The sequence below is a fragment of the Gymnogyps californianus genome, chromosome 11, assembly GCF_018139145.2.
Source record: "Gymnogyps californianus isolate 813 chromosome 11, ASM1813914v2, whole genome shotgun sequence".
Classification (NCBI taxonomy): Eukaryota; Metazoa; Chordata; class Aves; order Accipitriformes; family Cathartidae; genus Gymnogyps; species Gymnogyps californianus.
Window position 1 is genome coordinate 18920894 of NC_059481.1, and position 72089 is coordinate 18992982.

A 72089-nucleotide genomic window follows, 5' to 3' on the forward strand; every position below is an offset into this window, starting at 1 on the left:
TCTTCCAGCTGAGTCACTAAATCTGCAAAAAAATGGTGTAGTTGAGCTGGCATTTTGGAGGACTGATTTGGAGGGGGAGAGGAGGAAAAAATCCCCCTCCTTTGTCTGCACCCTTTTTTTTTTTTTTTTTTCCACCAAGCTGCTGGAGTGAAGCAGTTAATAGTGATTTTTTTTTATTCCATCGTTTTTAATCCACAACCCTGCCCTGTACCTGCCCTTATAATCCCCTAGCATGTGCTGGTGACATCACATGGCCATCAGCTCCCAGCTCCATCCCTGTGACTGTCATTAACTGTTGCAAGCAAATGAAAAATGACTGGGAGACTCGGTGGCTCCCACCAGTGACCTTGGGTATTATTAGAATGACCTCGCTTTGGCTTGACCATTAAAAAAAAAAGAAAAACCTTTCTTGATATCATCACAGGGGCTGGGGCTGAACTGAGGCTGTTTGCGGCGAGGAGCGGGGAAAGGAGTGGAGGAAATCATTAAAGAAAGCAAAGTTAATGTTATGCAAAGATGCAGTGGCCATAAATACTTGATCAGAGGCGCAGCCCCGCCACCAGCCCCGCAGCCTGACCCCTTGCCAGGACATGCCGGGCAGCGCCGGGGTTACAGTGCACCTTGCTGGGCGTAATTTTAACCCACCTCCTGTTTGTTATTTGTTTGCTTGGTCTTTAAAAAAAATATAAAATCACATGTAACCACTAAAGGGCTCAGTGGCTTCTCACACCTTATATTCTGGCATACTTTTCTGGTCCTACACACACCTCTGTAAACAGAGGAGGCAACAGACTGGGCAGGATGTGTCGTATAACACACGGAAAACCTGTCTTTATGTATCTATGTACATCCACCTACTCTATGTGCGAACACACACACACACGTATATACACAGTATATGTTTCAGTGTATGTTTATAAATGTGCATACGTATATCAGCATACATACATATACAGCACATATTTATAGATGTTCTTATTTATGGTTGTGCATTATTCTCAATGCATTTGAATATGGGCATGGAAAGAGCACATATTCATCACACGTGTCTAATGTTGCCTTCTATATAACATATAATAGTGTATATAGCATATAGCGGTCGTGTTTCTTCCAGTGTACTCTAATGATATTAGTAATAGCAATAGTAATAAAGAATAAGAATAAGAATAAGAATAAGAATAAGAATAAGAATAAGAATAAGAATAAGAATAATTCGCATAGCTGGGCTGGGCCACGGGGGCATAAGGATGCTCTGCTGTATAATGCCCTCCCTGGCAGGGACCTGCGGGCTCTGCCGGGGCAGGGGCTGCCCAGGACCCCCAGCCCTGGTCCCAGTGCGGTGCTGGGGGACCACGACAGGCTGCAATGCACTATCCGAGGGGGCTGGGGAGGGGGGGGACGACCCGGCCCGGACACGGGGGTCCAGCTGCCCTCGGGGTGCCTCGCTGTGAAATGGTTAAAGCCCTGGAGGCAGACAAAAGCGATCCTCCATCCGCTGCCCTGCCTCGCTTCTCTGCTGTCAGCTGGAAATGGATCTGATGCCCTCTGGACTTCAACTCCCGACGAAAAGGGCATTTTATTACAGGTTATGACAAGTTGCAGAGAGACTTGGAGAACTCAATAAGAAGAAACAGCAAGTAGAATCGGGGGTGGGGGGGGGGAGAAATGCTCCAGATGTTTGGAAGACAGAGCGAAGATGACTTCAAATGATAGGTGTGAGCAGAAACCCTGATGCAATCGGCGGCCGCCGGCGCAGCGCATCCTCCGCAGCCGCGGGGGTTGCGCGGAGCGGGGCGGCTCCTGCCCCGGCAGAGCCCCAGCACGCTCCCGTACCAATGCCATCTCCTCCTCGGAAAACAAGGACCAGACAGCACCAGCACCTCCTTTTTTTTGCTATTAAATCGTCGGCTATTTGCCGTCTGAATGTCTAGAGGTCTTTTCTCCCCCTTTGCGCCGCGCAGGGCAGGCTGTGCGTGGCTGAGGCAGGAGGAACCAGCTGCAATCGGGTTCCCCACCCAAGTCCTCCATCTCTTTCACATTTGGGGCCAGGAGGGCATCTGCTGCCCGTCTGCAGAGATGTGCTAACACCCAGCCCGTGCCAGGCGGAGCGGGCAGGGGAGAAGCTCTCCGCGGGGCCGCGCTCACACCCCGGCTCCCGTCTCTTAGTCCTTGGACCTGTCACGTAGTAAGAAGGATGCCAAGGACTTTATGGAGTCTGTCAAGCACTCAGTACTTCTGTCTTTAGTGGCATCCTCATAGACAAACTTCGCAGGTGTTAAAAAAAAAAATACGCCGGAAAATAATAATGATAATAATAATAAAAAATCCAACTAGCTTAACAGCTGCTCAGGGACACTTTAAACCATCTGATTTTGCAGGATAGGGCTACCATCCTAATTCTCCCTGGCAGCTTTTCAAGTGTGTTTCACTGCTGATTGCCAATGGAGGACGGCTCAGTCTCTCCCTTCAAGCCCCGCTCGGCGCCTGCCGGGTGTCTCCGGGAGCGGTCTGGCACCGGGAAAATAAACTCACATCTCGGGAGCCGGGGCTGGGGGGGGAAGGAAAAGAGTACTCGTGTCTGGAAAAATAAAATAAAAAAAAGTTTCGAAGCGTCAGAGTGCAAATGTAAGAGTTTCAGCCGGGGTAACTTTATGCCTTATGGCAGGGGAGCGCCGCCCGGGGAGCCCCCTCGTCCTCCTCAGGGCAGGGAGAAACGCGACAATCGCAAAGACAATGTGAGGACACGCGTGTACTTTATGAGCCCAAGGGTGACCTCTGTGCCAGCCTGCCGTCCCTGTGCAAGCCATGAACCACACAGTGTGTCATCGGAAGAACCGAAGGCAGAAGCACCCGGCACAAATCACAGCGCGCAGCACCTCTGCATCCCTTTCCAAACGATGCTCCCTCCAGCCCTTTCCAGCCCGCCGGCCAGGTGACTGTCAACGTCTGACGCTTGTTATTTCTCTTTGGCTCATGGGTCTTATTCTGGGTTTATATTTATTTTTGAAGTGTTGAGCCCCCAGTAACACGAGAGGTTTCCTCTGAAGGAGGAACAAACCCCAACGAAATCCCAGAGCAATCTGCACCGCGAACCGGAGCTGCCGGTTTCTGGAAACGATGCTTGCAGAAAGGGTGAAAGTCCTGAGCCTCTAACCAAAAATGTAACAAACCCTGACCAGTATCACAAGGGCAAACTTCCCATGGGCCTCAGGGTTTGCTCTTATCCTTACTCACACAGATAAGTCCTTTTGCTAAATCCCCCAAAGTCGCTTGTTCTTCCGTTTCATGTATAAAGTTACCGAAATCTGACAGATAAAGGCATGTGCCTTTACTATTTCTGGATAAGACTTCTAGCCACACGTAAGAGACTACACTGCAAAAGATCAGTTAAAATGTGTTGCTGCTTCAATGAAAAACTGTTGAAAAAAAGTGTTTTACTTTAAACCATAGTATGAGGAAAATCGTAATATACTAAGAGGAGAAAAGAGGCAGCTCCCAGAAGAATAAAGACATTCTCCGCTCTGCTGTCACTCGCGTTTTCACCTGTATCTGCGCTTTCGAGAGCAGGCGGCGTGGCTCAGGGAGCCGCTTCTCTTCTCCTTTTCTTATATTTTATTTCAAAATGCAGCTGACACATTCACAGGTACATGACATTATTCCGCACTGACACTAGAAGACAGCTTTGGGGGAATGCGGTGGAATTATGCATTAAAGACGGGGCAAGAAAGTGGAAAACGTAGAAAATCTTGGAGGTTTTTTCTAAAAGCGAACCGAAAAGACAAATTAGTGGGGACTACTGGGTTTATAACGTTATCAGTTTTGTACTCTTTTCGGGGACCTGTATCATGTAAGGAAGGGTGACAAATTTCGGAAGAGTCAACTGTTTGCACCTTCCACTTCAGCGACAAGTTTTTGCCTACATTTGCAGTCGCCGGTATTTTGTTGCACTGCTGCTTTGGAGGAACACAGCCCAGCCCCAAGCTTCCTCACCTTACCGATAAACCCCAGATTCCCTTTGGTTATCCAAAACTGTTTGAATTTGAGCTAGTGAGCCGCGAAACTTTTACAAACAGGAACAGAGAAATATCCCATGCGAAAGAGTGTTGTAACTCAGCGAGCTACATCACACTGCATCGGCTTAAAAAAAAAAAATACAGTATGGGCTCTCGCTCAGGTTTATTTGTAAGTTGTCTTCTTTTTATGGTAGTAAAAGCAGCGAAGGGACAGCTAACAGCTTTAAAGGTAAATAGGAGAGGAGAATGGGGGATCCTAGGAGGAGGAAAGCCAGGCAGGAGTGCGTCTGATGGAAAACAAGCGTTTCTTTGTGAAGTCGCTGGGAGATGGGCGAGCAGATGGCAACCCGGGAGCCAGGCAGCAGAATTTGCCCCTCTTCGAGAGGAAGAGAGGGCATCGCCCTTCACTGGGTCCCCCCAGCCCTCGGATAATAAACTCAAGTGTCTGCCTGTGTCAGCCCTGCCCATCTTCTTTAGCCAACTTGACAAAGTGGAAGAAATATGACATGTGAATTATTAAAGAGGAGGCAGTTGACTCCTAACCTCTGTTGCTTTTTCTCAGAACCCATTACCTGAGAATTTATCTTGCAGGAATTACAGTGTCTGAAAGCTTCGGGAGGAGCAGCGAGGAGGGAGGGGGGCGTTTGAATAAGAGTTTTGAAGAAATACCGCTGAAAAGCACCAGGTTTCACCTTAACATTTGCACCACTCAAGAGACGGATAACGTGTTAGAGAAAACAAGCCATTTCTCCTTAGAAGTGGATCAGTTCGCCACAGGGAGCCGGGGAATAAAATCCGGACTGAATTTAAAACGGCTATCACCACTTAAATACCTTTCCAAAGTAGGAAAGGGGAAATGGAGAGCTTTTCCGTGGTTAAAGTTTGTCCTTTAGCCCCGTTCTTAAAGTTAATGAGGGCACTTTCTGGGCACTTGATAAATAATCTTCCAACTTGTCCCGGGTGAAGCAAGGCTCTGCAGTGGGTCGTGCTCAGCCTCCACCCCCAGAGACAGGATTTACCTCCCTGCCAGGGATGCAGAGCCCGAAGTCCTGCGGGGAAAGGCACAAACTCTCGGTACAGGCTTCAAAGTTTAGAGGATCCACCATAACCTTCCCTACAAAAGTTGCACGGTGCCGGTGTAACTGCCGGGTAACTCTCAGGCCGAGCAATGCGGCGGCTGATTTTTTTTCCAGGAACTCCTAGCGAAGGGGCATGTTGAATGGCACGGACTTTTTTTTTTTTTTTTTTTTTTTTTTTTAAATTTAGAAAGGGGAAAAACCCACTCTGGGAGGGTGTGTGTGTGTGTGTGTGTGATTTTTCCGGTCCTTTGGGCATAGATTTGTATCTACCGCTGCCAAGCTGAATGTAATAATTGAATCTCTCCCAAATCTTGGTGATAGAGCAGTCAGAAATGACTCCATCTGACAGCAGAGCCATGAGGCAAGTGATGGATACTATTGTCCAAGCCTGACCCTCCATTAACACCACCTATCAGCATCTGTATTCTGTCACCAATTCCCATGCCGGAGCCAAGAGGGGTGACTCTAATATTCTAAGCACATTGAAGGCTTCCATGCTGAGTTCAACCCTGCATCAACTAAATGGGTGGAGAGGATGACCTAAACCTTGCTCTCTCTATCTCCACTCGCCTTATTACCCCTCTCCAATCCCATTGTTTTGCAGGTGCCTGCAATTTGCTCCTTATCTCCTCACTGTTTATGAGGGCTCCTTTTTATTAATACAAAAGGAGAAATGTTATTAATATTAATTAACAAAATAAAAAATGAAGCAGTTTTGGGAATCCACCAAATGAATAATCTCATCCCCTAATTGGAGATGAAGTGGGGGGGGGGGGAAGGAGGTGTAAGAGAAACAGATGACCTACTGGGTGACAGGCACAGGTTGGAAGGGTGACATTTTATTGTAAGCCTCCCTATGAAAGGAAGAAAAGGAAAGGACCAGTCAATTTAATGCAGGGACCAAGAGTGCAAGAGTGTTGCTAAGAGACAGAGATGCTGCTAAAGTTCTGTGAGAAGCTGTACCCTGACCTTATGCAAATGGAGGCTTCCAACTCTTTGTGGAAAGGCTGCAAATTCCACCCACTGTGTCACCAATACCTGGCATCGAGCCTTTTATTCAAATGTTCTCTAAAAACACACACGCAGAGGATGTGACAAAGCATGACACATTTAGGGCTGGAAGGGGGGGACGCGGAGGAGGGGAGCGGGAGGAGGGAAGGACGGATCTCATGGTGGAAATGTCACCCATCCATACCTCCCAGAGCCTGTCGCCTTCCCGAGCTGAGAGACGAACCTAAGGATTCCTAAATTACCTTAATCTAGATCTATTAAGAGTCATAAATAGCGTCTATTCCTTGTGCGTGGGGGAAGCTTTGGGAAAACAGAGGAGCCACCACGATCTGCTCGCTAACAGATGTATCTATACCCACATCTGCAGCACCTATAGCTAGCCAGGGACTTCCTCCTGGCTTTGATTACTCGCCATGGTCAAAATACGGCGGGGAAAAATCAGCCCTAGGCACAGCTTAGCCAGGGCCCAGACCTATGGGAAACCGTTAAATCTGGCAGAGCAGGGAGGTGAAACACTCCCAGCGAAGTTCAAACACAACCTTCACCAAAGATTCAAGGTGAAGAGAGTGACTCTACAGCGACTTTTTCTTACTGCAATTAGCAGAAAGTAAATACCCGTGTAGATCAATACAGCCCAGCTCCTGACGGAAAACAAGTGGGTTTTTTAAAAGGAATCTGAGCTGCAGACCGGCATCAGTGTAATTAAAGAGTTATCTGGCGGGAAAAAAAAATGCTATAAAAATCCCAGGTTATGCCAACTTTCTTCCTAATATTTTAAACACCTGCGGGTGCTAAATGCAGGGCTTCCTAAAGCGCTCAGACTTGGGTGGAGAGCCCACAGCCATCCGAGCCAGCGCTGCAGCTCCGCTTCTCCCAAACTCGCTCGTTTCTCTCCCTGCACCTCGCTCACACGCAAGTAGCAAATTTATATTTTCCCAGGAACGTGCAGATTTGCGATGCATCGAAAGGAAGGGCTGTTTGTGCTCGGAATAGAAAAAAAAAGAAAAGAAAAGAAAAGAGCAGAATAATCCTGGGTAGCTCTCTAAAATAAAAGCACAGTCAAGTGCTTCAAGCGAGGGTCGTCCTGTCGGTCTAAGTTTGCACTGGTTAAATTCAATACTGCTCTGTTTTCCACGCGATCTGGAAATTATCGGTTTACTTTCATTTCAGTTGATCCTCGGGGCACTTTTGGGACTCTGGCGGCCAATTTTCCTTTCACAGGAGATAGGATTTCTCTGTCCGCCCTGAGCAGCAACTGAGAAGTGACTCAGCTGCAGTCTGCGAAGTAAGTTGATGCCCGATTACTCATCTCTTAGATGCACAGGGTCGGCTTGTGCTTCAAACCGGCTCGAAAAGTCGAGCTTGGGGGAAGGGGTCAAAAAACCTACAACTCCTCTGTCCCCATCGGATCCACCTGACACCCCCCCCACCCCCCCTCCCACCCCCCCGGCCCCATCCCTTTGGGGGGAAAAGCCGCTTTGGGCATCTCCTGTCCGCAGGATGCCCCAGACCAGATGGAAAACGTGACCCTTCCAAAGCAAAACCGACTCGAGTCCGTGGATGGAGGTGGCACTGCGAGGGGCATGCTGCTTCCCGCGGTGCCACCCGGGGTCCGGGGCTGCTCCCAGCGCGGCCCCGCTCCGCCCACGCGGTCCGCCGCGCAACCCCCGCGCACCCCCGCGCTGCCGGGGCTGCGGGTCCCCTGCTCCAGGTGGACACAGTAAATGAATTTACTGGTGCAAATTGCCCAGTAGATACATATTTTTTTAATAGTAAGACTTTTCATAACGTGCACAATACTATTAATATTTCATATTAGCAGTGTGTGTATGGTGAACTTTGTAATGGGAAATTCAATCGCCGCTGTAAATATTAATGGAATATGAAATGAAGCCACAGCTTCCATGTAGCACTGACAGTAAAACGGAGTGAACATGTGGTGGCCCTGGGGCAAGATAGGCCTTTCCTCTTGTCTCTCTCGCTTTATTACATTAGCCCGAGCCTCTCCTTACAGTTCTGGGCTCAGAAGCTGAAGTTCACAGGTCAGCCATGACAAATGTCCCTACGTCTAGCCAAACAAGACCCCCTGGCCTTGCCATTACATCTGCCCAACAAGCCCCTGGAGGGTCCTTAAGGGTGTCTGTTGCAGGTAAAGAGCTCTTTAGCGCAACTTTCCCAACAGATTCGAGGAGCGGAGGCACCCGCAGCTCCTTCAGGGCTGGCTGCGGGGACCCTGTCGCCTCCGGGGGCACCGGGCCGAGCCCTCCTCCCGAGCTCCGCTCCCACGCGTGGGTTGCCCCTGTCCCGGGCCGTGTTTTCCAGCCGCTTTCCTCCCGCCGCGAAGTGCCCCAAGGGCACCCGCAGGGCTCAGGGCATCCTCGCGACGCCCACTCGCGACGGGGCGGACCCACGGCCGGCGAAGCCGCGCAGGGCGGCGGGGGAGCGCGGGTGTTCCGCAGCTGCAAAGGCGCCTTGGAAAGGACCGGGCGTCGAACACCTTTTTGGTTCATCAGCCACGGATTTCAACACTTGGGGTGACATCAGCCCGGGACTGCCAGCCTCCCGGGCTTCTTTTTTTTCTTTTTTTTCCCCGCTTTCCCCTATTTCCAGGATTTCTCTTGTATAAACATCACTCCCAACCGCTTCCTTTTTCCAGTAGGCATTAATCTTCAATTTGTTTGGGGAAGCCTTGTCAGAATTTCCTCCTGCCTTTCCCTTTGGAGGTTTTGGCTGCCCAGTGATTTATGCCTTATCTCCCCCGAGGCTTGGTGCTGACTTTTCCCGTGCCTTGAGGAGCTTCAGGTCGGCGGGAGAGGGGCCCGGTGACCGGGGGAAGGCGTTGAACCCCGCACTGCTGCCGGCATCCCTGCAAACACGCTGGGAGCTTTGCAGCCCGCAGGGGAGAGCCGGGCAGGATCGGGGCCTGCCACGGGGGAAAAGTGGCACAAGGCACCGTGACAGTAATTAAAAAAAAAAAAGGCTCATTTAAGTGAGTGGGAAGCGGGAAGGTAACGAATGGGCGAGGATCCCAAAGCGTACTTGGGCGACAGCCCCTTTTTAGCTCAGTAGGCAAAATTGCTTCCGCTCGCCCTTAGCTGAGGTGGGGAAAACTCATTGCTCCCCGATAGCCCCACTCCTTCCTACCGGCCGCGAAAAAAAAAAAAATCCAACCACAAAACCCCGCCATCAGCCACTACCAACAACTTTGTGGTTCAACAAATACCCGGGATAACTGATTTCTTTCAGGAAATTCTAATATTTTATTATTTCTCTGACAAACTCCATTAAAAAAAACCCCATCCGTGTCTGTCCTGCTTCTTCGGCCGCTCAAACTGTCCAGCAGCTCCGATAAATGCTGAACTGGGAGGGAAGAGCCCCCGGTCGCTTCCTCCTTGGAGGTGCTCGTCCCTAATTGCATGCCAAGAAGAAACTGTTCTCGGGAGCCTTTCAGCCACCCGGGTTGTGAAATCATGAATGAAAAGGTAATAAACCCTAATGCGCAGCCTGGAATCGACTCCGGCCACTTCTACATTGACTTGTTCTTTTAACAGCTTCTGTATTTTTCCAGCATCGTGGCTCACGTACTTTGTACCGTGTCTGTGGCTTCATTAAAAGCTTTCTATTATATCCCCCAGGAAAATGCAACTGTCACCTCTCCTTGCCTTTTAAGAGGAGTTGCACTTTCAAAGAATATTTTTCTCCCCTTTTACTAAAAGAAACGTACTGGATTCAGGTTTTGTAAGTGTTAAATAACTTTCCCAGCGTGTATTAAAGGAAGATTGTATTTTATCAACAGCTGATTGATGCGGCCATGTGATCCTCTCGGTTTGTCTATAGTATCATATTTATTTAACCTGCTGGGGGACTGTGTTCAGGGGCCGCTTGCTCCCGCTGGCAAGAGCACACACATTACACACTACCCCAGGTATTCTGATTGATTGTTCCCACCCCACAGCCTTTGGATCATAATTTAACACAGCAGGTCCTACAGCACAGACGAGGTTTTCGGGAAATACAGTGAGGGGTTTCTATGAACTAGTACCGCACAGCTACTAGGCTTTTCTGAACTAAAAATTTGATACACGCAGAGAGGTGGAGGAGTGCTTACACAATCACGATGCGAACGGTCGCACAAACAAATGCCATTAGCCTCTTAATTTAATCCAAGCTCTTTATTTTTAACAAGTTCTTCCTGCAAATGAGCATTTTCTGGGACTTTCAAAGCACCTGAGTACAGCACCATCAGCCACGTCAAATGCTGAAGAGCGGCGGTCGGTCAATTATATTCAAGCATATTTAAAATGCGGAGAGAGTCAGACGTCAGTTTTCTCTTCACTTTCCCCAGATGAAACAGTTCAGAAAGTCTTTAGGCTGCCAGCTGCTGTTTGCCCCCAGAGAGGCGTTAAAAAACAAAACACCCCCCAGCCCCCCCCAAAAAAGCAAAAAAACCCCAAACCCCAAACCAAACCCCAGCCCACAACATTCTCGCCCTGCAAATTGTTTAACAAGCTTTGTGATGAATTAATTTGCGCAAGGAGGTCTGGTCCCCGGCGGCTGTTTCCCGCAGCGGGGCTGCTGGTCCTTTCCCAGGCAGCCCGTGAGCGGCGGGACCGGAGAGGGGCGTCCCCGGGTGGGTGTCCCCGGCCGGGGTCCGGGTCCGGGCTGCTACCCTGTGCAGCTCCGCTGCGGTGCATCTGGGGCAGGTTTAATTAAGGTACTACTTTTTTTTTTCCCTTTCTCGTGTTTCTCCTGCGTGCAGCTACGCTTTGCTATGGGAAATAACATTTTTTAACTGCTCTTTAAAAAAACTGTTGTTATTATTATTTTTAGTTTTTTCGCCTTCGTCCTGCAGAATCAGGGATGCGCTCCGGAGCAAGTCCTCGCCCCCCCCCGCAGCCGGCTCTCCGTGCCTGCGAGTGACATTTTAAAAATTTTTTTTTGTATTTCTCTGCCCTGTCTGTGCGCCTCGGAGAGGTGGGGACCTCACTTATGTGCTCTCTGAAGGCTGTACTCCTGTCTCGCAGGAGCCCCCCAAACCCAACCTAAAACCCCACGCTCGATGCGAGGCCGAGCCCGCGACCTGGCCGTGGGGCAGGGAGGCTCGCCGGGCCCCGGGAGGTGCCCGCCCCGGGGCAGGCACCCCGGGCGCAGCCTGGCACCCGGTGATGTTTACCCATGACTCAGGGCCAGGCGAGGGATGCAGGGGCTTAGCAAGGTGAGGGAGATGGCAAAGGAGGTGCCAGGTAATAGATCGGCTCCAGTCCCGCGGGGTAAAGGCGTATTGACAGATCACGTTAATCAGTAATTCTTTTTTTTTTCTTTTTTTTTTTTTTTCTGGTGGGTGTCGGTGACAAATAGCTCCAGTCGCTAGGTTCGTAACCCCTTCGTGGCCGGGGCCCCTCTCCCTGCCCACCCTCCCGGCACCCGTGTGAGCTCTCCCCGCTCACCCCTTGGGACCCCCCCCCGAGGGAGGCCGGCTTGATTGCCCGGGCATTTCCCAGGGCACTTCTCCTTTCCAGCTTATTTTTGCTCTGGGGAAGTCCTGTCACTTAGGACCACCTGTGCTGGGACCTCTTCAGCTGGCCAGGAAAGGTGGTTTTTATGGTCCAAACCTCTCTTTTGGAGGAGGGGACGGTGAGCACTTTTACTCTGCAGCAGGGACTTCCCGCATTACCTGTTCTGTTGACAAAGTCAATGCCACTTAAAAACATGATTCCTAGGCTCTGTACGAATGCAGAATATATGTTTTTAGGGCTTGTTAGTGCCAGGTCATATTGACTATTTCCTGAATAGTTGCTATTGTGCCGCGCTTGCAAAAGAAACCCGAGCAAACATCGCCCGAGAAAGGCTTGTGGTTTTCCTACACATGCCGGCTGCAGCCTCGCACCCCACCCTGCCGCTCGCAGCCAGCCTCTCCCTCCCCTTCCTAATCTCTTCCTTTTAATTTTCTTTAGAAAAGGGGGGGGGGAAAAGCCCCCCAACAACATCCTTCCTAGGCAGGTGGGGAGGGAGAACGGATTAAACAACAAGTGGGGGTTAATACACCTCCCAGGCAGTCGCGGTGTGAGCGTCCCCTCGCCCTAAGCAAGAGAGATGGGGCGCGACCGGGTTTTCCCATCGGTTTTTCTCGGTGAGGGGTTGTTCCTCCCTGCCCAGGAAGGAGATGAGGCACCCCGCTGGTGGGCTGCGGGGCTGGATACGGGTTTTGCCTTTGGCAAGAGAGCCGGGCAGGCTCCCGGCGCCCTGCCCGCCCCTGCGCGGCGGGAGCGCCGGGGGCCGCGCCGGTGCACGGGGCGCGCAGGGCCGGCCCCGGCCCCGCCAAGCGTCCGGTCGTTCCCCCTCCCCGAGGAGCTTCGGGAGGAAAAAGACAACGTTTGTTCATTCCAAGCCTCGGCAAACAGCTAAACTAGTTTACACAGTTGGTTTTGACGAACGAATAAATTGTTTTCTTTAAGTACACCGTCCTAAGCAAGCACACACTTTAACTAGTTTTCCTATGAGACAGCTTTTTACTAGATTGCTTTTTCATTGCGTGGCTATCGAAATGAGATAATGACCAAAGAGGTGGAACCTAATCAGCCTTTTAGTTGAGTTTAAAGAGTCTAGAGGTAGTTTAAAGGTAGCTTTGGTCATGTTTGCTGGCCAGCTGCGATGTTTGCACTACCACGTTATGATGGGGAGAGTAATGTGTTTGATAGATAAGGAAAAGAGGCTAGCCAAAAAGCAAGGTCAGGTGTGATAAGACTTGACACTTTTACTCATTTTTCACACACATAAAAGGAAACTTTAAAATATGAAGCAAAAAGAAGAAGGAAAGACTGGACATGCTAACATCTATCATAAAAAGCGTACATTAACAAACCTTACTTCTTATTTAATTAGCCCAAAATCTTATCATAGTTTGGAACATGTCATGCCATTAAAAAAAAAACAAACAACTTCTATTTTGTTAGCAACTGGGTATGTTTTCAAAAAACCGCACTGTTCATGGGATAATCACACAATTCCCTTTTTCCTTTTTCATGTTTTATCTTCACTTTTTAAGCAGTGAATAAAATAAGTTATAAGCTGAAGATAAGAGTCTGTGAGTGTAATCAATAGTGAAGGGAGTGCATAGGGTTTTCATAGAGGACAGAAACCCTGGAGAAAAAGAAAAAAATTGTCAGTCTGGAGTTAAAATCTGTGTAAAATAAAAACACCAGGTACCGATGAAGAAATATAAAGTGAAATGTAACCAAACAATCAATGGCAAAACTCTCATTAACTTGAATAAGGCCTGCCGTGACTTGAATGGAATTTTAGAAATACTGGTGTCCAGGAGCACAGATACATATTATTGATCCTACATTCTATAAAAATGAATCGATTTTTGCTATATACGCAAGAATTCTAACCCAGAACTTAGTACGTTTTTCTTTCAGGAAACATTTCTGCCATCTTCAGTCGAAATCTAAGCCACACATTGAAGATCAACCTCTCGTCAACACACCTTCCACAAGCAAATGATTTCGGTCCCCATTCAACAAAGTAATAGTAAGATAATATTTGCAGAGCCATCTAAAACCAATTTTCAAAGGCAGCTTAGGCTAGGTGTACAAAGGCACTTACACACCTATGCTCAAAATGTGACTTCTCAAAATGCCTGTGCAGCTACTGGTCAAAATAAACCCAGAGTTTGTAGGCACTGTAACTTTTCTCCTTGAAGCATGGCAAGTGCCTAGAACTTGCCTCTGGGCAGGTCTAGGGTTCTCTGTCCCTTGGCAGCTTGGTGTTTTCTGCTGTTTCTTGAGCCCTTCACAAATGAGGCCTCCGTGCTTGCCCAAGGGGTCTCATCAAGAGGGATTCTCAGGGCTTTAAAAGAGAAAAAGAACCGGGTGAAGAAAGAGGACTGACCTGCTGTCTTTTCCCTCCTGGAAGGTGTGTTTTCCCTGCCCTTCCACCAGCCCTCAGATGGTTAGACTAGCCCCAGAGGGATGGTGATCTATGCTCAAGAACCTCCTCCATCTGAGAGGACAGAAGCCCCTGCCTAAACTCTGCTGGGAGGTGAAGGAGAGAAATGGGCCACGTTTTCACCAATTCCTGCTGAAACAGTTCCACTTTGCAGAAAAATTGGGCCAGAGAGAACGTGCAAGTATGAGCATGGCTCTGTATCTCAGTGGTTAGAGCAGGCACTGGGGAAGTAGAGGAGGAAATGTAGCTCTTGGGTGAACCTGGTAAGTCTGGGATCCCCTGTGGTGTCAGGCACCTAAAGTATCGCTGCCACAAATCCCAGCCCTGAAACTCCCCAATTCCTGATGTTGTTCCAGCTCCTAAGGGAAGGAGACTGGATGTTGAATGGTCCCTTGACTCCCACTCCGCGCTGGGCACCAGGGCAGATCCCTGAGGATGGACTGGAAATTCAACCAGAGGAGCCTGGTCTTGGCATAGCTTTCCTGCAGAGCTCAGTGCAGTGCTGGGTTTAGAGGTCCCTGAGCAAACAAGGACTCACGTCCCGTGGTTGGTACCGTCACGCTAGCACGGCCCTGTGCCAGCACACGGCTCCTAATCAGGTGGGGCTCAAATAGCTGCATTGTTCCCAGAACAAGTGCATTTGATGTGCACTCACACATGCAAGCATAGGACACACCTGAATGCACATATAAGGCTTATGAGATTTAAGTGCCTAAACACCTACAATACTTTGGAAAATAACTCTGACACAGCTGAGTCACTCAGGCTTTTGTTTATAATACTACTCTTAAGCACCTGCTTAACTGATGCCACGCGAGGGATCTCATAGATTTCATTGAGACATCTTGTGTCTGAAATGAAATAAAACGTGAGATTGAGGGCTTTGCCGAACCGGGATGAGATCACTCACCCACTTAGAGATCACGCGATGTCTTAACACGCTGCTGAATCATGGCCAAGGCAACAAAAGTACAAAAAGCACGCATGGGTAAAGAAGGTGAAAAGCAGTTTCTCAAGCTTAGTAATAGTCCTGAGGATAATACAGCCCAGTATTCGGTGCAAAAACCATCGCTTCACTTCCAGAAAAGGACTAGTGTAAGAATGACTAGGGCTTTTCCACATCACCATTGCATGGGACAGATTTTCATCTCCGGCGTGCATTTCTGCTCCTGAGGTCCACAGGCAAATGACTCGTGGGCGCAAACTTTCCTTAGAGTAATGGGCAGGCAACTGTAACTCCAGCTGGATTACGTTTTTCATAAAAAAAAAGGAAACCTAGGCCTTCAGTAATGATTTTCTTCCTATAGGGGCCACTTCGTACACTTTTTTTGGTCTCATTTTAATAATCTATATCAGTGTTGTTTTTTAGCTGATTTTAATGTCAACTAGGGATTAATGTGCATTAATTAAATTGACTGTATTTTCTTTAATGAACACAAAAGGATTTTATGTTAATACTGATGATCCTAATAAGGCTCCGTCTACTTATCTGTATTTTCTCAACATCCTGAAATATTTTATTAGGAAACAAATTAATTTAGTTACTATCACAGGGTAAAAACAAAAGCTATCAGGTGACTGCTAACTGGATCTGGCATTAGCAAGCTATGTGATGATTAAGCTGTAAGAACTGCACTTAGTTGCAGAAGTGTTCGTAGCAATGCCTTATTTTAAACTTAATTTATGCCTTTTTTATTTCTTGTTTGGCATTGACTAACTCTTTTCTGGATTGAAAGCCACTATTAAATGAGTACCTGAGTAGCCTTAAAAGAGATGCTGGAAGTGAAATCTGGGTTAGGGCCCATATCCCTGTCCTTGGAGCGAGCTGCTAACAAGTAGGAAACAGAGGATTAGCTGGGACCAGATGCTACAGAGTGATTACAAACAGGTAACAGGTATTAATGTACGTCCCCCTTTCAGCTGTTCAGGTTGATAATGCAAATTAGTTTCTAACTTGTTAAAAACCTGTAATATAATAAAAGTCATTCACCACAAATGAAAGAAATACATTTATTTGCATGCATGAATATATCTGTGTCAATATATTTTTATACAGTCACAGCTGTTCTGAGCTTGAAAGACACTTGACTTGCTGAGCAAGCATTTAATAAAAAGCCCATGGAAATGTTAATTAATGGTATTTGGTACTAAATGCTCACTTTGATGCTAAAATATTACGCTGCACAGATTTAAAATTCATTTGGCATTTTTTGCCCTTGTTACCATCTGCAAATTTCTACCCTACACCCCATTCTCACATCAGGTTGCTGAAATAATTTGATAGTATTATAGCATATGCCAGTAATGAACACTAGGGATGGCTTCTGATCCCACTACACCTGTTTAACATCGTGGCTTTCAATTGCACGATTTTTGTCAGTTGTTTGCCTCATTCATCATGGTTTAGATGACTATCCCAAGTCAAGACGCCCTTGGTTCTGCACAAGCACGTAGGAAGAGGCAACGTGCCTCAAAGAACTCCCAAGAACTTCAGCAGCTGTCAGCTCTTAAATAAATAAGAGCAATTCCAGTGAATTCAGAAAAAATATTCTGCTGAACAAAGTTACTCAGGCATAAAATAGCCTGCAAGATCTAGCAGCAAGCAGAGATGTCAGAAACCTGACAGTGGCTCTAAGATACACTGGGAGAACGGGGATCTGAAGGCTTTCAGGGGCTAAAAGCCCTCCTTGCCCACCCCGAGCATGGGAAGGACCTCTGTGAATGATCCGTGAAGCCTACTGAAGGCAATTCTTGTTTCCTGAGCCCTGTGGTATCGGGAAATTGAGCCAAGAAAGTGGTAAATATACTTTTTAGGGCTGATAATAAAGCAAACTGCAAAATCTTTGAAAATATATATGATTGGAAGAAAAAATTGCTTACTTTTCAAAGACTTAGTTTTAAACTGTGTTTATAAAAATGTTACTGACATGATTACAGAACTATTTATGGTTTTATTTACATTTGTCCTCAATAAGAACAATTTTCCATGTAAATGAAATCGCAATAATAATTTAAACATAATTAAAAATAATTCCTTTGGCTAAAATATTGCAAAAGGGAATGATTTTCTCCAAGAAACCAGAAAATTAATTTGTTTTTAGATTAAAATTCCCACTGAAACAAAAATAAAAATTGCAGTTGTCTCGTTTGTAAGGAGAGAAAAAACCTATAAGAAATCCAATTATTTTATGAACTTGCAAGAGATATATGGGTGTGTATACATAGATGTTTAGGCATTTATTTCTTTATACTGTTTCTTTATGTTTAGTTCAAGTTTTGAATTGAATGTTTATATGGGGTTTTAATAACATTTCTGTTTACCTTGTGTCTTTCTTGACAAATTAACCTTTTTCAACAGTAACTATAAATTACATAATCATATTACAGCATTAATTAATTAAAGATATTAGTAGATGACCTATAATTAATATAAAATAATGACATAAATTATTGTTAGTTTCGACAATCTGGAGCTGAAACTCTACTTGTAACATCTCATGCCAGTATTCCTTAGTGTGATCACAGTGTATGTTACAGTAAAATATCCCACTACCGTTTTAACAGTGTGTGCAGGAGGATTCGTTTTTACACCCAATATCCCCAGCGCATCCAGGCATCGACTTCTATAAAATGGACTGGGGACCTAATTGTGAGCAATACATTTCTCACAGGCCACCAAAGAGCTCCAAACCACAAAAACGTAATCGACATCTTCCACCGCGTGGCAGATCCCCACTAAATCCAGCTGAAGAACGGGGCCGTGGCTCATCTCTCAACGCCTTTGTGATTATAGCGTTCGCAAGCGGTAAGTGAGGCTGTGAGATAGCCGCGTTTTATATGCTCTTCTAATTTGAGCACATGTAGCAATCTTGTGTGTTTGAATTAAAGCCACGTAAAATATAACATCAGACAAAAATGATCTGCTGTGTGTTGTTACGAAAAATGTTTTTTGGAAAATGAAAATTTCATTGCCTGTTAGGACAATTTAAAAATCCTGAACATGCTGAAATTTATTATACAGTATTATTTTCCTTCTTTAATCTGAAGTAATTTTGAAATTAAACCCTATTAAAACCAACAAATGCAAAATAACGTTTAAAAAAATTTCCCCCAAATAGATCCATCTGTTTCAATTTACACCACTGGTGGACATTTTGAAAGGGAATAATTAATAAACATCTATTCAATCTACTATTTATGACATTACAATTTGATGAATGAAAGAAAACATTTTACTTTCTAGACGACAAAACACCTTTCTTAGCTCTTATTTCATGGTAAGTATGGTATAGCACTTTCCACGTAGTCATATAGACGTGCTGTTTTCATAGTAAAAATATCTTCCAGGGAAATATTTCTGGAGCCGGTGCTCCAGTCCTATGGTGAGAATTCGGGGGACAGAGGAGCATACGTTTATACCTATTAGGACAGCTGAAGTAGTGGGTGAAACGGTGAGGCTGCGCTGCAGCTAGTGCGGCACCGTTCAAAGGTTAGGATGGCTCCTGAGTTTCACACCGGCTATATCCCACAGCTGAGGGAAGAGAAGCCATTTTTAGAACATTCCTCCACTCCAAAGCAAATTTTTTATTGCTGTTGTCCATGCAGGCCGCTACTCTTTGAATACTATGTGATTTGTGCTGGCATCTGATTACTGTCCTGTAAGTCCGCTCTTTTCTGTTCTACCTGGCAGCTTCTGCCACATCCATCTCGGTCCTTTTGGAGCATCTCAAGTGCAGTAGAACTAAATGTCTAACTTTGCCTAACGAAATTCAACTGTAACTTGACAAATTCACCAAAAAATTGTCCAAGGGGTTAATTCTGACTTAAAAAACTGTTTTGTGAGACAGTTAACAAGCTATCCTAGCCTATCTAACAAGTGGACACGGAAGGTAAGAACGCACCAGACGTAGACTTGAGGGACTCTGTTTAAGTCTCCACTCTGGACACTTTCTATACGTGACAACCAGACCATAAACTGATCAAAGTCCATCTTCCTTGAATTACTGTTCTAATGGTTTTCTATATCTCCCTTTCCTATATATTCTTCCCCATTTAATAAAATACATAACTCAATAAACTGAATTGGAACCTTGGCTTGCTCTGTCTCCAGAGATTGACTCTGAATTCTCACTCCTAGAAACAAGGTGAAACCTTCCTAACAAAAAGAGAAAAGCAGCCTTCCAACTCCAGACTGTGGTCCTTCTCCTTCCGTAATGAACTGGGAGATTCATTCACCCCACAGTTTGAAGGTAAAACTTTCCATATTAGACTTTCACAAGAAGTAGACTTACTTGCAAATATTTAGCAGGGCTCTGTAGCCCTCCCCAGGGGCACCTTGGGCAGAAATGTCAGCCTGAGAACTGTAGGACTTTCAAGAGAGTAAAACCACAAAGCTCTGATCTGACTATAAATGTTACATTGCATTTCATTACTGGTTTGGCACACGTTATAACAGATGAATATAGACGGCTTCATCTGTATGTTTGAATCTCTGTACACATATCTGTCATGAGTGATATTTTTAAGGTTGCTGCCTTGGTTAGATGAAGACAATAACATTTATTTGTGCAGGGATTACACTAAATATTGGCATGTGCGTAAACGGAGGCTGTAGTCAGAAAATACAATCCATAAAGATTTAGGGGATGTCGTTCAAAGCACACAAGTCTATGCCTTGTTCACATGCATATATAAATACCTGCATAAGAAAATCGAGGCATCAGTGTCCAGTCTAGATCATGGCCTTATAAAAGCAGCTCCTGTGCAAGAGTCCACTTTACAATTTCCTCTGCTCTAACCACCTCCTTTCATTGCAAACTTAATGAGTGCTTTCAAGTGCACGACAAAAATGAGATGAGAGAGTTTGGGGAAACCTCCTTGTCAGGGAAAACCAACACCTTGAATTAAAGGTGTCAAATATTTGAGCCTCTGCAGTCAAAGCTGTGTTTTCAGAATATAAAACTAATAACATGCATTGAACTTCTGAAATACTATAAAATACAGGAGAAAAGTCCAGTAAACACAGCCCATAAACTGCAAAGAGATGCTTGCTTTTGATCTGCAGGAGTCTCTGCTTCTCTATATTGTGTAGGAAGAACCACTCCGCTTAACCTGTGGGTGCTGCCTACAGCAATATTTTAGCAATTTGATATCTTTTTAAAAAAAACCCTGCCATTTCTTGGGACTCTTATCATTCACTTTTCCCTGTATTATTTTTGTGTGTGCTATTAAACTAAAGAACAATGGGATTTTTTCCTCCTCTTGTTTTGTCCATAAATTGATTTATGTTACAGTGGGTAGTTGCATTACACACCCTTGTGTAAAACATGCTGAACACTAAAGAATAACTGGCTATCTACCACTTGAAGATTAATCTTCTCTCTGTTTGAGTACCTGAGACTACAGGGCACTCACAGCTGGAAAAGAGCATTCCAGCTACAGGTTTGTGTTTTTAATAGCATATGAAAGCTGTTGTCAGTTTTTTACTGTAGTATTTATTTATCATCATCATACCAGAATAATTCATTGTAATTCTACTGTACGTTTCATCCAAAAACCTCAGAGTGCTTTACAGGCATTAATTATCCCAACCAACTCATGCAACATGTAAATGATGCATAGGGATAATTTAACAACTACTAAAAGGAGCTGACTGTGAGGTAGCTCTATAGAGGTTGTAAATTAGTCGTACACGCTATCTAAATGAATTAGTTGTAGCCTGGGAGAGCTGAAAGGCACACTACCCAACCAAAATAGCAACGTGGCATTAGTAGGCAGAGTATAATTATGATTTGGCTGAGTCATAGGATCAAATAATCACACTATGGTGAGATTCACACTGAGATCTGTAAGAGTACTCCTTCAGTGCCATGTGCGCTGGCATCTTTGTGTTCTCTGTTCACTAGGGATGATGTGCACTTATGCAGTCTACAGAAGAGAAATAATTTTTTTTCTAGGCAGGCCAAACTTGTGACTTTTGGCCCAAAAATTCAAGGAATAGAGTGGAGTTTGTTCATTTTTTTTTTCTTTAAAGAAAATGAAACCATTCCTCATAAATTGCATTTACAAGGCTGTTCGTTCTCAGTCGCATCCCAAAGACAGCTCCAACAGCATGGGGAATGCCACTGCTCTGCTGGAATATGGGTCACTAACTCAGGCTAGAAATGCCAGTACTGAACTATTATCTGGTGAAATGTGACAGGATCACACCACGAGGCAGTAAGGCTGAGTGCATATATAGATGCAAATATTTCTATTATACCAATACAGGAGCCAGAGGAGATGTTTCCTGCATTACTAGACTCTTGGTGTGCTCCTCACCTCCAAATGGAAGGAACTTAAAACTCATATTTCTAATACTTTATGGAAACTTTAATTAAGAAACAGAGATCTTAGTCTTGAAGGGAATGCTGCTATTTTAAAATTTTACTGAAGCTACAGTTTATGGAATATTCATGGTTTAAAAACACATTTGCAATAACAATGTTAATTTTCCTCCTTTTCCCAAGATTTATTAAAAGGTAATTGGCCATTACTACTTCCCGTCAGCTGCTCACCTCAAAACGGTTGCTGTCTCTGACATCAGTCAGCTGTTGCCATGGGAAAGATTAAGTTGTCTTAATTGCACATGTTGTCAGTTAAAAACATCAGAGAAAAAAAAAAAGCCACAACCAAAAGCTATGACCAGAGAATATCTAAACGTGTTTGTAACAAAGGCTAGAATAAATACACAAGCAATGGAGACTATTGCTCGTCTTAAGATCAGCAAGTTCCGTTTCCAAACAACAGTGCTGAAGGTGAGGTTTAGGGATGCATCTCGTCTCATCTCAGCTACAGCAACTCACGCTGTATTATTTCAGGGGAAAGACATGGGCTTTCATCAGCTGAGGATGTGGCTCCAGCATCTCACTCAGATGCCACGTGGGTGCTTCTGTCCCCTGGGCTTTGAAGAGATGTGGAGTGGTAACCTGTACACACGTGTGGGTGCCCTAGCAAAAGGTTTGTCAACAAGATTCAAGGTCAATACATATAAAAAAATGAGGCCTGGCTAATTTACTTTCATTCATGCACTTGGAGTTACGCAGCAAAGAAGGGGTTAACCATAAAGTATTTCACCTTGAACCTTGCACTCTCTTTATCTAGCACACCATAATAAAAGATCAAGAGTTCCTGCTTATTATCTTATTTTTCCTCCTTGTTCCACTAGGCTAGGGCCCAGACTAGTTATGGATTAACACTGTGATCAATAGTAAGCTTGCTGTCTCACTCTCGGCAGGGGAAAATGAACTCAAAATGCAGTCAAACTCTTATTGATCAAGGATATAGGTCTCACTTTCATTACCTCTGTCTCCTGATAACCCACATATAATGTGATGAGTTGCTAATCTCTCTGATTTTCAATGGACCCTTCACCCCTCCTGTCTGCACAGTAGAGCTTTTATTTTTGCCTCTTCTGTGTAATGCTTGTAGCATTAACTCTCACTCTATTACCATCAGACCTGGTCAATCAGGACTCATAAAAGGACTTTTAAATAGAATTGGGCCAACTGTGTTAAGATTATATTTGGGTATCTCCAAGCAAGGGAGTTACCCTTCAATAATAAACAGATTGGATAGGTAGAGGAGAAGACTGTTTCACCTACAGCCCTGACAAAGATCAGGTAGTTTGGACTACTCAAACCCATCTCAGAAGAAGATGTTTATGTGGATGCTTGCATTAAAAACGTACGTTGTGTCACAGTGCATTTGTAGCTTTTAATTTCATTCTTCTGTCCGTTGTGGATAAAGACCTATTTCATGTCCATCTATCTTATCTATAATTTTGGATACTCGCAAAGAAATACTTATTAGCTCCTTAGAATAAACTTTGTTGGGTGTCCACAGGTGAGTGCATTTTATATGCAAAGATAACATTTCCTCATATCCCCCGAAACAGATAGCTCAGCACCAAAAGAAAGGCAGAAAAGCAGTTTATTGGCAGCGGTACTGATAGCCAGAGAAATGTTGAGTATTTGGTCATCTTCTGCAAATTTTTACCAAGCTCAGAAACCACCTTCCGTTTACAATTCTCAAATGAAGCAATTTCCTTCTGGAATACAATGATTTGCTTGACTGAAAAAAAGGCTTGTATTGGTTTCTTCATTGAATTTTTAACCCCAAATTATAAAAATGTTTCCTTTTGATGAAATCTATATTTTCTTTATTTATTTTCCATTGATATTAGCAGTTGTAATGATAAAACTGAATCAAAATTAAATTCTAGTGACAAGCTTGAAAGAAAAAGTTAAAAAAAAAATTCCTAAAATAATGAAATTTGAATGGCTTTTTGTCTGATTTGGAGAAAAACGAGTTTTGAAATACTGGAATTCCTTGCAAGATGAGATTCCCAGTGTCAGCTAACCCCGCTATCTTGAAAACAGATAATTTGCTGGTGAGCTAAGTCACTGGATTAAAGTAATCAGAACTGTGTTAGAATGTGTTAATCAATGTCCCCAAGCAGTGCTTTTTCCAGTTTGTCTCAAACAAATAGTCTATGTACTTCTATCAAGTAATTGAACCAGGTCCCCTCGCATACAGTGTCACAGGAATTCAAACGACAGTTCTTGTAGATCCAGTCCTTGTAGATCCTACAAAGTGAGTCATTATTAGCATAATTATTTGTGTGATCTTCAATCAAGGATGTCATCACATTTTCTTAAACATAATATAGATTAAAAATAAGACGTTATTGATTGGTTCTGAAAGAGAAAGGTCTCAAGTTTCATGTGTAGTGTTTGCCTTCAGTGGTAGTTTTCTTTATACATTAGATAACACTCATAACCTTGTAGCCATTGTGAATGCTGAGCTTTCTTTTGAAGCTTACATCAATCATATAATTAAGACATCTTAGTACTACTTTCGCAATCTAGCCAGATTGCGATCTGTGCTCCCTGGGCCTGTTTCTGAAACTTCAATTCATGTTCTTTCTTTTTTGTATGTGTGCATGTGTCACGTAATTACCGCTCTTCTTTCTTTATGCTTCTTCCAGGTACTCTTTGCGGTTGGTCCAAATTTCTTTAGATTAGCCTTCCTGTTAGCTCTAAGTCTTTCCATTTTATTACAAAGAAAAATTAATTGGGTTCTAATAATGAGGTAGGCATGCAGGGCACTTACCAATGAAATACAATTGTTTGTGCATAATAGAATCTCTATGGTGGCATCTGCTTGAACAGCTAAATCAAAGACCAACCAAAATCACTGGTTAGAAATAATTATCTTTGCTGTAAAACATGCTCAGATCTATATGGTAAGATAAAAGCTCACCCATCACTAACCAATACCTTTTTTGGGGGGGGGAGGCACTAATGCATTAGTTAAAAAAGCAAAAAATCAAAACCATAGATGTCATCTCAGATCAAAATATTCACACGCTCCAACATTAAGCAGCTGATCTTTCATTTTATCATCTTAATAAAAAGGGGTCTGAGCTTCAAAGGGGTTGTTGACACTTCATGCTACCCTTACTGCTATGTCTCTTTTTTGTTTCTTCTCAGACATGTCTTTTGATACCCAACATTCTCTGCTAAATATGACATATCATCAATTTGTGTATTAGAGTTGAAGCTTCTTAAAAATTGCTCATTTAAAGGCATTGGACCTCCCCATATGATTTTCTTCACTACTTCAGTTCTGCATTGAACAGGCAGGAATAGAGAATGAAAAAGGCAGATGTGAGGAGGAAAAGATATTTTACAATGGAAAATATTTTTATAGAAATGATGAAGGCCTCCATCATAAGGAAGAAAAGTGAGCTGAATTTTTGATGTATAAATCTGAGATACAGTCCTGCATGTGTCAAATGGATATGTCAGAAAAAGTGACAGTGGTATTTTTTCATTTTATGACCCAATCTGATTCTTATCAAAGTCAGATCTGGCCAATAAAGATCATGGACATTGGCTACTCGATAGACCTAATAAGGCAGGTTTAGTCTTACAGTCTCAAATGCATTTTATCGTTGAAGAACACTTAAAATTTTGCACGTAAATGTAAGTCCAGGGTATAATTTGGTAAGACATGCTAATGCTGGCAAGATCCCCAATGTGCAGACAATTTATCTCTAGCAGAGACATTCACAATGCATAGGTTTGGTGGAATAGCTGGAGTGCTAAAAAAACCCCATTTAACCTTTAAATACACAGAAGGCTTGAGTCTGGTACCATATGTGTGCTACTTTTTCACTCAACTCTACGCTCAAGTTTTACGTTTAGTTATTATCCCCTCTTTCTCCAGAGAGACAAACAGGGACAGGCCATCACCATGTGAATTAATGAACTGCTGGCAATAATTACAATTATAGTTGACAGTCACAGTGCAGTGCTCTACCTACTAGTCGTGACACTACGAACAATACCTGAGAGGAAGAACTCAATTCTCCAGAAAGGAAAGAATGGGTTAAAAAGACATATGGAAATTTACACTAGGGATAATTTAAAGCAACTGCTAAGATTAAAAAAAAAAAAAAGTATAATCACAAAATGTCCACCAATTAAGCCTCAAGAAAATATCCTTTTTTTTTTTTACTTTCGTGTTTTGAGATACAGAGTTCACCCTAGAGCGCTGAATTTCCATTCATGAGCATAGTACATACATAATTAATGCAATCTGCTGTCTGTTATGACTAGAGATGACAGAAATTTATGTGACAGCTACCAAATATGTATATATTTGGTTGTTGTGTATATGGCTGTTAATAGGTTTGACTGTATCTGGCATTGATAATATGCCACCAATGTGGTGAAGTTAAACCTATCCCACGTCTTTCAGGCCTGGTGTGTGGTAGGGCTATCCAATTTGAATAGCTCCTTTATGTTCTTTTTCAAACCAAACGTTTTTATTTTTGTCAATAAACTGTGTCATTTATTATAGTTAAGAAAACTCATGTTGTTTGAGGTCTTTATCAGAGTTCCTACAAATCAGGTTAATTGGTGATCAACAGAGCTTTTCTGCCTTTAATGAGGCCTGGTAGCCCAAGGCAAGGCCCAGCTCTTGATAAGGGACTTTCCCTTTCCTTATTCAGGACTCTTTGATCACTTTTTTTTTACTGGGAGAACAACCGCCGGGAATGTCATTGTTTTTTAATTGCCTGATTACCAAATGTTGGAGATAAAAGATAGATGTTCTCAATTAATAACATTTACATAGATTAGCATCACTAACAAGCCTCATTAGTAGCTGCTGACTTTTGTTTAGACTGCGTCCCATGTCAGTTGTGCTCTGATAGCGCACTGGTAAGTACGTTCTCCATATTAAAATATATTTCTTTCTAATCTATTTCCATTAATCAAGCTATATATATGACATTTTAAAGTACAAACAGGCTTTCATTAAAGTTAACTCTTACTTCTCAGAGCATTCAGTGCAAAGTTGGGTATATTAGGAGGCTTTGCATCAAAAAAGCCTTGCCTTCAGGAACATTTGTCAGTCCTGGGGTACATTAACGTATTTAGCATAATAAACAAGCCACCACAGCCAGTTGCTTAGAGTTCCTCTGCAACTTATGTTGCTGATTTAGTTATTAATTTTGAACCACCTGATCATTTGGTTTTGCTGTGCCTCAGTCTACTCATCTATGAACTGTATATAGTGATACATGTTTTCCTTCAAAGTGCTTTGAATGTGAGGGCAGGAAATATACTGGTGGCACTCACAACATATTTAATAAATATCTTTAAGGAGAAAATAAATCTCTTTTACACCATTCTGTTGGTGCAAGTGTTATCCTTGAAATCTGACCTTCTGCTGAGGCTGTTCCTCAGCAAAGCACCTCGTCCTAATGATTAAATCATAGGAGATGTCAAGAACCTTCAGGTTTGCACTCCGGGGAAGGAAAGGGGAGTCAGAGTTCTCTTGGTCCGCACCCTGAGATTGACTTTTCCATTGGCCAATGCACTTGCAAGTGCTGTTGGGGTAGCAGGAGAAACCTCCCTCTTCCCTTCAAGCAAACCCTCATCAAGTTGGCTGTACTTTAAACACACTTGATTTTTGGCAACAAAAATCTATTCGAGAACTTGTGCTTTTCTGCTTCAAAAACAAAACAAAACATGTATCAAGCAAAAGAAAGAAAACAGCACAAGAGTACTGTTAAAAAAGAGGCTTAACATGTGTAGCTTGCCACAAGGGAAGGGAAAATGGTATTCTGACTGAACTGTCAATGAAATCAAACTAAAAGCTGAAAGATATATAGAATGCCAAATACTTCAGGAGATAGAGATACACTTCTGCATGTCTTTGTATGTGTGTGTACAATTGGAGATACAAACATGTATGGACTTGTGCAGATTAAAAAATGCTTCTATCTATTATTTTGATCAATGGTCCTCTTTTTTATATTTTCAACACCTACTGCACCGATACACACAAAACCAATATTTTTTACTCCATCTGCTTGAAAATCTCTAGTGTCATGGCCTTTGCTTCAATGTTGAAGCTGATTTCAGGGTTGCATAAAAAAAGTAAGCTCTATAGTTCAGTCAAGCATCAACAGCAAAGTGCTAAAGCAGAAGCTTTCGTGCTATCAGTGGATGGATTACATAAATAAATCAATCAATAGTGGATGTAAACTTTTTTTTAATCTCTCTTTTCAGTAGAAAAACTAAGGTATAGATTCTTCTACCCTTATCTTTAAGACAAAAATAGCTTTGTTGACTTTCACTAGAATCTGTGGTGTAAGATATTTCTCCCTTGTCAGCAAGGGATATCAGAATATAAAATCAAACAGAACTCAGGAGGGATAACACATTTTTATTTGTCACATTTTTCAGCCTTTTGGTCATGTATGTTTCATTTTTATGTTTTTTAAAAAGGGAGAACATAACCCCTGATCTTCATGTTATTGATGCATGCGTTTCATAGGGCAATACAAAGCATGGAGCAGAAAACAAAGGCAAGAAAGATAAGGGAACTGGATATTCCATTTGTGTCTTTGCAGCGTAAGATGACAGAACTGTGATTACAGGTATGTGCACGTATTTATTTTTTAATTATCTGTTTTAGAGGAGAAAAGGTAGTACTAAAATTCTTAATGTGCACAGTACCAAGACTGCTAAGCACCATCATGCATGGTGTCAGAGCCTTAACATGACAGATGTGTTCAGAGAGTGAAATTCATCTTTGTTTATAGGGCCAATGCGGAGCCTGTGAACCACTTAAACACCGTTATGAGGGAGGGACACGGACCACAAACCCATCGCACTTGGGCCCTTGAAGAGACTATGGATGGCCATCGCTTCAGACTCCAGCTGGGTTCAAGCCGTTTTCCCAAAGGAAATGCTTCTGTGCTGTTATCTGTCTCCTGGACTACCTACTCCACAAATACAAGTTGTTATTATTTATATTTTAGTTCTTCCCTGCTTTTCCTTTTTAAACTTTCACCCTTCGATTGTGACCAACACAAAAGAAAAATAAGTAGAGAGAAAGATGAGTCTAAATAAGCAAGCCGGATCCTTTTCTATACTTACTTTCCGAGTCCAGGTAATTCCAGCATTCTGGTCCTCCAAATTCTTTGATTCATGTTCAGCCAACCAGAATATTTTCCCTCTTGACAAGGTATAATTTCAATGGAGCCGTGTTTTGTCTCTGTATGATGAATTTCATATTTTTCATGATTTTGCATCCCTCATACAACACACTGTCAATTAAAATGATAGCTACTTATGTGGGACAATAAGTGACTATGAGGGAAGGGATTTGTGGAGGCAATTTACAACCTCTAATTCAGCTCCAGGGATGTGCTCCAGCACAGCTACCCTGCAATGGCTGTGCCAGGTAATTTGCTGGAACACTCCACTGAGGCATCAGCCTGTTGATTGCCTGATGTGTAAGAGGCCTCAGACTGGGTCATATTCAACAATTAGTTTTAGTAAAAAAATGGGGAATATTTCTTTCAACATTTGTTTCAAAATATATTACATGCTTCCATATTGCAAGGGTTAAACATGCAGAAAGAGAAGCTTAAATAAAATACTAAAGAAATTAAATCACTGTTTTGGTCGAAACAAAACATTGCAGATTAACCTAGGATGATTTTGTTTGTCGCATTGCAATAAACCTTAAGTACTGACGCAAATACTATTTAGATCTTTATGTTCAGCTGCAGAATAAAAAACCGCAAACAACTATTTATCACCTAGATCTAATCTTGACCACATTTTCTTCTTAGCTAGTAGAATATTCTAAAAAGAAACAGATGGTTTTAACCATCTTTCCAGTACCAAAATATAAAACTGGTTTAATTAGCGTGTAAGCAGTCATGGCCACGCACTACATGTGCAGCTCCCCACAGCACATCTCTCCTCCGTCAGTGAAGCACTGCTGAAATTCTCCCGTTCCCATTACTGCTATAAACCTTTAGGCTAGATCTTCGATTGATACGAATCAAAGCAGCTCCACTGAGTTGGATGGAGTTGTGCCAATTTGGGGAAGTTGAGGTTCCGTGTTCGTGTCTTAATTTTTGTTTATTTTTTCCCCCTGGAAAATGTATTAAGAAAATAGGGGAATATAGAGGAAATTCCAAATGCTGTTGTAGCATTCATTCATGATTTGTCCCTTTCAACAAATGCAAATACACCAGAATGTTTTTTTTTTCTGAACGCTGTTCTCGTTTACATATACACTTAAATAAAACAGGAGATTTGCTAATGAAATGACGCAATTAGAAGCATATTCTTACAGAATCTACACAGAGAGAACAGCAAAGAAGATAAATTTAAATAAAATAGCTTTTCCACTGCATAGAAAACAATTTTTGTAATTGTATTTTTTTCAGTATTTTATACCATTCCGATTCCTAGGGAAAATATGGTTTTTGACAAAAACAACCTGTTCCTATTTAAGCCGCATACCGATTCGGGGCAGCTTAGTGGATAATGCAGCCAGAGTTCACCTACAGGACCTCTGTTTGAACAAACTTCAGGTTATAACCTAATTGGCTTCTCCGTCTCAGCTCAGTGTCTCCAGGTCAGGCTATGGATCACTGCCAAGGCATTAGGGAAACTTGCAGCAGAGTTGCATGGCCTGAAGATAGACAACTTCAGTTACAAGCTCTGCCTGTCCTGACCCTGATCCTTCACTTGCACGAATATCCTCTGCCTGTTTAAAAGAAGAAAGAAAACCCACGCTCTCTCTAGATCAAAGCCGTTAGTTGCCTTTGTCTTGCAAGGCACCCGGACAAGGAAAAGGAATAAAGAGATGGTTTTGTTTGTTTGTTTGCTTTTAATTTGAATATGGATCAGAACTCTGGGAAAAAGTCGTAGAAGCTAAATGAAATCAGTGGAAAAATAATGTTTAGGATGTAGTGGCTTTGAAGCAGTTGGACCCATGTGATCAAAGATTTATGATTTCTAGAAAAGAAATAAAAGGATAGGTCTAAGAAGTGGGACAGATCCAGAGCCATCCCATTATCACAGCTGGAGGAGATTATTCTTATTATTCAATTAAAACATACAAACAAAAAAGAAGTTAATTCTTCAGCTTAAATTTCACTGTGGTTGGACTAGATCCATGATGGAACTGGTTTCAGTGGAGTATAAAATCCCTGCCTTAACACCAGAGTGTTGAAATGAGGAGACAGTAAAAAGGTGTCAGTAGAGAGGAACCTACACCAGACCAATGTTTTTTTGAAGAAAACAGAATTTTTTAATTAAGTCCCCTGAAGAATCTGTCTTGCTTTATTCATTGTTTCTCCTAACTGAATAGATACCCGATGAAATCTTTTCATGTTTCTTCATGGAAGGGCTTCTTTTAATAATCTTCCATTGTTTTTGACTGCTGTATATTAAATAAGTATATTCATTTCTTCAGCAAATCTACCGGTAGATAATTTAAGCCTGATTATATTTGGACTTATTAGACCCATTTGATTTTTTTTTTGCCTCAAAATGTCTGGCAAGAACTATTTTTAATAAAAAATACATACTTATGAGTGAATAGGTTGGCAGTCACAAAATAAATTATTTTATATAGAAGTGTAAAATACAACTACAAAACAGTCACTTGAAGTTGAAATTTTAATATTCTATTCTCAAAGAGTGATTTTTAATAAGATTTTGGAGTTTCATATTTGCATGGGGAAAAAAGTGCAAAAGAATGTTAGTGATTTATTTTTCCTTCTTTTTTACATTTTTTTCAAATTTCCTTCTGCTGCTTCAGAATTTTTAAGTATTTTCTGACTTTTGGAAAGTGGCCAGAGGAAAGAGGGGACTGTCATTTAGTCCGAATCTAATTTTTCCAAACTGGAGGAAGATATTAAAGTTTACAGAGTGGACAAATAGAGAGGAATAAGAAAGTAATTAAGTGGAGCCACCTTTGTTCCTGCAAATAAACAAACCCAAACCCACCAAATACAAACAAAATAAAAAGCCAAACCACAAGTCATGTTGTTTCAAATGCTTTAAAAAACAAGCAAATGCCAAAAAGGGGAGGAGACATTTTTGGGGGGTATTTTTACAGTAATAAAATGTGGGACTTCAGGTGAATTATGGTGCCAAGAATTTTGTAAAAAAGTTAAAATTAAACTATGGGCAGTGTTCCCATTTCACACTTTTCATAAATACTTTTTTCCTCCCCTCCAGCGTTCTTTTCCTTGCACCTCTTTTTCTTTGTACTGCTTCTAATGATAGTGGTGTTTAGTTTTACAGGGTCAGATGTACCACAATTTAACCAGTTTATATTGGGACACTGAGCAGGACTCCAGCGTTTCACGCCCTGGGGCAGCCCCTATCACAGAGCACTTTCTGGGAGAGCATCGGGATGGGTGAGAGGCAGGAGATGGAGCTACTGGTAGTAGGTCCAGCTGTCACCCTCATCCCAAAAATTGGCACAGCTGGAAATGAACACCAATAATCATTTTTGGCAGCCTCAGCATCACGTGGAAGTCATATTTGCTAGATCTCAGCACCGATCTCTGCACCGGATGAGAGGTGTTAAGCCCTATAAATTCCCTGTTTTCCCTAGAAACCGAAAATGGAGAAAATTCTTGGATTGGTGATTGTGAGTGAGGAATGACTGCCGTGACTCTGTTTCATAAGAATCCTCACGGAAGCCACCAACAGGACAATTCAAGTCAAAACTTGACTAACAGGTAGCGGGTGCCTCTTACAGTCCTTAATCCTGTTATCTGCCAGGTTTGGCAGAAAAGGAGAACTCGCCCCCTCAGCCCTGCACCCTCGACACGGGCACACAGAGACAGCATTGCCAGGTGCACGTGCCACAGGCTGAGATTCCCCTGCCATCGATCCCCCTGGAATCAGCCTGAAATTACCTTTTGTTACCTTTTGAATATGCCATTCATTAAAGTCATTCACGCTTCTGGGCTGGGAATTTCCTGACTTCTTGTTAGGAATATTTTTTTTTCAGTCATTTTGCATCATTTGCAATTTCTGATGCATTCAAATACTACATTAGGTCCCCAGAGCAAAACCTTCCTGTCAATAGACCTCATCTGACAGCAATCTTGGGAGGGAGCTTTAAAACTCAAGCACTAGTTTTGAATGCTGGAAAAAGCTGCCCAAGAGATAAGAAAAGAGGAGATAACTGGTAGTTACAGAGTGGTTACTTAAAAGTGTTTCAGGTCACCCTGAGAATCTCTTGAATATCTTACAAAAGAAAAAAAGAAAAACATGGCAGGAATCAATTCAAATTAAATACCATAGAAAATATTTTCTAGATAAATCAAAATGCCTCTTAGAGAAATTTGAGCTGCACACCTCCAATGAACTTTTCCATTGCATGTTTTTCACTATATGAGTGGGTATAAAATGCTCCATAGATACTCCTGTCATCTTTCCCTATCACATTGCAAATATGTTTATACTTGAGACTTACTGCCTTTTCCTACAGTGAAAATAAATAGCGAATGTTCTTTTCTACTCACCACGTTATGTGTTTTAGAAACTTCCAGAAATAAGTCAGAACAGCAATATTTATATAGTTAGGCCTGGCATATTTGTGTATATTAGGTAAACATGGTTATTTGGAACCAAGCTGTGCCTGTACGGTTTCTTCATGCTGTTTTGTTGTCTAGAGGCACAACGAGGCCAATTTTTTAGAAGAAAAATGTGCCATATAATTGCCACTTTGTGATGCATTCAGCTAAAATTATGGAAAAAAAGAATCTCGGTTCCCCCTTTGATGCATTGTGCTGTTGTTCCACTCTAGCTTTTACGAGCTTTCCGATGCAACCGTCCTGCTCAGTAAGAGAAAATACCTGAATTACATACACAAGTGCACACGCATACACACACGCACGCATACTGATACGGTTTGTCTAACCCCTGACTTGAGCACACATTTCAAAAATTGCCATAGAGAAAAGGATATATTTGTTTGAAGGGGAAGAAAAGCAACACTGTTAAGAAAGGTGCGAGCTGACATGGTAAATAAAAGCAACACAAGTGAAGGCACAATTGGAGCAGGAAATAGTTGGGAGATGTGATTCAGCACTTAGGCTGGGAGATTATGTTTAACATGAAGAATGGAAAATGTAAGGCAGCTCCTCCTGCTGTATATTCATTCTAATATGTCAAATGGAAAAATGAGGGACCTAGCTCATTTGAGACCAACGCCACAAAGGGAAATACCGTGTAGTTCCAAGTTTTCACGTATTGCCGTTAAAACTGTGTGAAAACTAAAGGACGGTATTATTGGTGCAGTAAATCACTGAGTAGATCCACACAATGTTCTGTGGCACCAGGATGATATTTTAAAAGGATGCAATTATGTTTTCTGTAGGGATGTTTGTCAGGACAAAGACGGCCCTTTGGAAAACACCTAGCACAGGGTTTTTTGACATTGTCACAACAGAAACACAATAACAAGTACCTCTTTCCACTGCCTGTAGACAGTTTATTTATGCAAGAAGAAAATGGGAGTAGCGCTAGGATATTTATGTTTAACATCAAAGAAAAGCCTGGTTCAGGCCAGCACACAGGAAAAATTGCTGAAAATCTGTTCATCACGGAGAGGTTATCCCTGTAATGCTGCCGAGAGCAGTAAAACATCGTGTTACCTGTGATGTGATTGCCATCTGAGTGAAAGGATGGAGTTACCTTCCTCACGCCAGTATTTCTGTAAAAACAGTTTGTGCATTTGTGGTGGTTTTGCCTTCTTACTTTTTCTGGCTTCTTCACCATTCTCCCTTGCAGATCAGATACTGGGAAACGCATTCAACGTATCTATAGTCTCCCCCAAAATGGCATTGGAGTTCCAGTACATGCATTTTATTCCTGGAGGATGTTCAGAGTTGGAAGATAACCTATACCTGCGGACTAAAAATTAAAGAACTGTGTGTAAACCTGGAATTTAAATTTCATTTGGTTTTTGACATTCTGTTTCTTCCTGCTTTGAGGTGAAAATGCAGAATTTCAAATCTTTTGAAAAATACGATGTCTTGAAAATATTTAGCTTTGAAGGCATCAACATAACCATTTTACAACAAATGCTGAAACAAAATTTTCTCTATTGAAAGCATCATTTAAATGTTTTGTGTTTGAGAACAGAATATTCTTTTAATTCAATATATTTGAAAATTCCTCATTGAAAAGATAATATTTTTGTTTCACCATTTTTGAAAATTTTCATACAGACATATTGATACAGCTTCATCCCATTACACTGTTCAAGGAAAAGAAATCTCTGCATGTGGCAACACGTGCCAGAAGATATGTAATTTAAACCCAAAATATTAACATTTAATCAGAACAGTGAAGTCAAAGTGACACAGGAAAATCTGATGGATAATACATAAATAAGAATAAAATGAAGTAAGACTCCATTTTATAACCAGTCATCAGCACTGTAGTCAGAGCTGGTAAAACTTATGAGCTGTTTCAGCTGAAATGAAATGACATTCTTCACATGATTTTTTTTTTTAAATTTTGCAGTAAGTTATATCAATTTAATTTCATATGAAAATGAAATTCCCCTGAGTCGAGAATCCAGCTCAAAGCACATACTCATCTCTTGTCACAAGACGTCCAACTTACAAATCACGTAGACATGAAAGACCATCAGGCTAGTTTCAACAACTGGAAATTTCTCCTGATGGCTGAACTCTGACCACAAAGAAATATATCAATATACCTTTCTAATGAAAGAATCAATCTTTAATCAACAGAGAGTTTTTTCCTTCTCTAATTACCTGCAATTTTCCAAATGTGAGAAATGAGAGCACCTTCTACTCCTTGCCATTGGACAGAAGTGGTAGGCATGTTTTAATTTTGTAGGAAGGATGGCTTGAGCTGTCTGCCAGTAGTTTCACAATCCACTTTAGATCAGCCACATCAAGGAAAACTTATGTTCAAATTATTTTTCATATTTCAAGAGGCAAGGTTTACGATACCTCTTGTTCACAGGTGGTCAGTTCAAGGACTCATTAAAAGTTATACAAGTTTCCTATTGATAAATACGTGGAAATTATAGTCAAACTGTCTTAAGATGTCACAACCATTAAAGAACATGTGCAGCATTAAAGGGAAATAACAAATTATTATTTAATGAGATGACTAGTCTTGCTATTGTTGCTTTATTTTCAAGTAACACTGAAACGGGCTCCCTGGTGTTTGTAGTTTCTGGCTATCTTTTTCTTCTCCTCATTATTAATTCTTTTTTTCTCCATGCTAATCAGCCAAAGTGCTATGCGTTTGGGAGACTGATTTCTATACTTCATTCCCTTTGGATTTAAGGGTTACTTGTAGGCCTAGCCAAAGACTTAGGCAGTAGGTAAATTCAAGGGCACCCCTCATGACCACCGCAACACGCACTCGCATGCAGAGTTTATGTGACTGCTACACCTCCAGGTTAAAGTTCATCGAGGATTTCCATAAATCCAATGGGTAATGTGCCAAATAAGATTAGGGAAGACTTCACATTATTGCACAATCCAATGAAAATATCATCTGCTAAGCTCCTTCTGGTGGCAACGGGAAGTAGGTAGCTAATATTAGCAGGTGTTTGTCTCAGAGGCAAAGAGAAGGCAGGAGCACCTGCTTACGCCCGTGCAGAAAGTGGGAGCCGCTATCGTAACTTCACCTGTGGCAATGTCTTCAGTAAAAAGGCAATTTTTAAGAGCTGAAATTCTGATCATTGCCCTGCTGTGTCATATTCTTTTCTCTACCTTTGATTACATTATGTTTAATCTCACCCTGTTTTATATTCCCAAATGTATCTTTAGTCAAAATGCTGCTTAAATTTATCTAGCTGTACTTTCATATGCTACCTAATTCCTGACATTATATTTTCACATGCAGAACTGCATTAATAAATGGAGCAGGTGGATTTTTACATCTGATCTGTGCCTGTTTTATTTATACACATATTTTTCTTTCAAACCGTGACCTGCAAGAAAACAAGAAGGAAGAGTGAATTTTGGTACCTACATCCTGGCACTTGCACAACAATCATTCAATATGTCTGTATTTGAGAATAAAGCAAAATGTATTTTTTTTTCTTCCATGAGGCAATAGTAGAGGAAGCCTTAAAGAGGCAGGTGCATTTGCATTCTGTATCTGTCTCCTTCATAAATGTGGTTAACTAATTGCCTCTCCTTTCATCAGTTCTCAATCCTTTGTCCCTGAACACAAGCAGAATCAGATGCTGATACCATCACTGAACTTGATGAGCACATGGCTCCATCAGTCTTCCTCTTGAACTCAACGGTCCAGATTCTCAAATGGTGTAAATCAGCATAGCCCATTCTCGTAACCAAAAAAGCTAACCTAAGGAGATGATTTGTGGAATAAAGTCCTACATGGTGAGAGTAAGGAAATCTGAATCATAATGTTCTAAAATTTTATGAAACAACCTTATCCACAAAGCCTTAAAAAAGTAAAGTGGGAATAAATACTTTTGGAATAATTAGCTGTGTTATTCTTAGATAACATGGTTTGATGCAACATGATCTGTAGTTCTGCTCAGGAGTAGAAATGAATATGTATATAATACGCAGAAGTTTATGCAATTACTTCAAAGCATTTAACCCGTTTAAAGATTGTCCACTTTTTTCAATGTGGTCATTATTCACAATTGTTGGACAACAAACGTAATCCTTGCTGTTACTTGGGAATAACCTTAAATGTCACTTGGGATCCGTAAATTGTGAATATTGCATACTGACATTCCTGTAACTGAGATGTATGACAGATGCAAATAAATGGTACTGTTACAGCAGCCTGTCTAGATGGACCTTACCTTTATAAACTGCCATGTTTGTATAAAAAAAGGTTTTGCTTCATTGCAGAACAAACCTGACTTCACGCTGCCCACTGGCTGATAGCTTGTAACAGTCCCAGAAATACAGCTGCAGTAACGTTTTCAAAAAGTTGAATGGAGCAGGATGAAAACAAGATCCTATCTAGAAGGGACCAAAAGCAAAATGTTGGAGTTGCAACAAAGGAACAGTGCCCAAGTCTTAATCCTCTGATGTCAACATGGAGGAATGATGAATTTCCACAGTTGGTGAGCAAAAGTGATGTCCCCAACCACGGCCCTGGCAATCAGTCAGACCTCAGAGTAAAATAATGCAGTCCACAGCTGTTCTAAATTTTGCCAAAACAAAAAACGTTAAAAAAAGCGCATGTATCCCATTTCTGGCGTGATTGTCATTTGCTTGTTCTCCTCCTGGCTCACTGCCATTTGCCTTCCAGTGACTCTGGTATAACAAGGAGGCATGGAAAACATCTCTCATCTCTACTTCTCCCAGATCTTTAATAGCACAGTGCTTGGGGAACACGTGCAGAAAGTGAAAGACTGGATTTTAGTCTCTGGAGGCTGAGGAGGAAACAGACTTCAGATCTCCCTTACGAAGCGTCCAGAATATGGCTGCTGTCACTGGGGCCATGGTTAGCAGTCTTCTGCTCATACGTAGGGTATGGAGCATCTAGGCAAGCAGCAAAGACACGGTAGCGCTCCCTCAAGTTACAGTCACATGTCCCTGCGGTAGGGAGTCCATCCCCTAGTGTTTGTAACTTACATAGTATAGTACGCAATTCAACTTCGTTGACTTCTCTGGAAACACAGTTAATCCAGTACTGAGTGTTTGTAAAAGACCAACCTGATGCACGGTGAGGAAACGCTATAAAAATAGAGTTCTGCTCTTTACAGCTACTTCCAAAAGTACCATCCTATCAGTGAAAGTGGGAAAGGTCTGCTAAGGTAATACATCCCACACTGGCCAGAGATGTCGGTTCATGATGGACAGGATGAACTTTATAAAACACTTTTAATCTTTGGCCTTTAAGCAGCATAGCCAACAACAGGTTCACATCAGGATAGTGGCATTAGCCAAGACAAGTTTACAAATCCCTGAGTGTGCTTCCATCATCCTGAGCTTGAGATATCTGTCAGTCCATAGCAGATGCTGCTGTTGCTGTGCATGTGTCATGTTACCGAAACCCCTAGATAATGATTACGACCGATTATACAAGATGCCATGTTCCTTAATCATATCACTTACATTTCTGCTGAACGGCAGTGACAAGGTTTTGAAAGGAGAAGATCACAGCTGTCCAATAAAAAAAAAAATCAGATAAAACAGACAGTGTTTGCAGACAGAAGATTATGCTAACCTGAAAAGTAGCTTTAGTGCTGTTGATTTTTGCACTCTTCCTAACTGAGCTGAGCCCTCATTCATCCTCTCTGTTTGGTATCACATCTGAAATGGAGGTGATTGATGCACGAGCATGTATATTTCTGATCTTTTTTTTTTTTTACATGTCTTATTTACAATTTTCTGTTCTTCAAGTGAACATTTGAGTGGTTTTTTTGTTCCCCCCCCCCTTCCCTCACCAAGATTACAGGTCTCAGAGTACCAGGAACTGAATACCAGTTCTGATGCAGACAGCTGGAGTGAGAAAATCCCCTCCTTGCCCTAGTAGTAACCCCAGCTCTAAGCTGAAGACATTCCCCTCCTTTATATGCTGGCTCATTTTGGAGTCTCTCTTGTGCAGAGACTGCCAACTGTCCTGAATTAAATGCAATGCATTTTGATATGAGTTACTGCCTACTAATGACTGAGCAAAACCAGTGTATTCATTTAAGTAAAGAGTTCAAGCGGGGTTCCAGGAATGAAGAGCCGTGTGCCCTACTAACAAAGCTATCTAGTTCAGTGCACAATCTGAACTATGCAAAAGAAAGAACCTTATACTTTTAAGCAGTTATAATGCAGTACTACACAACTTAGAGTTTTCGGTGGAAAAGTCAGATGTAATTACTGTTTGACACAAAGGGATTTTTTTTCCTAGCTCTGCTGGCGTTCTATTTTAAATAATTAAAAGTATAATTTAAAACTTAAATTGATCGTTTCAATAGACCTGATCCTGTCCTCAGAGGGAGCCACTTGTGTCACTGTTAAACTGTTGATCAGCCCAGTGTCACTGTTTCTCCTTCATCAGAACATGTACCATCAGATCTATAATTCTTTTTCGCTTATGATGGCAGAGCTCCAACATGGGTGTAGTTTGACCCAGGTTAAGCAGATTTAGCTAAACGCATAAATTGTTCACATTCTTTCATGTGAAAGATATAGACCTTGAGCCAACGTTGGGAATACAACTGATAGCCCACCCAATGAAGAAAGTAATGTATATATGCAAATTTTCATAGATTCATGTGTCTGGACACTCCTCTCTTTGACTCCTAATTGTCCAAGGAGGTACATCGGTTAAAATAATGTCTTTGATTCCTATGAAAGTTTAGATGATTGTGCGTTCTGGCATTAACATTCATAGAAAGCAAATTTGAAGGCCATGCAACTCACTGAAAGCGTGCTTTCAATTTCCTTTCGGTTTTTCTGGCCCATTTCCACCAACAAAATCACATGAAGAACAAGCCTATAAGCCAACTAATAAGTCAAATGGTTTTCATGGTATAAACCACAGACCTAACAGGATGCCAATGACCCCTGGAAGCAAGGTCCCTTCCCCTGGATTTCTTGCGCCGTTACATGGAGTCTGGTTTCCAGTGCATTCCTGTCCGTTGGCAGCTTTGGTGGAGCTATGATATCAGAGATGTCCTCCAATAACTGTACTATCTTTTCAGACTAATTTTCATCAGTGCACAAGGGAATGATATTTATCCACATGGCAGAATTTAAAGAAAACAGAACGGAGCCCTGAAAGTATCATTAATTTGTGCCTTAAACTATCATTTTAAACTATTAGTTGTTAAACTAATAGTTCAATGAGTTTCAGTCTCCAGGATTTTCTGTTCTATACAAGTTATTAAAAAAACTTCTTCAGGAAATGTCCAAGTCATAATGTAAACATCTCATTTAAATGATAAACCTATGTTTAACCTGTGATAAGCATTAAAACAATCCCTCTCATAATCAATGTTTCACATGATGGAGATTTGCTCCTTTTCCCTTTAGAATACCGTCAACTCTGGATACTGGACTTCACTAAAAATCAGGAATATGTACGTAAATTAAGATATATAGCCCTATAATTGCTGCTAAGGTAAGTTATACCCACCTAAATAAAGTAGGATGGTTGCCTAAGGTTTGCCTAAACCCCTTAAGATGACATCTATGGCCCATATGTGACCACATGTGGTATAAATAAAATGGAAGTATAAAAGAGAGAGAGATAAACATATAATTAAAAACAGCATAACAAACACTTGTGCTCATTCATTTTAATGACTGTATGCTCCAGTTTATAGAGCAGTTGCAGATCCATGCCGTAATAGCTGTGTTGACCACATGCCATAAAATACATCAGTGTAGGCTGGGTCCAAATTATTCAATACTTGCAATAAATCCATCCCATTAACTGGATAAATATGCACAAGCAACAACTCTGGTGATAATGTCGGAAAGTGGCATGTTGTTATTTAGCAGCAATGCCAGCTAGCGGGACCTGATAAATAGTAATACTACCTCCTTCTATTAAGAAAAAAACAACCAACCAAACAAAAAAAGGTTAGTTTAGCTTTTAAGATCTCATAACTATGTCCTTCTTTCCGCTATCTGTAATTTGAACTGAAAAAGAGATTGTGGCCTTGAAAGCTTCAATTTTGATTACTTTTTTGTAAGCCTAATAAAAGGCATCAGTCATACCATTTATTTGTGAAAATGAAATCTTCATATATTGAAGGTCAATTTTAGTTGAACTAATATAATCAGTAAAAGTCAAGGTTCCTTTACCATTAAAATTGTCCATGCTCTGAGTCTTTTGATATTCCATGCTTAACCTTGAATCATGCTGTGTATGTTGTATGAAGGGAGGATAGTGAATTCACGTTACAGTATAATGACTGAGTCATCTTGGCCTTGATTTTCAGCTGGGTAAAGCAGATATCCAACAAATATAAGACTTCTTTAAAATTATTTGAAAATAATACACTCTTGAAGTACTTCCTCTCACCTTGGAATAAGCAGCAGGTCACCTGAAGTCTACAATGAGCTTTTAGTTACAGTTTTATGAAATATTTATTATCATTCCTGAATATATTTCTTAAAGTTGAAAGATGGTTACATATAACTAGAGCAAGTATTGATATTGAGAAACGCTTTGAGGTTTGCACAGAAGAAATCACACGATAATTAAATATTTACTGCAGTCTGCAATCAAAATGCTCCCACCACTGCAGGCTGGCTGGCTCTTCCAGGCGTACAGCCCTGCGCTACCATGCCGAAAGCCGTCACGCTGGGCCAGCCGTGAGGAGGATTTGTGTAAGCAGCTCACTACTCGCAGTTTGAGTACGAGAAGTGGCACTCAGACTGCCCTGCTTCTGCCATCTCAGCTGAGAGGAGGGCGAACCGAGTGTATGTGGGCTGCTTTGTGAGGACAAGGGGGGCAAAGCTTGTCAGAAGATACGCTGGCAAGGAGCTTACAGATTGTGCCTTCGGAAGGTGCATTCCCTTTGGGAAAAGGGAGTGGAATAGCATGAGGCAGGAAACTGTATTCTTTTGTAAAGATGCAAGATATTTGGCTGGAATCTGGGTGCCGTGGTTGCAAGATAGAGTTCCCTTTGGATAGAGCATGCCTAAACTTGAGCTTAATTTTATTTAATGTCCGAACTGATTAAATGCACACATGTCTTCAAGCACATACTTCATGACCTCTGGAGTACTGTGAAAAAGAATGAGGTTGTTCCACTGTTTGTGATCCCTGCTTACAGGGCAGAAAAGCCATGCACAACCCTCTGTCCCATCTAGCCCATGATGCCTTGAGGGAAACATGGAGCAGAAAAGATGGTGAGAAGCTGCTCCCTGAAAGATGACGTTGCATGCAGCAAGTGGCTAAGGGATACTTCATCTAGCTGTGACCTGAAGACAATCCATGAGCTAAAAACATGCTGGGTTCAATTATAGAAGACTCTCAGACCTGTGCTTCCCTTAGTAAACTAACAATAGTACCAACATAGTTACTTATGGAGAAAAACACATTTTTGAGAAATGTTGCCTGATGTTTTTAATATTCAGATGAATCAGTAATAAAATCATTTCTCTAGCTAGCTGACATGGTACTTGAATGATAGTCAACACATTTTACATTCATAAAGTGCTCTTCTAAGTAGATAGCCGAGGACATGCATGCAGAGACAGGACTTTCTAGACCCAATTCTGGCAATGAAGATGGCAGAGCAGCTTTATTAACATTCTGCAGCTCCAGAAGACGTAAATCTGAGGCCTCTCCTTGATTTGTTCCAAAAGCTTTCCCTCTTTCTACCTCTTCCCTTTTCAGTACAACTATAAAACAGGAATTTGATCATTTGCAGTGAGGAATGAAAAGGCAAATTGGCGTGATACTGCCAACCCCAGATCAGGGCAGGGTCAAGCTGGATGGAGGCTGTGCGTGAAGGACATTGACCTGAAAGCGCTGGCAGGGCAGAGCTCTTCACAAGCATGAGTACCGCCTCATTTTTAAAAAAGAGGTTTAATTAAAGAATACATTCAAATCAGTTGGCTCAGAGATGTGTTAAAAGCATCGCACTCAAAACTGCCAAAAGTAAGAAGCAATGCAGGTTTACAGCAGTGTCACTCTGCTTACTCCAGTGGAATGAGTTCTGATTTTGATCTGTGTAAATGAGATTAGACCAAGGCCTGCGTCTTATCTGTCTGGAACTGGATATCTGGAGATGACTTAAAAAATATCTATTTTGTGTTTCTAAAGCAGTCCTGCACCGAGATATAGTTTGAGGGATTTACTTGCTGAAAGACCTAGAGAAAAGATGTACAATGGGAAGTGAAAACTAGATATAAAAATAATCAAGGATGTACAGGCTTGAAGGGTCTTTCTATTCATGATCATTCTGTTCCAGCAGAAGTAATTTTTAACCTGTGGATTCCTTAAATGTTTTTTTTTTCAAAAGCCATTCCTGTTCCTCCTGAGAAAATGATTAACTAGAAGCAAAGGATATGTTGATTTTAGTATCGATTATCCAGTTCTGAATTTCAACTTTCTTTTCAAAGTGTCAAGTTTAATGGCAGGTCAGAAGAATTCTTAATTGCAAACCCCACGCCAGCAAACAAAATTTCTGATGCAGGACTGAGAGTTGGTCCTGGCCGCATAAAACAAACTCTTTAAAACCTTGTTTCAAAATGGTTCAAACTGATCCTTTTTTTTTTTTTTCCAGAACATCTGCACTAAAGAAGAGGCAGTGTCAGGCAGTCTATAAATAGAACAGTACTGTATGAACTTTTGAACTGTGAAATCTGGGGGATGTAATCTTCCTGCTAAACAGAGACTTACAGCAGATATTAAATGCTCTGATAGGAGCGTCGCCAGTGTTTGAACTGTCTATTAGAGGAAGGGAAATTGTGAATTGTTGTTAGCGCTGTGCGCCGGCGTGGTGGCGTTAAGGTTGTTTCAGAATCACTCGTCCGAGTTGAATAAGTTGGTTTGGCTATTTTTCTGTGTGCGTGTTTGTGCATAAACATACTGCGGCCAAACGGCTTACCAGCATTAGATGTCTAAAAAAAAAGTCTTTGGATCTAGAACAATTAATTTAGCAGACATTTAGATGTTATGACACACTCCTTAAGCAACAGATTTGTTGGAAGAATCAGCCTATATTACTGTTTGCATCGCTTTTAGTGGAGCAATGCTGATTTTCATCAGCTGAGAGTCTATCCCATGGGAAGTACCACCCTTAAGAGCTTACAACAGTTTCCCTGGTGCTGTCAAGTTCCTGTCCGTCACACTTTGAGCACACGCAGGACAGTGCCCCTTCTACACAAGAAGTAGCTGAAAAGCAATGCCACTTCCCAATATAACTGTTAGGCTATAAATTAACATTCACGTCATGGCTAGGTCCTCATAGCAGTTGTGCCGTATGGAGAAGCTGCTTTGCAGAGGTGCGGGTGCATAGCCCGGGCAGTTTGTGGGGAGGGGGAACGGAGACCCCTCAGCCCACGCTACCTTTTTTTTCTGGTAGCATGTTTCTTGGAGCGTTCTAGCCGTTGATGTTTTCAAGCAACCATCACGGCCACAAATTGGACTAGAAACGCATAAACCCCCTGACTCCAGGAGCTGCAATTCTAAGAAAAACCACCAGCATTGTGTGGATATTCAGGAAAATCACATCAGCGGCTGATTTTCCAGGGGCTGGAATGACCAGGGATGCTGTGACTGAACAGGAGAGGAGTGCCCACAGCAAGGTGCCACAGCAGGGTGGAGGTCCCTCCAAATGGGGCCAAGTGGGAGCACCTGCTGCCTGCTCCCACAGCTGCCATTTGAGGGGGTGTGGGGGCTTTTAGCCATGGCCCCACCCTGCCCTACCATAAAAGAGTGGGAATGAAGGCTATAGGGTTTGGCTGCTGGAGGGGTGGGTTGTTGTGGTGCTCCCTCATGAGTGCAGGCAGCTGTGGGGCTTTACTAGAGCCTCGTTAGGGCTGGGCTGCTTTCACCTCTCATTAGTCTCCAACATGAGGGTCTACCAGCATTTCAGAGAAGGAGACCTTCCCACAAGGCCTGGTCCCATCCATGAAGAGATGATGACCTGAGGGCAGCAGACATGTGAGTAACCCAAAGGCTGCCAAGATGTTTGGTCTCTCTTGGTTGCGTGAGGGGCTGAGTGTGCCAGGGCCATTGCTGGAGGCTCTGGGGAGGGTAGACTGGGAGTGCTGAAGGCTTTCCCAAAGCCAGCAGCAGCTCTGGGTGCTCCCTTCCTTGAGACGCCCATTTTTCATTGTGGAAATTGCTCTCAGTGTGTGGTGGGGAGAGCTTAAACCCTGATGGTTGGCACCCAGCTGGCTGGAGATGGGGTTGTTGGTGGCCCTGGAGGTCCCTGGTGTGGCAGAGACAACACACCTCTGTGGTTTCAAGCTGGCTGTGTCTTAACAGTGATTTCTTTGCTCTCTTGCACAAGAGTTTGGGTTGTGTTTTCTGTTGGAGTCTTTGAGCCTAGTGCTGTGGGTCAGGGTGGTGTTCGTAGTGGCCCTGTGGTATGGAGGTGTGTGGCTCGTGCTGGCAGTGAGCCCATCTGCCACCCACACAGGTTGTGGGTTATGATGTTCATGAGCATCTTGGAAGAGGGGTTTGTTGGTGCAGTCTCTCAAGTTGTTCCTTTGCCTTTGATGAAGGCCAGAGTGAGTAAGGATTTTCACCTCATTGTGTAGGTGGACCGAGCAGGGACTTTTGTCTGGTACAATGGTGTCCTTTGGGCTCTGAGTTTACTTGGTGGGCTACAGGTGGAAAACAAGCCAGGTGTGACACCAGCATGCCTAAATTTAAGCTTTGGAAATTAGTATGGGCTCCGCAAACCTCTGAAATATGGCCCTGAGAACTGAATGCTGTTCTCCCCAGTGAATTTGCCACGTAAATTGCTAGAGACAGGGGTTTCACTTACTTTACTTCTGTAGATAGACTAACGTATTGATTTTTTTGCCATCTTTCTTTTTAAACCTGAAGGAAAAATTCAAATGAAACCTAATTACGTCTCTCTGTTTCTGAACAGTTTTGGAAATTGCAGAGCAATCAATATTAAGTACACTTTACACCAATTTAGAGACCTATTCTGTCCAGACATGTGCTTTATAGAGCTCTGATTTTTGTGTAATTTAGGCTGGAAAGTAGGGTAATGTGGATTTTCCAATTAGCTTATAAGTCAGTGTTCTTCCACCTGAATATTTTTAATAGCTTGGTTTTTAAAAGCATGGGTGTATATGTCCAAAGGAGGCGAATAAAAAGGAAGATAATCTTTTCAGAAGGATGAAAGACAAGTGGATTTATGCAGAGTATGAGATTTTGTGAGAAATTCAGGCACACAGGCTAGTGCTGCAGGGAGAGCTTCTACTTGTGAAGCTGTCACTTGTTAATTAAGTTAATGTCTATGGTGCTCTGAAAATGTAAAGCACTATGTAAGTGCTAAGTATTATTATTAATGATGCCAATTTTGACAGGTTTACTGGAATAGGCTTTGCAGTACAATATAAGCTAATGTTCTAATGCTTTACTCATTTACAATGAAACTGTTAAAAATAAGAAAGTGGGAATAGAAGGCCAGCAAAGGCCAACAGACTAGATGGAGTCCCTCATTTGGTGTTCTCTGCAAGCACTGCCTGGGAATAAGGTTAAATCAAAGATAACATGGAGCTGTCTCGCCATCTTCTAGAACTCTTCAGGGAAAACCTCAGGTGTATGATGGGCTGCACCAGCTTATTGTGACTTTCAGTTGTCCTGTTAGGAGATCCGTTGGCCCTCAGTAGCTGTAACACAAAGCGTTGTAGCCATATGGCTGGTGTGTCCTGCCTGTCGCCTATAGACTCATTCCTGTCACAGACTACAAAAGGGGAATGGGGTAAGATGTCAGCCCTATGGACCCTAAGAATGCTTTCTCCTCTAAGGGAAATCCCCACTGGCCAATTAAATTGGTTTGTGGCCCATGCCTTTCTTGCCCTAAAGGAGTTGCAAAAGGAAAGAGATGTTTCTGGTGTGGGCTGTATTGGTATTAGTGCCTGAATGGGTGCAGAGAGCTGGTCAGTAACATATATAAAAGCACATATTCAAAAAGGGAGTAAATTATCTTTCACAGTTCAGTTGGTCCTAGTAGTTTGCATGTCATTTGGATACAGAAGCATAGCTGCATGCAGGTATCTGACCCAGTAAATGGAATAGTTTCCTCAATGTCTTGGGCACATTTCCTTTAATAACTGTCGGCAATGCTTTTTCTCCGAGCAAAGCTATCAAATCTGACCTGTAAAGGGGACAGCCTAATCTTCAGATGTTTTTCGTAGATGCTCTTTAAATTATTTCTTCATTACCAGGCTTAATTCTCTCCTGTCTCTATGGCTTCTAACTTTGCGAAGTACAGAACAAGGCCTATGGAATTCAAAACTCGGATGTCTTTATGCAGATGTCTCTTTCTATGTGTCCCCTTTCAAACTTAATTTCCCCAAAAGTCAAGTCCAGTAGATGTCCTACTGGCATGGTCAGAGCAAGGGTCTGTTTAGCCTAATTGCTGCAGGAGAAATTTATAGGTTCTTTTGCAGTTTGGCTTAGTTCTGCTAATGTGTTGAGAGTGCATGTGCACACACCCCTGCACTCAATGGTTCCAGCCATATGAGACCAGCCACTCCACTGCTTAATTAAATTCATTTACTGGCTGGCAGACACGCCACCTTTCAGTGCCATGTGGATCCTGGTTGTGCTGGGAGAACTTCAGGGCCAGTTGTTTTGTTGTGTGTTAGAGACTGAATTGTTGTATCCTCATTTAATATGAACTTTGGTATTGTGTTGCATTAGTCATACACTGCAAGCAGTATTGGAAGAGGGATGATGTGGTTACTTTGGGGGCCTGGGAAACTATCTCTTTCAAAAATAACAGCAGCAAGGGAGGTGGACTCTAATAAAATTAATTCCTTGCCTTTTACTATGTCTTCAGTCAGTTACCTTAGCGTTGGACTTGATCAAAGGCTGCCGGGAACCAGCCAGGACTCAGTCCTTCTCTCGCATCTGGCAGAGTGAAAAGTAATATTTTTTCCTTTTTAATATTGGACAATGATGTAGTGTTATGAGAATATTGCACTCTTTACAAGATGAATCAGTGATCTGGGTAGGAATGGCTGTCTAGAATCAATGCTTTCATCTGTCAAAGTATCTAGAAAAATTACTGCCCTCTTCTGCAGGCAGGTAACAAGGAGTGGTGCCTTGGGTGGACAGCTTGCCCATCAGCCACCAGTCAGGTGTTAGTCACTGGGTAAAGTAGTCTGGAAGCATCTTAGGGGGCAGCTTTGAACCCCTGCTACTCAGGCTCCAAAGAGGGGTTTCTGCCTCGGCCGCCTCTGAGCCGGCTCATCTCTTGATATCCAGATGTCTCCTGAGTCCGTCGGTTTCCTATTTACAGAGTAGCAGTGCTGGGATTTGTAAACAAAGTCGGTTCACATTATCAAGACTTTGCAGCCTATTCCCCATGCAGAAAAGAAAGCAAAGCAACACAACAGAAATAAAAATAAGAACAGACCCCAGCAGTTGCTGGTGTTCTAATACGGCATGGGGAGATTTAAAAATCTAGGCTCGATGACTGGATGTTGATACTGGAACTATATTAAATATAAGGTGTATTGAGATCCGAGTCTTTCAAGTTACAACCTTCAAAATAAAGAAAAGGACAAGCCTCTTGCCCTTTTCTAAAGTGCAGTAATAGGCTGTAATTCTAAAACAGGTATATGGACATACGCTTTGGATGCTCTAGTTACTGAATACGATGCAGCTAGTACATCGACCCTGTCATGAAAGCACAAATAGTCAGAATAGAGTCCTTAAGGCATTGCTGTCTATTATAAATCAGTTAGAATAATTCATGCTATAGATTTCCCAATGCTGAAAAGCCTCTTATTCAGCAGAGTATAAACATATATCACATCTTATAGATTTTTTTTTTCCTTCTTGGTATGAGTCAGACTTAAAGAATTCTGCAAGAGAAGAACAATGCACTGTACAGACAATTCCCTAAAAACCTTCATAAATAGGAGGTGGAAAGGAAAGATATTATTTAGCTCTAGGATCGTTTTAACAGCTCTAGTCACACCTTCATTATTAAGTTTGGAGCATGTTGTGTAAGAGCCAACAGTCAGCCTGTATGTAGAGCATACAGGGGCTGTGTCTGGACTCAGGCTGAAAATGCAAATAGGACTTTCTTTTCTGGTTTGGTTTCTCAACACAAGTTAGAGCAGCTTGCACCAACTGGTAAAGGCTGCAAAGGGCCACTTTGCCAGCTGGGAGGTGCAAGGGTGTAATAATGCTGCTGGCTCCTTGCCTGTGCCAGCCACAGGGAGGAGAGTGGCAGAGAAGCCAATGTATGTCTCAGTGCCACTGAAGAGGAGAGATTTTTCCACAAACCAGGCTTAAAGACAGCTTGTACCACTTGGGAGTGGGGCATCGTGGATCTAAAGTAACCAAAGACCTGCCATGAAATATTTACGCTGTGACTCTCTGTATACTTCATATCACTTTTACATTTCTAAAATTTCCAAAAAAACCCATTAAATCCAACCGATTTAAGTCATGAAGAGCTGACTAACGCACACTTCTCTAGGTTCTGCTAAATGGCCTTGGGAGTGAAGGAGTTAACTGACCATCATCAATTACAGCATCAGAGGGGGTGATTAGGACTGAAATTGCAGGGAGGTTTTTAATTTAGCCGAGTAGAGGAGACGCCCCCAGCTTAGCCAAGCTCATCAGATCATATACTTCTTACTGCTTCATCCGCTTACCGTGCGCTGCCACTCAGAGCTATTGTGCATGGAGAGGGCACCGAGCAGACGCGATGATATAATATTATTCCGTTGTCCAGAAATCCACCCGAGACTCACTGTCACTTTGCCTGCCGCGGAAGTGCCTATCGTACAAAATTCTCATAAAGACCCCAAATCAGGAATCGATCAGCAAATTATGTAAAGAAAGAAATGGCACAGTTTTAAAGCTTAACATGCACTAATTTATCTGCCTGATTTTTTTTCCCTCAGCAGAGTCCTGTTGAAGTAGCAGGGATTACTCCTAGGAGTAAAGATGCATACAGGTTTATGTGTGAGGATTGGGGATGAATCAGGTACTTGTATTTTGCCTGGCTTTGTATGTATCCAACAGAAGTGAGGTGTGCGGATTGCAATATATAGATAGCTTGAACTTGTCCAGCGTGTTTTCCTGGTAAAATTGGTTAGCCAGATCACTTTGGGCATTGCCTTTGGAAAAGGGCAGTGGACTTCAGCCCTTGAAGAGCAGCTTGAGGGAGGGGAAAGGGCTCCTAGCCCTGGCACCAAGCTTGTGGGGGGAGTTGCAGTCACGGGCACCAAGGGAAGAGTCCGGCCCGGCGCTGTTGGAGGGAAGAGCCGCCTCTGCTCAGCTGAGCAAACCGGGGGGTGCTGCCGGGTCCCCCCCCGGGGGCCGTTCCGCCTCCCGGGGCCGCGGGGAGCCTGCTCCGCCGGCGGGGACTGACCGCTGCCGCTGGCTCGGCACATGCTGCTTGTCAAGGCTGTGAAATGCAGGAGGGGAGAGAAAGAAAGAGGAAAAACATCCCCTACACACACACGACCCCCCTCCCCCAATTTTTCATCTGCTTTTATTTTAGATTTCTGGCAGAATCCTTGAGTGTTTTGCTTCTGGCTTTTAGAAATTCGTGGTGTTTGTAAGAGAAATTGCAAGCGGACACTGCTTATAGAGTCAGCCTTCATGTTTTTCCTGGGGAAGGGAGAAAAGGGGAAAGGAGGACAGCAGTAATCCTACCAGAAAATGTTTGGGATGGGCCTGATCCAAAATTCAAAGGTAGTTGGGCTTTGGTGATGTAAAGATACCTGTATTTGCCAGCTGCTTTTGCATTCCTAGGTCTTGAAACAAACCCCTCTCTTCCATTGGAAACTTGAGAATAACAAGAATTGAGATCAGGCTTATACTGGTGCAGTGTTAGTGGTGAGAAGGCAGTGGGAAGTTACAGCAGCCCTACGTGCCCCTTCCCTTGGGTTTTGTTGCTTGGAATGTTGTAGAGCTCCTGCCACTGAGGCTGAAGTTTTGTATATGATTGTGTAATTAAAGATTGATTCATAGTGTGCGGGCATATGGAGGCTAAAACAGTTGCCCATGAAGCATTCAGCAATGTTTTGTGTGGTGTTTGACAAACCATTTTTATTTTGATTTTGGTTAATATTGCTCTTTGTGCAATCATGGAGACACTTAGTATATAACATCAATCACCTCTGTAATCCTAATGAACTAATGTAAATGGAAATAAGGGGCTTCTGAAGAGTATTAACAACGAGCTGCTATTTTTCAGCGTGCCATGATGCTGGGGGAGACTTGGCAGCCTACCAGCCCACCCCTGATTTTGAAATGTGAGAGCGTAGCTTTTTCCGTTGCTGGAGAAGAATAACCAGAGCTACTCCTTGAAATGGTCTATAGTGAAGCAATAGATATTTTAACTTCAGGTTTATCACTGAGAACACCCTACTCCTTGCTCAAGCAAATTCCCATTGTTTTCATAGGAGTTATGCCTGAATACAGCGAAGAGCAAGCCTTGAGTAAGCCTTGGTGTGACCTAATGCTGATGTGTTTCTTCTCCAGCCCACAGTGGTTGTGAATTATCGTGTTACTAATATAAAAACTTGGATATATTGATTACTAACGCCATTTTACAACTGTCAGTTCCTCCTGTGCGGTAAAATCCATATTATTCATATAAGACAAATTGGAAAGGAAAATCCACCTCCCAAACCTGAGAGCAGCCTGTGGAGCCACAGCTGCTTTGCTTTTGGTGTGCTCTGAGCAGTGCCTCCATAAGGCTGCTTCCCTCCGCAGTGCGCTTTGCAAAGGTGGAAAGGAGGTTCTTTCTTGAGCAGGTAGAATTCAGGGCTCTTCAAGCCCTTTTGCCCAGGTCTGAGTGATCCATTGTAGGATCTGTCATGGGAAATTTTATAGCTAAAGGATCTGAAAGTGTTTTTCATGTTAGAGGTGAAGTCTGAATTTTCTGGGAATGGCTACAAAACTAGGGCTTAATGCAAAGGGCTTGCAAGTTGTTAAAGGATCTCAAGTGGAAATTAGATGTGCGGTGTTTCCTGGAGAGTTGGGCCATTTCTTCTTTCCTCTTGCATGTAAACTTATATTTTGTAAGAAAACATGATTGCTTTGTTCCACTCTGCTGTTGGAGATCTTGTTGAGAGTCCTTTGCACTACCTAATGCTTGCATGAGGTTTTGTAGACCCTAACACAGAAGCCGCAACGTTTGCTGGGACCTACCAAAGAGCCTCAGCAAGTGGATCTTTGACAGGTCCATGCCAAAAGTTGCTACCGGCTGTTTTTCAGCTGTCTGCTTTTATTGTAGTCTGTCTTGCTGACCTGTGAGCTATTACATGTCACGGCTCCGATGTGATGCGTGCAGCAGCTGCTTGTCCAGAGGGATCCTACTTTGTATTTCGGGCTGCAACTATTTCTGTGCCGCTGTTGAGTCGGTGGGAGTTGCACCATGGGCCAAAGCCAGCGGGGAGATCTCTGTGCGGACTGTTACTTATTGTGCGTTTTGGGAAAACTCCCTGGTCTAAGTAGGCACCAATTTTTCTGCAGAGGGACAGGAAAGAAAGCAGCCTTGATGTGCCCAAAACTACTCTAAAGGGTGTTTCTATAAGGGCAGCCTCCCAGAGATTTCTTCCCACAGAGCCTTAATATACAATGAAAAGTAGCGCTCTAACCCTAGGAACAGACACACCTTCTCATGCTGTTTAATTTCAGTGATGTTCAGGCAATGATATCAAGAGCTAACATTATTATTAATCCAAAAACAGGTTATAAAAGAACAAAAAGTAAAGCTGTTCTCTGAAAATTCAAGTACAATTGGCAGAAAGTCAAGCTGCAGTAGTTCTTTAATTTGGTAATAGCTCAAATCAAGAGGAAAGAAATTCTGTGAGCCTGTTAAGGGTCCTGGTCTGAGCCCTACTGACTTCAGGGAGACTGTTACAAAGATTTTGATCAGATTGCAGGATTGGGGCCTAATTAATATTTTTTTGTTTTGTTTGGAAATGAAAAGATTTGGACTTTTGAGTCCTAAAGTTTGCTGAAGTGATTAATACCTGCATTTTCTAGTGCCAGCATATTAAATATCCTATACATTTTTCATCTTTTCTAATTTATCTTGTTAGGAAAAAATGGACAAATAACAAATATGTAAATATATAATGTTATACTTTAATATAAGCTGTATGCTGCATTCAATAATGTTGTTGACTATAGTAATTAAGTATGATTCCAGCTCCAAACAGTTATTTACTTGTCAATATTAATGAATCTAGTTCATCTAAAACTGCAGGCAGTTTTCTGTTTACTATATAAACAGTAATTGCCTGTTTAAGTATTTGCTAAAGTATTGTTTAAGTCTAAAATCAAGATCACAAGTGGATTTCAATAACCTAGTTAATTTACTTTAATTTTGGAATTCTCTCTCTGCATGGGAAGAGAAATATGAAGAGTAATTTCATCTCCTTATAGTTGATTTAATTGTATGTACTTTTGATGGATTAAGTTTCCAGTTAATTGTGGAAAATGCAACAACAATATTATAAAAAGAGGTTTAAAATAAAAAAATTGCTGGCTGCTTTGCATGCTATTTTAAAAAAAGTTTAACATTATTAATTTTACAATGGTAATTTATAAATATTAGTTACATCTTCCCACTTTCAAACCCCCCAAAATAGATGGTTTTAATCATACTTATTGATATTATCTATGTAATTATTTTTCATTATGCAAATGTCTCAATTGCTGTGTAATAATAATGTGATGGAAACATTTTTCAGTGCTTTAAAACACACGCTTAACTAAATCCAGGCAACAACGGAAAACTAGCGTGAAAACCAGAAAAAAAACCAGGCAAAGCTTTTTGGAAAAGCAACAGTAGCTTTATATCTGTAACATTTAATACTGAATGTTCAGGTGATTTCAAACTAAACTATGAAATAATGAATGAGCAGTTTTATGTACATGGACACTTTAAGTTTTTAAAATAATGATCTTTAGTCATGTTACTTTCTATCCTTAGTTAAAACTGACACTAGATTAAAATATAATTGATTTCTAGTAAACAGCATGTTTTGTTAGTCTTTGCATATATGTAAAAGATGTAAATAACCAGCTTCTAATTCACGTGCCTTTCTTAAAACATTCTGAGGGTGCCTTCTTCCAGGGAGAAGCAATACACAATGTTAAAGGATTCTGAAAAGTTTATTTGAAAGTGTAATTAACAGAGCATACTCAAATAAATGTAGGCATTCAAAAATGGAGAGGCTTCAAATTAAGTCTTCTTTCCTATTTGGAATTTAAAGATTGTGAAGAGAAATACGATGATGGGGATTGCTTAGGACAGAATGACAGCATTAGATCTAAGTTTCCTGACTTGTTTTTAGTGTCAGCGTATGATTGCTAGCTTAAAATAATGTAGTCAATGCTCTCTTTTGTCAGAATAAAGTAGTATAATTTCTAGCAGTTGGTAACTTGCAATTTGTTCTTGTTTCTTTTGTGTAGATAGTTAAATAAGAAAATGAAGACAGCTTTGTGTGTTGTATAAGGATTCTAATGAATCTAGTAGGGTTCTAGTTGTAAAACAAAGTAAACGGTTATTGCCTTTGGTTAAAAAAATCAGGGTTGTCTGAAATAATTTATTGGATATATGTTCTCTGTGGTTTTTTCTTGTAAAAAGTTGCTCTAGTGATTTATTTTTTTCTTAAAGAAATTTATATGTGTATGTAAAACCCCCCGAGTGAAAGGGTTGCTTCAGCCTTTATAGCAGCATCCCTGTCTGCAGCTACAATTTCAGCCCTAAGCTTAACTTTTTTGCAAAGTATGTGGTTTTCATTAAACCTGTAATTAGTATAATTAATAATTATTCACTAATTGAAACGCAGGTTAACAAACTTCCATATGTAAAAGTAAAGGGGGGAAAAATGTCATTCATTCACACTGGGCTTTATAAGCCTATAAAACTCTTCAAAGGACTTCAAGATATCAAGCAATCTTTTATTCAGCTAAACCTACCCCCCACCTTCCCTCTTACACACACTTAAATACGCAGTATGCTCACAGCTTGGAAAAAAGCAAGAAAAGCCTTAATGGATCACTGATTTTAACCAAAGAGCTAGGTATGGATCCCATATAAATGGTTTCAAAACAATTTTTGTGTTAGTATTAATAATTTTCATCAAATGAAAACAAGCATCTTAACGCTATAGAACGCAAAGCTTTCAACTGCACTTATTAACATAGCTTTTATTTCAAGCTCAAAACATCTAAAACAATTACACTGGAGCAACTGTGTAATTTGCTCCTTTCTTTACTCTACAGGTATAGTCTTGTAGACAGAGGCTAACAAAGATTTAAGGGAAAAGTGGAGAGTTGAGGTCCAAATTTTGTTCATCTTTACACCCATGAGTAATTAACCCATTTGAATAGATTAGGAGACAAATAACGTGAGGAAAGGTATTCACATGTGCATAGGTTCCAATACCCAGTTCTAGTCAGATGCTTTACAACTGATGTAATAAATCAAAGAATAGAATAATTATTTCTCAATTTACCATGACATAGATAGCTTTTCATCGCCCTGGTTATATGTACCTTTAAGAAGTGGAGAATGTTAAAGATCTATTTAACCACATCAGTGAAACAGAGCTAACACAGCAGGAAATATTACTTTGTCTTTTTTTAAAATATAAATTCACTTGTCAAGTTATTTGCTCCTATTAGAAACCAAATATTTTCCATCTGGAACTGAAGATCAGAATTTTATACCTAGGACATGACTATTTGTTCTCAAATGGTTACATATTTAAATAATATAAAATATTTTGCTGTTGGGGATATTTTATCTTTTTTAGAAGAAACACTAGAAAAATCCTATGTTTAGTTATGCACTTCACGAGCTGTGCATTTATCTGAAATGTTTATTTGCAGTTTAAAAATAGATTTTTTGTAAAATTTGCACAAAGTATTTGTTATTTAGATCAGATAAGTATGAAGTGAAGATACAGACACCCTCAATGCGTGCTTTTTCTGCAACTGGAACTAATGGAGTTATTTATTCAGAAATATTTCTTCAATAACTTTTATCTACATTTAAGAGCATAGCACTGAGCTAAAATTGAATTTTATACTAAGCTAAACACTGAAGTGTTCCCTTAATATCAAACTTTAAAATATAATTGAGGTAGTAACAAGTCATGGACAAATGACTGCTGTGCAGTCCAATGGTGGGCACTGAAATATTATAGGCTTCGGTTTCATAATGCTGCCTTTCAAAATCTGTTATCTGTAGTTATCTTAAAATTTGAGTGCTTTCTAGAACACGTGGTTTAAAGTTCCTCAGGAGAATATACTATTTCAATCAGATAATTTTATAGAGCACACATTAACAAAAATCCTTACAATTCCCTGTTATCTTTGTCCTTTTTTAAATGGGGAGAAAATGCAGAGGATAATGACTTATGCTTGGATGCAGTTCAATGTATTTTGTATGTTTTATTGATAAACGTATACATCTACATATATAAACACATGCAGAGCTATGTGTTTATTTGTTATTATGTTAAACAAAAGCTGTTGGAGTTCCCTCACCAACATTTAGCAAGTTTGTCCTACTTGCACATTACTGATAAACATCAAATCCAGCTCAAAGAGTAATCAAATGTTCAGGATGACTGAAACAGCATCTTTTCCTGACTTAATCTGTCTGAACAGGTAAGGATGTGGAAAAAAAAAATAACCTGAAGACCTCACTGTACCTTCAGCTTCCCTGCTGACACCTGTCAACTTTTTAAAACAATTTTTTAAGCTGGGTTTGGGAAGCGGGGGAGAGAGTAAGGGAAGCTATTTTCCATTATGGATGATCAGTGAGAACTCTGGCATGATGGTCAAGCTTCTCTTAACTCTTAAGGGTGTCCTTCATAGTTCACAAATGTGTTCACTCAAATATATTTGAGACGCGCACTGGTAGGGGGGAGTCATACCTCTGTTCATACTGAGGTTTTTCAGAGTTGCTAACAGGTGATACCCACTATTATAACTGAATCCATACGCTGCATTAAAAACTTGGGACCAGAATGTATATTTATTGCATCTATAGGAACCTACTGCAGTGTCTAAATATACAGCAACTGTTGTTTCTGATTTTATTTCCTCATCTTACTGGAAAAGTTTGTAGTCTGCGCTTGTTATGAACTTGCAACTTGATTCACAGGATGGAAAATACCTAATAACTAGAAAATTGGTAATAAGGTGTATTCATACCACTTAGAAATGTGTGCTCTCTAAAAATCAATACAATAAACTTGCTGCTTGTTCATTATCTGACTAGTAAAGTGTTCTGTCTCAATAGGATTTCATCTACACTGGGTACATCACCCAGGAGAGTAAGAGACCTGTTATTTAACTACTAGATTTTGCTTTGATTCTTAATTTGTGGGTAATAATAAAATATCCTTAACTACTTGTTTTCTCATGAAAATAGCCTGAATGCATTTGAATGCATCTCTTGCATAGATTTTTTTCTCACCTGGACTGTAAAGATTTCATTTTTAATTTAAGGATATTTTAAGGTAATACAGGTTAATCTATTACTTATTATTTATAGATGCAAACATTTAAACAGTGACAAAATCTCTGAATATCCAGAATACTGTGTTTTCTTCTGTCCTTCTCTTTCAAGTCTTCTGATTCAGTTTCCCTAATTTCTTTTATGAAGTAATTTTAATAGACAAGGTCAGTCTGACAAAGTATTTTACAGAGTAATTTAAGTATTTATATTTAATGTCATTATATGGCAGTATGGAGATCTCATAAAGGGCTGAATTTTCAAGCATTTTTCCTCGTAAAGAAATTAAGGTCATATATGTCTGAATTTACTTTTGTGCCTGAGTTGGAATGTGTAGGTGGTATAAGTATGCACATATTCCAGCTACTGGAAAATAGATCAATATAAAATAGCAATTATTTAAGGTAAGGTATAGTCTTGGCATATATCTAGGCAGCATTTAGCATCTGTGGGCATTATCATAGCAAAATCGTAGTATTAGAAACTAACTCAGATTAATTTCACTTGTAAAGCTGACTTTTGAGTATAAAATATGAGTTTGAGCCCTAAACCTGTATTTGCCAGTATGCAAAGCCAAAACTTCACCTCATATGTGCAGAGAAAACGTTTCTGCTTTAGTTGGCAAAACACTCATTTATACAAGATGAAGATGTAGCCTACATCAAAAACCTCATTCTGATTACTCGACAGCTTTTAACACTTAACGCATCTCTAAGCATGTACTGGAAAACTACTTGGGAGGAGATGTATGTACATGCATCTTACCCCAAAACACCCTAGAAACTGATTAATCTGTTTTATTAATCAAAGATTTCATCTTCACATTGTAGTGCAGCCAGATTAGTGAAGCTGTGACAGTGGGACACATGATCATTTGCTAAGTAAAGTCAAAATTAATGACAAATAAAATCAGGTTCCCTTTGTGGTTATTTCCAGCCAGCTGCATCCAAATATAAAAGAACTATCAAAGGGAGATACCCATTAATTATTAACTCAGAACAACTTCAGAAAGCGCTTCTTAAACCTCCATTGACATCATCCTGACAGGCTCCTAATCTCGGAAAGTTGTTGGTAAGAGTTGCTTTAGACTCAGCATGTCACCAATTCTGACTCGAACAACTGCAACTTGAGATGCACTGCAGCATAGATACGAACACATGGGACAAACTACTGTCTCTTAAGGCATCTGTGAGTAACATTTACAGCATCACATGCTGTATAATTCCCTGTGTAGCTCTACCTCTGCTGTCAGCATAATAGAGTTGTCAACAGTCTAATTGCAAGATGCAATATGTAGGGGGGTCATCCAAAAAAGAAATCTCAGTGGAAAGTAACACAAATCAGTTGTCATTATTATAAAGCTGGACCAACCTCTGGCTAAACCATTTAAACCTCCAGATTAATCCCTAGATTTATCTATATAGATTGGATCAAACCCAAAGTTTGACTGCAGACAAAAGAAGTCTATCATTTATGCCCATCAGACAATGCATTCAGTTAATGATCAGCAACTTACATTAGCCTGGAAATAGTGTTTTAAAAACTTAACTGTTGCATGTTTTTTCTTAACATGTTATACTTCAACCTTTATTTCCAGCTTTTGTTTCTTAAAACATTTTTGTTGAAAGGTGAAAATATTCTTTTTTTAACAAGATTGTTCTAGTTTCTGCCTTTCACTTTCCACCAACTTACATGATTAAATACCTACTTTAGTCTAAAAGTTAACTTCTAAAGAACTTATTTGACTGTGGCATCAGCAGAACCTAGATTTACTTACTATAAGATCTCTTTATTGCAAAATGTGCATGTTAAATCAAGCTGTTAAATTCCTTTGAATGATTTTTTAGAATTTTGTCACTGATACAAAATAATTGAAAACAACCTGTGTTGGAAAAACAGTAATACAGTGAATTGGGTTGGGTTTTATAGAAATCATCTGAAGTTACTAAATTTATTCTTACGTATATTAAAAACTTGAGATCACAAGACTATTCTAACTCTGCTGTTTCTTTTTTGTTTTAAAAAAGCCAAGCAAACTCAGACAAAGCTATCCAGCCCCCTCCTCCCCCCTGCTGAACAGGACAGGCTAGTAGTTTTTATTCTTTAAAAAAAAAAAGATACTAGCCATTCTTTCCTCTTATGGGGAGACATTTAAATTTAGAATAATTACAAGACAACAATAAGCAGCACTGAGCATGAATGACAAAATGCAGCTCAACTTGATGTTTTAATGCAGTTTTCCCCCTCTCATCAGTGATATTAACCCTTCTGACTACTTCACTGAAGATTCTTCCCCTTATTTCCCAGACCATGATGGGAATGATAGATTATAAGAATATTAACAGTTTATAAACATGGATGAATGAACAATGAGTTCAAGTATATATTTTTCATATACTAACTCAAATTTCAAGACTCTCTTTCTTGCTGTATATGATATAGGCCTTGCAAGGAGCTAGGCAACAGATCTATTAGAATAGCTACTAGCTGGTTGTAAAGAAGAGAAAAGCAAGGTTACTGGCTTATCTCAATCAAAATAATTAGACTTTCAAGTAAACTAGAATGAATATAATTTCCTCTTTTAAAAAATTGTTTCCTACCTTTGCTGGCCTGTTTCATCTCTTTCATTAAAGATGCAACTTTTACTGATGCTTCTGCTCATCCTATGTTTTCATCAGTGTGAAACCTAAAATGCTCTTTGCCTAAAGTGTAGGTTAATATAATAGCTACTTGAAGCAGGAAACCTCTGCAATGTGTCTATAGTTGTCTTTATTTGGGCCTGTGCAGCATTTTGTTTGTCCTCTAGCCTTTTACGGCAGCTGGACCCTGACCTTCAAGTTCTTAAAAAGAAGGGGGGGGGGGGGAAGTATTCTTTTCAGATTCCAAGTTCCTCCCTTTTTACCCTCCCACTGACACTGTCCCATTCAATACTAGAGATAACTTTATTCATCTATACATCATTGTATCAAATTCAATAGGCAAACTGCTTCAACATGCTTCAGAACTGGACAGGGCAGTAATGTCTTCATTTTTTCTTAATGCAATGAGTTTCTTATCGCAGTCCTTTCAAGCACAAAACAAACACTGTAACAAAAAATGATCTCCAAGTTTTTCCCACCCTGCTATTTCACCATGGGCTTATTTCTTTGTTTGATCTTTTAGTGGACAGCTACAGATACAAAGCTGTAAAATTGATTACATACATCCCTACCTAACACGAGTTAAAAAGGAAATTGGGGGGGATCTTTTATAATTACATACTGTATTGAGAAGATTTACTTTGGGCTCATACTAAGAGCGTGGAAGTAATTTGTTCCTGAATTAGCTGTCGTCCTTTAAACAGGATACCAAAATTAAGTCGCATCTAGAAAAGCTAGTAGAAATGTCATGTCAACTGCAAATCTAGCTGATCACTATCTGGAAAAGACGGATCTTCTTCCCAACTATGTCAGTGTGAATTTGATACACCTAATGTTACGAAACTCCCAATCTGTCATTAACTGCCAGGCTTGACTTAAAGCTAATGACACCAACTCCATGGATGTTAGTACAGCTCTAGCAGCAAGGAGTCCAGCTTTCCCTAGTCAGTCTATTCTGAGTCCTGCTCACCTGCAGATGAGTTTAAGGGAACGGAACTGAATGCTTGTCCCAAGTGTTCGTGAGGTACTGTGGCTTAAGCTTGCTAGCTGAGCTCAGAAAAATATGCTATGAACATACTGATAAGAGGGACCGATCAGTATTTTAATGAATCACTTCAAAGGTTTTGTAGTGCCTTTTTATTGTATGACAAAATAGGTAAGATTAGGATACCCAGGTCAAGCTCATGTCTCATTGGCATCTTTGTCTTTTTCCCCTCCAGCCTTACTTTCCATTTAAAAGTTGGTTAAAATACAGAACTTCTGAAGTGCTTAAACTAGCTAATGGTACTAGATCGTTTTAGATTCTGGGGATGAAAAATAAAAACAAAAAAATCATACTTACATCCCTGACTGGGTGTTTTCCACTACAGACCCTACATGTTTATGTAGAGGGTATTGCGAACATTTGGAGGGATTTGGGAGTTTCAAAAGGAAGAAGTTTATACATTAGTGCTGCAAGTTGCGAAACACTGTTGATATTCAAATGTTTATTGTGTAAAATCTGGGATAAGCTTCAGCATGAGAGCTCCTTTAAGTGCCTACAACTATTGCTAATTCCCCTCAGCATTGAGGCTTGCACAAAGGCCTTAATCCAATTCCACTTTTTTTTTCAGAAAGCCTATGCTATTTTCTCTCACATAAACTAACAACACTATCCCATCACACTGCAGAATGGGTCAAAGAAAAAGGGCTCTGTGTTTATACTTCACCAACACTTTGTGTTTCTTGGCCAAGTATGGCAAGAAACTTTAAGTGGGTCCCCCAGGCCCCACGCCATCTTTAGAAAGAAAAATAAGCCTTCAGAGATTGAAAACAGACTATTTTAGGCACTGAAAAACCTATGAAATGTCAACTATTCTTTCAGTCACTATCCCTGAAAAGAAATTGATCACTCAAGCCTCATTCTTCCAGTTCTGATTTAAATTGTGAAACACGGGAATTGCTTTGATACAATAGTGTGTTCTACCTTGTGTATAACATCATCCTTGGAGATACTCTTTTAAGAGTGTCCTCAGATACTAATATTTGTGTGTGCATATTTTATTCTACTACCACATGAGTACCTACTCATCAAAACAGCTTAAAGCAGTAAGTTCCATCAGGGAAAATAAATTTTATAAGGTCTCTAGGTTTACTTTTATGAAGTGCAAAAGAAACTGTCTCGCTTTATGAAGCATATTTGTAAGCTTTATCCATAATCTGTCTTGTGCAGGAGATCCCAGTCCAGCTCTAAGTGGTCAGGTACTCTCTGTATATAAACCTTCACTTATTTCTGACAATCCCAGCAGTGTTGTCAAGGTTTAAACAACAACAAAGACTGAGCTGCTTTGAGGATTGACCTTCCACTAGCAGGAGGGGAGAAGCTGGTCTGGTTCCCATCTGATCATCTATGAAACATAACAACAAAAATTCTGCTAAAGCTAGTGGGGATGCTAGAATGCCAGAGTGTAAACCAGCCTTTAAAAAAAAAAAATATTTTTTTTGTTCCAAACAAGAATTAAAACTTCTTTTATCATCAGGGCTCCTTAATTTTTACCGTGAGAACCCAACTGACATCCCGTAGCACCAGTTGTTCTGATTTAGACAGCATTGATTCTAATCTCTGGAATAAGCTCATCGTTGTATTGCCCCAAAAGGAGTCAGAGACATTCACCATGGAAGGGAATCACTTACTGAAGCCTTTGACAAGCTGGAAGTTATTCTCCCTTCACACTGACTTTGCTCTTGAACATGTGTGTTAGTGGCTGAGCCAAAGCTTCATATGTTTTTTCGCTCCTCTCTGATTACATTTATACAGCAACTACGGGAGTGACTGCGGTATAGTCAAATGAGTTTTGAACACTTTGTCATGAATCTTATGAAATAAGCTCAATTTGCCTGCGGGTTTTCTTTCCCTGAAGAGTTTTAGTATGTTCCAGGAACCCGTTTTCCCCCTCCCCACCTCTTTTAGGGTTTGTCCACTCAGGGCGTTCAGGAGGAAAGGGAAAGGACCTGCTGCCCCTCATGGCCTTGCACTGCCACCTAGAGCTAAGTGCTGCCAGGCCCTGAGCACTGTCCCAGCTCTCATTTCCCTCAGGGGAGTTAGAAGCAGAACAGTAGAAGTTTCCGACACATGAGATGAGCAGAGTCTATAAAATTTGCGGAGGTCCACGTTCTGCTCCAGCCTCCTCCCTATGCAGAGTATTTCAGCATACGCACAGGTTGCTCGCTAACGTATATGAACTTAACCCACTGTTTTATCAGAAATGCGTGCTTTGGTGATGGAGAGTGATGATGGCTTCTTTGAGACACTGTTTCTTATCAAATGCTGAAAAAGCGTGTTTTCACGTTTTTGAGCACAGGTTATTTCCTACAGCACTGTTTCTGAAGTAGTTCATGTATTTGCATGGGCTTTTCTGCACTAACAGACTTTTAGCCTTTTGGATCGTATTATACCTGTTACCACACATGGATTAGCTGAGTGCTGAAATCACATTTTGAGGGTTTGGCTTTTTTTGAATGGCTTGAAAGGCTATAGCTCAACACAAATAAGAGGTTTTTATGTGTTGGGGTTAAAATTATCTGGCATATGTAGCTAACGCAAGGCTTAAGTATCACTTAGGTCCTGTTTAATTTAGCTTGAGCTTAATGGCAGGGCACAGCCAAACTTTGTCCACTGGAACTTGTCCCCGGAAGGCATCTTGCTTCAGCATCCTCTTTATTTTTCATGAAGGATAAAACAAAAGAAATACCTGTGCAAAAATACTAATGTGCTCCTGCGAAGGACATGCATTAAAATTAAAACCCCAAAGATGTCAGAATACGCACCAAAATTCTTCCTGAGATTTTCATTTTGCTATACTACAGAAGTTGAATTCAATACGTACATTTTATATTCATTAACATATGAAGAAAAGTTCATCTTGCCCCAGGAAATAGAAAATCTGGGATTTTTTTATAGGATCATCAAATAACTAAATCTTTCTAGTGAGAGATTGATTTCTTCTGCATTGTGCTGTGTGCAGTACTTATTGTGGAGAATTTATAAGAGTTGATATTTTAGTTGACTGACAAGACTCTCAATGTATTTAACAACTTTAATTATACTTGTCATTTTCAAAATGAGTGAAAAAAATGTACAAAACCAACAGAAATATGTCAGTTGGTTATTAGTTACAGTGAAGTCTCTCTTTTATCTCTCTTCTCTCGGGTGGAAACCATCCTTTCTATTAAATAGGGAGCCAGTTCAAAAACTTGAGACCCATCACTGTCTTCAGGGTTTTTAATTACTCCTCTGCCTTTTTCTCTTTCTTTTGGATTGTCTCTGTGTTAGATGACTTCTGAGTTTTTTTAGATTTCCTCCTTGCCTTGCTGTCAGCACGTAGCATCTTTCCTTTATCATGTCATACAATTCAGATCTCTGTGTGATTGTCTCGTTTTGGTGCCATACTCGCTCGGCAAAAACAGCCCTTCTTTGTGAGGGGAAATGCGCCTTGTCATCACGAGAAAAGGAAGGGAGGAATGAGCTGTGGTACTGGGAGCAAGGAAGCAAACTGGAGAGCGTGCAGGAATTGGTGGGTGGGTTATTTGCTAGCTAAAAAATGAACCACAGGCCCCTCTCTAACTTGTTAAAGCAAACGTATTGCTATTTTATAAATTAACTTTCTTTTAAAGGCTGCATTTTCCTGTCCCCTCTATTTGCGTCCTGGTCTTTCTTGCGTGTGCAAGTTCTTTCTATCTTCGCTCCTCTACTTCACTTAAAGGTTTCTGTGAAATGTAGATGTCTTAAAGGGTTTCCTTTTGGCTTGGCATGGTGCTTGGAGGTTCCTTCTGTGAGCACTGGAGGTTTGGATCTAATATCAAAGGGTTTAAAGCTAATGATTTTAAGTATGGTTGAATTTTATTGCTCCTCTGGTGGGCTAAAACCTTCAGCAACTCTTTGACCTCTTCCCAGTCAATCCAATTCCATCTAATACTCTGTGACTAATATGGTGGATATTTAATCTACTTTGCTGCTGAAATTACTTTTAGAGCCACTTTTTTCCTTAAATCTTCCTCTTTAGAGAAATTGCTGATCATAAGCTCTAAATATGTTGCCCACTGCAACATAGGTTTTTAAAGAAAAAGCTTTTCTTTTACTAAAAGAAAATTAAGAGATGTAATTTCATTTTATAACATAAATGAAATGAGGGGATAATTATATTATGAAAGTAAAAGCCAGGTTAAAATGAAAATTTGACAGAAACCTCTCTGATCATGCTGTTAATATAGATATCATGATGAATAGCCACACCTTAGCCAAATATTTCCTGTAATATAATTAAGCTTTGAAGAGAAAATTAAAGGAAGCTCCTAAAGACAGTATTTCCACCCTCTAGGCAGTGCTTACTGAGTTAAAATTTGGGATGTGGATCTTGTCCTATAAGTAGTAGCAAGAAGCTGTACTGAGTTTTGTTTATACCATATTTTTTTCTTCAAAAGTGACCAGAATGAATAGTTGAGGCCATGGTTACAAATTCACCATAGTTCCTGAGACACTTGGCTGCTTTTTCCTGTTTTCATCTCTTAAGACATCCAGCTTGCAAGGATTCTGCACTCTGCAAATGTGAGCAGAAGGGATTTGCTTATCTGATTTATGTGAGGACCCACCAAATTGGGTGATGGATAATGATCTCTACATCCACAATCCTGTGCCTTACAATTTAGTCATGGGTATAGGCACATTGAATTCAATGGGCTTGAGTAATTTGAATTTAATGGAATTATTTATATGCCTGAAATTAAGCATTTAGGCAAGTTTTTGCAGGATTGTGGCATTAACCTTTTCCATATGTAACCTCATTAAATAAGTGTACCATCTAGCATTGTATCAGCTGAAGAGATACAGAGTTTAAGTCTTAACTTTCTGGCTGAATTCAGAGCAGGCTGATATAATAGCAAGGGTGATATGAAATGAGATTTCTGGTCATAGTCTAACTACCAAGAAAGATGTACTTACTATACCTGTGAAAGCTGAAGCTTCCACTGCAAAGAGGGAATAGAAAGAAGAATCTGAATTCTCTTGCCTGTCTGTAACACCAAGAATATTATCGGTGCAATAACATGAGGCTAAATTAAGGATGGAAGTGAGAACAAATCTTCTGTTTGAAGAGCGACTCTCAAAGCAACCTGAGAATAGGAGCAATGGCGGAAACAGAGAGAAGATGAATCCCTGAGCCAGGTAGTTTTAGCTGCAGTTTGATTAGCCTGTGAAAAGTAATGTGTGGTCTGCAGGAGCTGGGAACTAGACTTGGTGATCTAGCTCAGTTTTCCTATCTTCCTAAAAAGTTACATCAAGGGATGTGAGATGCGTTAAAGTAACAGTAATGGAAAGGATTGCACTCTACTGCTCTTGCAAGTGAGTGAAGGACTTGAGTCTTCAGAGCTGTCCATATGGCAAATTTCACATGCACTAAAATTAAAAGAGAGGGGTGAGGTGACCCAACCCACATGTAATAAACATCCGTCCCACTTTGGATGGAAGTGTGTGTTGAGGCAGTTGGCGGAGAACCTGGGGCGTTCTGTGATACAGCCTTTTTTTAAATAGGGTCCCTAGCTCACAGGAGCAGGAGGCAGGCTTGTGATGTCTTCAGAGCATATTCTGTATCGGGAGTACCTGGGCTCTGTTCTGAGATCTGTGGAGTTCCTTGAGAAAAACTCCCAATAATAGCATTTAGCTGCTGACATGAGTACTAGCTGCTACTGGAAAGCATGCACGTACGGCACAGTCTTGCAGTACAGGCCAAGAGATAATGGTTGATGTTGAGGTGAAGACCATGAGATTGTGTGGATCTTACTAGAAGACCACCTACCCTGTAGACCACTAAGGCCATCGCTCAGTTCTTCTGTCTGTAAAATGTAAAACCATGCATAACCATGACATCGCTTTTTGCTGCTTAATACATTGGTATTTTAAGGGAGGTTAGCTCTTCAGAGATGCAGTAGAAGTACAGGGTTACTTTTTTGCCTTTTTTATATACAGTTGATGCCTTGGGCATAAATTGCATATAAAAATGTAAAAATATGTAGGTATGTTTATACCCCTCCTCTTTTTGTCCACTGAATAGAGCTGTAATTGATGGAACACAAAGGATGTATTAAATTTCTTGAACACATGGATAAAATAAGCCAATGTGAAAACCACCATGTGCAGTTAAATTATAGACAAATATATTTGGAGCAGGTACAAACAAAGGTGTAAAGTACTATGTTTTAACAGATTTTCATGCCATATGCATTTGCTTTTACTGTCTGAAGAAAAAAAAAGATTGAACTAGATATCTTTAAAAAGAATTAATGTTAAAATACCTTTTGAAAATTATCTTTTTAAAATTACAGGAATACTACTCTTCATGGGTTATTAGTATGTTTAACTGTTTAAACTATTTTTTTAGATTATTTTAATAAATTACTGGTTTTTGCCACTTAATTTCATTTAAGAAAGCAAATTCAGAACAAAAAACCCTGAACTTTGACATTCATTCTTGTATTTATTGCATATCTTTGGAAATGACCTAATTTTAGCAATTCACATGAAAACAGTGGTCAGATCTCGTCATTTCAAATTAAGTCTGACAGCTCAGAAGTTAAACCAGTTTAGCTTGTTTTAACAGCTACACTTCAGTGATTCTGGGTTATTAAACTCTTTGGGAAACCTTCCACACTTTATTAGGGAAAGGAAATTTATATAGTGGAGAGAAGAAAAACATATGTAATTGCCAACATATACATGGTGACTCTGGTAATAACATCAGTTTATATAGATTGTTAGTATCCAGTATGAAACAGTACGTATATATGCTTTTGTGTGAAGGAAAGTTATACTGACATGATGAACAACTTCCCCTAAAACTATCATCAGGCAAACGTGAGTGACTATTCAGTAACTCATTTGGGAAGCTAAATTCAGTAAAGTGAATTTTATCCACAGCGTTACGTCTTCAGACAGAACTCTATACTCAAACATATATATTAAATTTGGTCAAGCTTGCAACTAAATCTGAACATTGGGTTTGTCCACCACTCTGATCCCGTGGTAAACCTGTGGGGGAAGATTCAGAGTGAAGGTTCATCGTATCTCCTGTCCCAGCTCCTGTCTCACGCTATCTCCTTTGAAAGCCATAGCCGTGTTCATTCAGTAGGATGCGATGTATCTGTCAGGCTCATGATTCTGTTCAGAGAACAGAAAAGCATCTTGCTCACCAGATAAAAACTATCAGGTATTGCATCCACTTGGGCATGGCTACAAGCCAGCTCAAATCTCCGGCTGAAGCTCTTAAAGGCAGGGTACAGAAGGAAGGAGCCTGCAGGCATGGTGGACTCAAAAAAATAATTGTGTCTGAAACTGAAAGCCTAGGAGGCTGGGATGAGGAGGACAGAGCTTGAAATCAGATTTAATGTTTCATTAGGCTATAGAGACACTTATATGCCAACCCCTTAGCATGGCTACTGCAGAGTTGAACAAGCAGTGGTGGTTCCACTGGCTCGACTTGCCACAGAGGGTTTAGACCTGGGGTGTGAAACAGTGTGAAGTGGTTTGAAGTTTCTGCTGTAGCCTCCTGTTTGTACTGGGTACTGTGAGACATGCTCTGTTGCCACCCCATAGCTGACTCTTCTGTTTAGTTTCAGGTAGCAACTCATATATCTTGAAGGCCCAGTCTGATATCTTCTTCCCACATCAGTGTTTCTACATCAAGGTCAGGTTAACTCTTAAATTTTCTGGACAATCTCTTTAGATTAAGGGCTTTTTACATCTCTTGCTACACAGCAGGTTTTCAAAACTTTGACTATTTCTTTTAAATCTTTTTGGGAAACTATCTTAATTTTCCATATCAAGTATTTGGGTAATGACTAAATATCACTGCTACATACGTTGCTACTTCTCCCTCCTTACCTTTCTTTCTATCCCTGTTTATACACCCAGGAATTACGAGCAAATTTTAGTCACAGCTGGTGATCTACCATGACTCTTATCTACTCTTGAAAATTTCTGAATATAGCCCTATTCTATTTCCTTCTGGTTTGTTGATGTGTACACTCTGCAGTAGTGGATCAAGACAGACTGCGTAAGGCACATCTTCACAGAAATGGTGTTTTTTGACTGATTTCCTATTAACAACATGTTGAGAGCCATCACCCAGTTTTTAATCCCTTTAACATATGCACAATTGGTTTTAATAAAAATACCATGTTATACTGATTGTGTCTGTGCATCATCAACAAAATGTGCAGCCCAAAATATCTGTGTCAAAACTGTTTGCCAAGGCTTATTTTCAGTATGTTCACTGGCTAGCATAAGGCCAGCATCCTTGCCCTGAAGGAGGTGTTTTAAGGGCCGCAAAAATATTTTCAAGTGAAAATAACTGATAATATTGGCTGGTAGAAGATAAGTAGGAACATATTTTGCAGTGCTTCATAGTCTAGGTAAATACCAGGGTTTCAATAACCATTCAAACAGGTGTTTAGTTGTCTTTTCTTTATCCCTTATGAGTTACTACTCTGTGTGAGACTCTAATGCAGAGCAGTGACTTAGGTGCTGATAAGTAACTTCTGGTAAGGCTTGCTGCAATGGTGTAAGGAGCTGCTGTCCACTTGGTTCCTCTACCAGAAGTTACTGACTGTGTAGTAAAGTTGGAGGACTGCAATGAATACCTGGTAATTAACTGATTTAGCACAAAATCCCCTGCTTGCTTGAAAGCCACCTTCATTGACATAAATAGTGAAGACAGTAGGTTCAGTGAAACGCAGTGCAGATGTGGACTTGTCTTCTCTTCTGCCTTTCTCTTGGGGCAGCTCTAGCAGAGGTAGTTGCTTCAGAACCACCACAGCGGGATTCACTAGAGCTGTCAGCACCTTTATACTATGAACTGGAAACTAAGCATGTTCATGGGCTAAGCATGTTCAGAAAGCCCAAGGTCATGTGTGACCTCTGTTGCACTGCACCAAATGATGCTTGCTCTCCTCTTCAATCAAGATAATCTATGAACTAAATGACAGTAATTTCCATTAAAAAGCCCCATAGAAAAGCAGGACTGTGTATGTGGGCATGTGCTTTGAAAACTTTGCTTGATGATACATTTTCTTTCTTTGATCTATCTGAAATAAATTGAATGCATTAGTGCTATTTAACTTTGCCCCTAACTGTTGAAAATGGAAAAAAGCTGACTGTAGTGTTTATTTTCAAAATCCTATGGCCAAGATTTTTTTTCCTCGAGGGAGAAGAACGAAAGAAGAACAAATCTCTTCTTTGCTGCCATGGTCATTATAGTTTATTTTCAGTAAAATAATACTGTCTCAGTATTTGAAACTCTGTACAGGTGGGCAGTGTGAGCCTGACTGCAAGAGATCATTCCAAGCAGTTCATGTATAGGCTAATTATTAGGACAGGAGAGAAGAAAGGCAGTTTTAATGTACTTACATATCAAGGGCTAGTATTATTACAAAAGCTGGTTGGAAAACCACACATCATGATGATGAGTGTGGTTTTAATATAGGCAGATGTTCAGAATGTAATGTAATCAAAGGGTGAATGCAGATAATTTCTGGGCTGTTTTGAGATTCAGACCAGTGAGGATAACTGAAGTAATGTTTTTAATCCCTAGTTAGCAAAGGGAGAGGCAGAAGGACGTTAGCATATATAATTCATGAAAATCTATGGAGAGGTACAAAGATACCAGGAGAGCACAACATCTATTGTGGAATGGTGTTTGCTCTGCAGAGGGTAAAATTCTAAGATTATATTGAATTAATTTGGAGAAAAGAAAAAGATAAGCATTTGGACAAGACTGTCCCATAATGTGGTCTACAAAGAGATAAGTGAGGCAATCAATGTTCATTGCATATATATATGGAAATGAAACAAAATAATGAAACTGCTTTACCTTAGAAACATTTTTACAAGTCCTGTGTTTGGTTTAAAAAAATGAGGGACCAAATTTGTGAAAATGTAATCAATCATTTTTCCTGTTTGGCAGATGAGAAGACAATTTTCAAACTTAGATGACTCCTGGAGGTTTGCATTTATGGGAGTTTCTCTTCAGAGTAATCTAAAATGATTGCCTGAGAAAAGTTAATGTAATTAGGCTCACAGTATACTTCCAGGTTTACTATAGACCTTTTGCTTAGAAAAATAAGTTGACACATTTTTCCTCTGCGGCTTCAAATGTAGGAATCTTTTTATCACAGCTGATATCACTTGGTTCTCTTCTCCAGTTGTGCATCCAGTAAAGATTTAGATGGCAGCTTTATTAAGGAAGTAGTGATTTTCTAATCCTTGTGGATAATCCCTTCCTCTGACTAAGGACGAAGTGGCAAAATCTTGTGAGGAAGTTGATGTGATACTTGTTTGTATATGCATACGTTTCTCTGGGACTGACTAGCTGGCATCGATTAGCTCCGAACTGACACAAGTGTCTTTGACATGTTTCTGTCTATTGTTTAGGTAGATTTAGGTGTACCTGTGTAACAACACACGCATGGTCTCAGTGTATCGCTGGATAAAAAGTATGTTTCAAAAGGATATACTTATCCTGTGGACCTATGGGCCTGCACTTTGGCACATGTGAATCTGAGTTGGGAAACTGAAACTTATTTTGCAAAGTGAAGTATGCTTGAAATATATATAAGAAAATATTTGAATTGTCTGTCATTCAAACACAAGGACTGCTTTTTTGCTTTTGGTTTTTTAAATGAATGTACCGTTAGGCTTACAATGGTGGTGGTGGGGAGGCTTTAAAAGAAAGTCATACCAGCAAGTCAGTGGGAAATGCTAATCTCTTCCAACACAGGAGCCAGTCCACTAGATACAAACACAGGATATAACGAAGGCACTGTAACAGCAT

The 72089-nt window shown here is 40.8% G+C and overlaps 1 long non-coding RNA gene across 1 annotated transcript; it reads left to right on the top strand.

Annotated features, from left to right (window-relative positions):
* The first annotated feature begins 10756 nt into the window (after positions 1 to 10756).
* LOC127020792 (uncharacterized) lies at positions 10757 to 28427 on the top strand. The gene is made up of 5 exons (XR_007767110.1): positions 10757 to 10817; positions 17725 to 17858; positions 19191 to 19302; positions 27947 to 28049; positions 28215 to 28427. It is a non-coding gene; the product is annotated as an uncharacterized LOC127020792 (long non-coding RNA).
* Positions 28428 to 72089: the final 43662 nt, after the last annotated feature.